Source organism: Perissodus microlepis, chromosome 9, assembly GCF_051167445.1.
Source record: "Perissodus microlepis isolate ML-2025 ecotype Zambia chromosome 9, ASM5116744v1, whole genome shotgun sequence".
Taxonomy (NCBI): Eukaryota; Metazoa; Chordata; class Actinopteri; order Cichliformes; family Cichlidae; genus Perissodus; species Perissodus microlepis.
The window spans coordinates 359,332-431,420 of NC_140469.1; the positions used below are offsets into that span (position 1 = coordinate 359,332).

Here is a 72,089-nt window from a genome sequence, read left to right on the forward strand (position 1 = left end):
TAACTTAAGAATTTGATTTCATTGTCCCTTTTTTGTGCGTGTTCGTATTTATATTTAGTAACTATGCAAATGTGAATTAACCATGGGATTGGAAGCTATCGTTTTTGTTTTGTTAAATCTTAAAAACAAATAAAGACTTCAATTACAAAAAATGCATTTAAACATAGCTAGAAAGTCAGTGGTTAACCTGAAACAATTAGAGGCAATTTGGACATTTCATAGGTTTTGCGTTAAAATAGTGAGCTAAAACATCACTTTAATGTTGAGAGAAAACACTGGCTTCTAGGTAACAAAAAGTAGCTATTATTAATGATAAATGATGTTGCAGTTCTGCTAAAGTTGGCAAGCAAGTAGCAATAGCAATTAGTTCTAATGAAAAACACATAACACATAGCTAACAAACAACAAGCACGTTCTCATCTATTATGTCAAGCCAGCAGGTCAGGTTAAAGTTAACTGTTGGTATTTACATCTTGGACTTAATTGCCAGCTCAAGATGTCTCTCCAGGGCAATTATAAAGGACCACCTCCATCCTAACCACCACCTCTTCAACATCCTGCCCTCTGGAAAAAGGCTCAGATCCATCAGGTGCAAAACCAACAGACTAAAGAACAGCTTCTTCCTGTGGGCTGTCAGAACTCTTAATGCAAACTAAGAGTGTGTACAGACTTCCCCAACACATCCACCCTGACACTGCTGTTGATCATCTATGTGCAATATCTCAGTCTTTCCATGTTCTGTGCAATATTTTTGGCTCATGTGCAATTATTTTGGTCCCAGTCTGTTTCAATGTTTCCTACACATACACCATGTATATAGTTCCACTCACATATGTATACATATACACTGCTTTTTATTTTATTCTATTTATTTATTTATTTATTTATTTTCCGCCTTCGTTGTATATTGGTTTCTCTTCTTCTTACTTTGGAAGCTTTGTGGTCCAGCTACCCAATTTCGCTGTGCAGGAAACTGCACAATGACAATAAAAAGCTCTAAGTCTCTAAATATGCTCAAACACAACTTTGATGTAAGAAACTGTCCAGTTTATTCAGAATGATTCAATAAACTATACACACTTTTATCCTGTACACTTTTTCCATGTCCAGTTTTTTGTATTTTCATTTTGAACACCACTCCTAGTATTCTTTAAGAGGCATTTATGCAACTTTAGGGTAATCAAAACATTGAGATGTTATGATGGCACTGTTTCAATCTTGCCCAACCTCTATGTAGATTAACCAGAGGTTAGTTTTCCAACCCTCAGAAGTACTGCAAAGTCTGCAGATTCTTAGGATTTCAAATCTTCTCATGTGAAGAGGTTTATCTGACAAGGGCTTAAATGTAACAGATTTTAATTTATATGTTCAAGTACTAAAACCACAGTGTGTTGAACACAGAAAGTCATGCTCCTGCTCCCCCCTCCCCCTGTGGTTGTGGCCCTTAGAAACTACACAGACTGGCCTGCAACCCAACAAAACGTCCAATTTTGCAGCCTTTTTAAATGTCATAATGTTGCATGAACAAGCAGTTTATAATTCATCAGTTATTTGTGGTTGATATTATGTGTCTTCCAGATCTAACATCTCTGGATAATCCAGTAATATAATCCACAAGGTAATTTAGAAGTGCGAATAATATCCTGCCTTTTAAAAGTTAATCCCAAACCCCTGTGTTTGCCAACGTAATAATAATAATAATAATAATAATAATATGTCATTAGAACGTATGTTGCTAACTAAAAACGGTCCATCGGAGTGAACGGAGCGAGTCAGTATTGAGGACCTCTGCAGCGAAGCGGCGCGTTCACAGTTTCGGCACTTCTCGGGTGTTTGCGTCACCAACTCGGGCCACAGCGCCTCCATTTTGATTTCACTTGCATGGTAGCTTGTGTGCAGTGTCGGCATAAACGGGAGAAAAACAGGAGCAAACACGGAGGCGCCGAGATTATTACAGAAATGGACGGGTAATATTAAATCAGTGAAGCTAACTACACGGCATTTCACACATATTACGGCAGCAGAGGTGTAACTATGTGAAAACGTCATTTTATGAGAGAGCTATGGGGGAAATGGGAATGTTGTGTTAGCGGGTTTCCATAGCGCCGCATTTTTCTTTGCTATTTAGGAACGGCTTAATGTTAGCATGCTTTTCTAACTTAGCTCCGAGTCGCTGTTTTTCTTATGAACTGTTCTAGTTGTTATTTAAAAGCCTCTCATACAAAGCGACGCTTTCAGGGAAAAATGCTTCTTTTTTTCCTAAGTTGTACTTGACAGTAGCTTGCTACCGGCTCGGCTAATAAAGTTTAGCAAACCGTTATGCTAACTACATGCTACACTACCACTGCTCCTTTGTGTAGCACCTGACTGCGTTTAAATAACCAGTGTATGTAAAAGGTAAAGAGAGTGAAATGTGCCCTTTAAATCAGTATTCCTAACTTCCGGTTAAAAACATCCTATTTTGTGGAGTTTTACGGTTAAAGCATAGAAACAGTTAAGCTATACCTCCTGTTGATATCAAACTTAAACTTGACGTATCACGTTGAGTTACTAGTATTACAAGTGTACTACCGTGTGTCATTTATAGTATCTGTTCATTGGGGTCGAAGCGAGAATAACTTGAACGTTAATTAAAGATGTTATGAATCATAAGTGAGCTCATGGGGAGGCGGGTGGATAGAAAGGCAGTAGGTCATGTAGGCGTAGAATACACGTTTGGCAAAGCCATTTACATATCAGCACAAAAAAGGAAATAGACTGCATGTATAAGCGGCTGTAATAACATTAATAAAGGGTCCATGTATTCAGTCAGTGCACAGTGTGGAGTTAAGAAGCAGCTCTGGTTCTATGTGTTTGGACTTGAGTGTCATGAGAATACGCTGATATAGTACTCATATCTAATGCTGTTTTGTATGTTTCTGTTTTATGTTGTTCTGCTGTTTTAAATCCCTTAATTGTGAACACAAAATTATTTCTTTCAGCATCAGTGATGTTGCAGTTGGTGTGAAGGTGAGTTTCTTTACATATGTACATACTTAAACATACAGAACACTTTTCCCTTCCCGCTGTCACCAAAGCGCTTGCTCATAGGGGGTCATATGATTGTTGGGTTTCTCTCTGTGTGTATTACTGTAGGGTCTATCTTACAATATAAACTTTGAGGCGACTGTTGTTGTGATTTGGTGCTGTATAAATAAACTGAATTGAAAACAAGTAATGCAGTACTTTACTTAATCCTCCTGGGAGTAATTAACAGGTAGAAACAGAGACTCCTGTTCTCTACAAGAGCCAGCTCTCGGTTCCAATCCCTAGATGGGGGTATATAAAACTTGGAGACCACCAAAAATAAAGCAGGTGGTCTTTTGTTTGTTTTTGTCTGTGTGTGTGCTGCATTAGCGTAGCTCCAAGGTGTAGTGGTTAATAAGTTTGCTTGACAAGTGAAAGGTTGTTGGTTCAAACTCAGGCAGGGCATCTGGTGTTAAACTGCCAAATCAAATAGGTGACGCTACTTGCTGTGGTGACCCCTTATGGCAAGGAAGAAGCTGCATTAGTAATGACTGTTGCATGTATACTGTTTTCTAAGAGCATGCTGTTTGAGCTTAATATTACATTTTCTTAGGAATAGAACTTTTATCCTGCAGTATTGAACTAACCACTAATCATCCACAACCTGTAGATGATGTTTAATTCAGGGAATGATGGAGTCCATTCATAAACATGAATAAGTGTTAATCTTCTTTTCTATTTAAATTCTGAATAATCATATCTGAAGCTCTAATGTGTTGCAAGAAAGCAAAATATGTGTGTAGGGCTGCCACGATTAGTCGACTAGTCAGATTACGTCGACTATCAAAATCGTCGACGACTAATTTAATAGTCGACGCGTTGTTTGAAGCTTTGTAAGATCTCAAAAGACGCAGGAATAAGTAGTAGGATTTAAGAGTGTAATAACGGACTGAAACAGAAGATGGCAGCACTGCATGTACAAGGATGCCAGCTGCCGTTAAACCCCGAAGAAGAAGAAGAAGAAGAAGAAGCTGTGTCCCAGAAGCACCAGCTTATTATTCTTTCTGGGTCACAAAATAAACTTGTAGCATATTTTTAGGTGAGAATGTAGCTGTGTAAACCTCAAATATCTGCTCAGTTTATCAAGACACCACATATTTTCAAAAGCGCTCCGACGTTTTCGGAGACGTCTGTTACCCACTAGCTCGATAGCTAGCCGGGGGCAAGGCTCACTAGAGCCGGTTAGAACACCGGACTCCCGGCAAATCGTTTTCAAACCCACCGCCGTCTTTCGCTACTCAGGTTAAACATGATATATAAGTCACTTAGATAACTTAAAAATGTTATTGTTTGGCTTTTTTTAGTATTTTATTTGTTCCTGAGTAAATCGGTTTGGCTGAGATTAAAGTTATAGTTTTTACACAGCTGAATAAACGTCAAGCAGACAGCTGATTATCAGAAGTGTGAGATGCTCGAGAATTTACTCCGGTGTCCTGTTATATTTTAGATAGCAAGGAGTTTATTAAACCGAAACAATCTGCAAATGTCATTAAAATTTAATAAACGATCATCTTGTCTTTATTTTTAGTTAGCACAGACCTGAAACACTTAAAGCTGTAAGCTAATGATAGTTATATAAGAGCAGATGCTGCTGATGCAATAAGCTGTACGTTTTACGTCCAATGGATGATGATCTGATTAGTCGACTAATCGCAAAAATAATCGGTGACTAGTCGACTATCAAAATAATCGGTTGTGGCAGCCCTATATGTGTGTGACTTATTTGTTATCGGTTAACAGATGGATTTATGTGCTTCGACTATTAAACAAGTTCCACTTGAAAACATCCGTGTTTTAATCTGACATGTGCCTCTCAGTTATTGTGTCAGTGTGTTTATTCAGACTGAGGATAAGAATGGGTAAACCTGAAACCTTATATTCCTTATATTGCTCCAGTAAATATGCATGTGGAAAAGTTACTCCACATTTCACACTTGTTTGCTCGTGAATGCGTATAGCTGCTCCGGGCAGCTAATCTTATTTGTTGAGTGCCAGGTACATTAAGGTGTGTAAAGGCTGAACTGCCAGATTGTTCTGATAGTGTGCTCCTGGGAAATGGGTTTATCTCATCAGTATTTCAGTGTTTGAGGCAAAGACCAGAGGGCTTCCAGCTGTTAGAAGACCCATTACTCCTACCCTGTTGGCTGTGACACTTGTGTGCTCACCATTTTGGCCTTATTCGGGCTACTTTTCCCCTTTGAATTTATCTGTACTATGTTTCTGTAGCTGAGCCTGCAAGTGACAGAAGAACAAACAGTTCAAATTCGGCGACACCTCCACAAGCAGGTGGGATATGAAACTATTAGAAAGTTGTGTGTGAGATGGGTCCCTAGCCATGTTGGTTACCATCCCATCAGTCAGGGTTTAAGAGCAGAGGGTGCCTGGCAGTGCCAGCAGGCCTTCAAGGACCTTGTATAGCTCAGGGTGAGATGACACATCTTTACATCTTACTTTTAGCAATTTAAACTGACACAGGCAGAGGAGCGAAACCATTAGTGTGATGTTTTGTCTTCAAGGGCCTGTCAGGAAAGTACAAGTCTTTTTCTCAGCAGTGCCTGATGCTGTTTTTTTTCCCCTTCCACAGAGAGGATCGGATGAGCTGAGTATGTACAACAATTCCAACTCTGGCATGAGCAGTAACAGTGGTGAGTTCGTTCCAACCGCCCATGAACTCTGAAGGGATTGATGGAATTTGCATGCAGCCAGTCGATGCAGCAGACCTAAGGTGAAATAGGCTGCATGAGTTTAGGTGGAGAGAGCTGTTTGGTGGGTAACATCACGCTCCTTAGTAGGAGGGCACCTACACACCATAGCCAGTGGCTGGAACAGACATGGAGGATATCCCTCCTCTCTGTTTAAATGTTATCATTCCATGCATGAAGGTTTTTCTGATGTTCTTCCACTTCCCACACCGCCCCTGTTGAGTTTGTGACACGGCCTAAGCATATCTGCTAGCTTCCTTGTGCAGTTGAACTTCCCGGTATGCCAGCTTTCAATACTCTGATGGAGTTTCCTTGTTTCACAAGGATCTATCTGGACACAAGCTCAACTATTCTTTTCCTCGCTGTACGCAGCCACACTTTCAGTCTCTGGTACAGCTCCAGTCCTGTCTTGGAACATTTGAACTGGGAAAAATTATTGAACAGGCTTACTGAAATGTATTTAATGCTATTTAATACTCAAGATGGCTCCTGTATGGAGAAACTAGTTACATGAGTAATTTTGGCGCAGTCATCCACACGGACAGTCTTAAACTGAAGGATCTGTTGGCCCCTTCTAGGAACTCTGAGCTTTAGCTTCCATAGATTTTCAGTTGGGTTTCCTTTGAAACAGTTGTACCTGCTGATTCCTGTCGCTCTCCACACTTCCTCCTTGGTTCTTGAACAACTCGTCGGATAATCCTTTTCACTCACTGCATTGCAGTTTTGTCTCCACAATTAAATCCATGTGATCACAAAAACTTAGCGCATTGTAATCGTCACAGTGCCGTGTGGATCCTAGCATACTTGCTGATGCAGGAAATGTTCTGTTTGTTTTTTGTTTTTTTTAAGTTTGCCTCATTGTTTCTAATTCTAGACATTTGTTGACAGTAGCAGAAAATCACGAGCTTTACCTTTAAGATCCCAGTGTGTCATTGTAGTGCACCTTTCAGTTAATCAGCATTTCTCCTGAAATCTTAGATGGGGCTCCCAATGGCAGTGATAGTAAGAAGCTAAGGGTGGAGGAGGCCCTGCCGTCTCGTGTGATCCACATTAGGAAGCTGCCAAACGAGGCCTCAGAGTCTGAGGTCATTGCCCTCGGCCTCCCCTTTGGCAAAGTAACCAATATTCTCACACTGAAGGGAAAGAATCAGGTAAGTGAATCAGGCTGTTTAGCATTTGTATAATTTCATCCAAAACAGTTGTTGGGCTCAATTTGAAAGCACAGATAAATTCACACAGGACAAGCCATTCTTAGACAACAGCATGTAAATGCATCTGACAATTGTTCCAGACGCAGTCGAACTGCAACATGTTGAATTTCATTATTAAAATAACCAAGTAAGAGTGAGTCAACAAATTCAGCTTTTTCTTTCTTTCTTCTTTTGCCTTCTCTTCTAACGTTCAGGCGTTCTTGGAGATGGGGACAGAGGAGGCAGCTGTCACTATGGTTAACTACTACTCCAAAGTAACTCCCCTTATCCGTAACATCCAAGTGTTTATTCAGTACTCCAATCACAAAGAACTCAAAACTGATGCTGCTAATCAGGTTAGTGGAAACTAACAGACTGATATGTTAGTTGTTGCACAGCTTCATGTCCAGAAAACATGTTTTTAAAACATGCTTTCAGCTTGTGTGCCTCATCACTGCTTGATTGCAAATACATGCTGTTATTTGGCTGCATTAAATGCTTGGAAATATCTGGAATTTGCCATCTACATTAATAGCTGTGTGGTGTGCTTGTGTTTGGGTGTAGCGGACCCAGGCTGTGCTGCAAGCAGTGTCAGCAGCCCAGTCACCAGGGTCCGAGGTACAGGAGGTCCTGGCTGCAGTTTCCAGTCCTGTGCTGCGCATCATTATTGATAACATGTTCTACCCTGTAACGCTGGACGTACTGCAACAGGTAGGCAGCAGTTAACAAAGAGTATTTGCTGCTTGTGGCTGAACAAGAAACCTCCAGTTTCTTTGTCTTGACAGATTTTCTCCAAGTTTGGCACAGTCATGAAGATAATCACGTTCACCAAGAACAATCAGTTCCAGGCTCTTCTGCAGTTCAGCGATCCTGTCAGTGCACAGCAGGCCAAACTGGTATGGTCATGTTTTCTTGCATGTCTAATAGGATTGTCCCAGTACTCGATTTTCAAACTCTATATGAGTCTTAGGAAAATACTCTATCATTTTTGACACCCCCCCCCCCCCAATCCTGCAACAATATAAGTAATGGTGATGAAGTCTTATCTTGAAAAACTTCCTGTTAATTTTCATCCAATTTTCCCATTTATAAGTTATATTTAACAAAATAAGTGTTTAAGTTTCAGATTTTTTTATTTTATCATATAAAAACGTGAGCGCTTACTGTCAAAAAGATTGTAAGTTACTGTAAAAGTAGAAAAGTTACTTTTTACTGTGTTGTCCACATCTGCTTTCAGCTTCCCTCAGTCTGCAGTTTTTCACGCCGTCACCTCTGGTCCTCAGGCCTGAAAGCTCAGGCTGCCCTGCCTGGATTAGTTATCCATGCTCTGGACTCTGCAGAGTTCATCTAATAATCAGGCCCCATCTTATCTTAATGTCCCTATTCCACAGCATGTCTTTATCCATCTTTATCTTCCTTCTCTCACCCCAACCGGTCACAGCAGATGGCCCCGCCCCTCCCTGAGCCTGGTTCTGCTGGAGCTTTCTTCCTGTTCAAAGGGAGTTTTTCCTTCCCACTGTCACCAAAGTGCTGCTCATAGGGGGTCATATGATTGTTGGGTTTTTCTCTGTATGTATTATTGTAGGGTCTACTGTACAATATAAAGCGCCTTGAGGCGACTGTTGTTGTGAATATATAAATAAAATTGAATTGAATTAAATCTACAGTTCCCCCACAGCCAGCATGATCATGGATTTATAATCTGTTCTGTCATGGCTCAGTATTCAGTCTGCTGTTCATCTTTTATCTAACCACAGTCCAGTAGCAGCTACGTTAATCATAAAGTATGGCTAATAATTAAATGGTCAATGTGCCAGACTCAGCGAAGCGGCGTCGTGCTGCTACCATCAATAATAACAAATGGTGTAACGACCTTTTCAGTTCTTGAGCACAGATGTCATTTTCCTCTTCCTAGGCACTGGATGGCCAGAACATCTACAATTCCTGTTGCACACTCCGTATTGACTTCTCCAAGCTGGTCAACCTGAATGTGAAGTACAACAATGATAAGAGTCGCGACTACACCCGACCTGAGCTGCCAGCTGGTGATGGCCAGCCCAGTTTTGACCCCACAGTTGCCGTTGCTTTCAGCAAAGACTCCAGTTCTCTCCTCGGTAAGATCCCAGGTAGATCCCACTTTTATCTTTCCTCTTTTGAACTTGACGTTGTTTGTTCTCACTCTGCATTCTAAATTAGGTTGGTGTGACGGGAATTCACACGTGCATCTTCAAAGGAGATGTTTTCATCAAACTTACATTTGTAAATATTACTTTTTCCCCTCCTTTTATCAGATAAACTAAGTTCAGATTGATAACCACATGAACTAATTAAACTAACAACTAAAAAAACAACTTTCTCTTTTACACATAATTAGCATAATCTGGTCCTTAGCAGCAGGCTAATGAGCTAAATACAGTCTAGATAAGTGGTAAAAGGACCGGCTCTTATTCAATGCTTTATAGACTGATGAACGACAGTACATGACATTTATTTAACATAAAATATACGTAGAAGCAGGCCTGTCAAAAACTAAGCACACCCTTACTGCTTCCATAGGAATTAAGTGGTTAAGTAGCAGCTAGGTACTGTAATACACTTGGATGCACTTGATCGCAATTGATCATAAGATCACCTCTTTAAAAGTAAGCTGTTTCTTTGTTTGTTTTTCCTTTGCTGGTCAGTAGGATTCAGGTTTTTTGAATACAGTGGCAAGAAGAAAAGATATTAGGAAGGATCTTAAAGTGCCAGTTGTTCCTGCTGCAGATAACTCTACATCCTTTCAAAAGTGGATTCAAGCACCAGAAATATTTGTCTCTCTGGAACCATTAATTTGAAAAATCCTATTAGCCACTTACATTTTTAAATTGCTCACTCACTTCCCAGTCATACTCTGGAATTAGTCCCAGTGTGTTTCACAAAATTAAATGAACATGGTTGACACTGAGGTGTCCCTCTTCTCATACTGACTTTGTCATTTTCTCTGTGGAGGTTGAGCAGAGCAAGGGTGTATCTAATACACAAAATAAAAAGCTCCTCTGTTAAACCCTTTAAAGCCGGTCAGAGCGGACACGCTCCGTTTTGCACAACTACTTTTAAATCCCGGTAGCACTGCAACCACGTAAGCTAGCGCAATAATCTTTTTTGCATATGAAACCGGAGGAGTTGTACTTACATCTTATGCCATCAGCTTGTCCTAGGTCAGTTACCTTCCACATATAGCTTTGCAAAAACTGCATAAAAAGCGCTTGCAGCAACAAAAACATAATATTCCAGAAACAGGCTTTGCCGATCCGATCAGCTGTTCATAACACTTCTTACGTTAGAATAGACGTAAGCGCGAACTATCGCATGTCCGCCATGACCTGCCCGAAACCGGAAGTGACGTCATTTTGCGGAAATGTAGTTTTTTTACCATCAGGGCCTTATGAGCCTATACTGGTGTTTTTAAAAGTTATCTTTGACTTTATGACTTTCTGTGTCGTTTCTGGGAGGCTTAGGACTCATATTGCACTGCTGGAAATAGTTTATTTTGATGCACATGCTGCTTTTTTTTGCAAATTTGCACTATAATATTTATATTCGTTTTTCCTGCAGTATATAAAAATTGGTGTATTTCAAAAATAAAACTATGAAGACACTCAAAATAAATTTCCTGTGGTGGGAAACTATTTTGTGCAACTTTTTTGTATTTACAGTTTTGAGGGATAAGCCTCTTAAATTTCTCTAACTAGAAATATATGTTAAAAAACAAAAACGATTTTCAAATTTTTTGTAGTTTATTGCACTTTTTTGCAATTTATGTAGTTACTATGCACTTAATGCAGACATATTATTAACATTTAGGCTGTAATGGTTGTATTGATGTATATCAACTTGAAATGCTCCCAAAAATGGCACTACAGCATGTAAAAATATAATATAAGCTCTGGCAGACTTGGTTCTATGGTAGGTCTTAAAGGGTTAATTTAAACCCCCAAATCTGTATAATTGCAGAAATGTGTCTGGTCTCAAATATTGCACATGCACATTTCTGTGCAGGTAAGACCACAGATTCAGGTTTGCATCCACACGGTGTCAGCTTCTGACAGTTTCTGCAGTAGGTAAAAGCTTGGTTTCGTACCAGTCACATTTCTTGGACCGTCACCACCACAACATGAGACTTGGTACCACTGACTGACTCGGTTCCCTTATTTAGCCTTAAACCAATTGATGAAGTTTCTTCGTGTGTACGTGAGTTAGTGCCCTTTCTTAAATCTTGCCGTATAGTCTAATGTACATAGCTTATCATACCATCTACATATTGTCTCTTCCTCACTTCTCTACAGCTGGAGCTAGCAGCAGCAGCCTCCTGTGACTCTGAGGCCTGGTTACTAGTTTTTGCTGGTATTACCGTATTTCCCGGACTACAAAGCGCACCTGAATATTAGCCGCACAAGCTAAAATCAGGGGAAAATCCTGTTTTGTACATACATTAGCTGCACCTGACTAAAAGCCGCAGGTGTTTTAATGTTGACTTATCATATGTAAGAGAATATGCACAAAGGGAATTGTCAGGAAAGAGATGGCTGTTTGGAGACACGCCCCTTTTATTAATATTTTGAAAAACAAGTTACGGGTACATATTTGCACAACTTTTTAGGTATATGTACAAGTAGCGGTAATTACAAGTACGAAACATGTACTGTGCTTCATAAACGAGTAACAAATGTAGTACATAACAGTAACCTACAGCACACCAGAAAAATAGATTCGGCCTATCTTTTAGGCTCAGGTGCAGCGACACGGCTTTAACAAGAAGAAAAGTCGGTCATTCACCACCATCTTTCTCTTCTTCCTGCTAAAACCACCAAAGTCCTCTTCTCCAGTGTCGGACACGAACAGGCTCAGGATGGCTTCGTCATCCACTCTCCGCTTCTTTCCTTCGTTGTCACTTTCAAAACCAAAGAAATCCTCGTTGTCAGCGTCAGAGTCGAACACCCTCTGAAGGGCCGTGGCGGTGTCCTCCTCTCCATCATGCAGCAGTCCAGCCCTTCGAAATCCGTTGGTGATCGTGGATGTTTTCACACTTTTCCACGCTGTCAGATTCCACCGGTGGAGTTGAGCATAACTTGCTTTTCGCAAGTTTATCGCCGCTCGTCATCCACGCCTCCCGCTGAACGCGTAGCGCTACTTTGAAGTTTGTTTTTCGCGCTACTTGTACGGCACTATGTTGCCTGGCGGATGGACACGTGACCAACATACCACTCTTGAACCCCGATACTGTGTGTCTGATCACATGCCCTTCCGCCAGGCAACGTAGTGCCGTACAACAGCGGAACAAACAAAACAAATGGTCTTACGATATGACAAAAATCATGGACGATCCATAGAAAAGCCGCACCTGACTAAAAGCCGCAGGGTTCAAAGCTTGTGCAAAAAGTAGCGGCTTATAGCCCGACAATTACGGTACTGTTCATGGTGCGGCAGCCCTGACAGCTAACATGTCAGTTAATTTGACACATTTTGCTGAATCCATTCTTAGTTTCTTTTTATTGTTTTCGCTCACCATTTCAGCTCCACCTCAATTTTTCCATAATAAACGTCTTGTACCAGCTGTGTGAGGTCACAATGAAGGTAGGGGAGGGGCTGATCGCATTAAGAGATTTGATTGGGTAGTACAGTGTCAGTTATGAAAATGAAAGAATGGGCTGCTGTCAGTGTTCGTACAGCTGGTGCAACAGCTCTTCAGGCCGGTCCATTGGCCCGTTGTGCCAGATTACCAGTCCAATTCTAAATTGCCCACAGTGTGAATGGTTGTTTGGTTCTCTGTGTTAGCTGTGCGACAGACTGGTGACCTGTGTAAGGTGTACCCTTCCTTTCGCCCTATGGTAACTGGGATAGACTCCTCCTCCTCTGCGGTCATGATGAGGATAAGCAAAAGAGAATAAATGGCGTACTGGTTTTTTCACCTAGGAGGTAATCCTGAGAGTTGTTGACCCACCCTGTCATCATGGGAGTCATTAAGGTGTCATGGGTCAAGTTGTGAGTGTGTGTTGAATTACCGTAAAGGAAACTAAAACTAGAACGTTAACCACCGTAGGTAATGTTTGTAACGCTATATAAGTAAGTTGTTCCATCTATTCAATATAACCTCTGTCTTGTGTCAGGGTCTAATGTAGAACAACAGTCTGTGTTCTGCCCTCAGTTTGATTGCTCCAAAGCTGAACTGTGTCCCTGGTTATTGGTGTGAAATCACAGCTTCTAAACGCCACTGGTAAGAGTTGGTTGGGTGAAACAAAAACTACTATTCCTACAACTACATGTCCACATTCTTATTTTGAGATTATTTTAAGAGGGTAACACCATTCACCTCACATGTGATAGATACCCAGGAGGAAGAGAAACAACCCAGTGTGTCTGGGCTGCATTACTGCGGTTGTTACAGTTATTGTGATCATTTTTGAAAAAAAAAAAAATGATAAAGTGCATCCAGTGTATCAAACAGTAGAAAACGTCTTTGTGTATGGTACAAAGAAACAGTTTTGTGTGGTCAGACATGCAGGGTTTGATGCTAAGTGCCAATTTTGATACTTGTATCCACTGAGAGGGTTGTACTGTGTTCTTGCCATGATGTATTGTCACCATCATCAACATCGTTATCGTTTCAACTGCTGTAAGAAAATGATTTTCCACTCCGTGATTGTCTGTCTGCTTCCCGTCAGGAGCCCTGAACCCTCTGAGTGCGGCGGCAGCTGCTGCTGCTGCAGCGGGGAGGGTGGCCCTCGCTGGGCAGACAGGCTCCAGTGGGGTCCTGCTGGTTAGCAACCTCAATGAAGAGGTTAGTAATACTGACACCAGTAACACCAGTAAAATGGAAAGTCTACAATTAAAACTCCACCGCTCCTACACACCACCTCCATTCATCTGTTCCTGTTTTTTCTGTTGCTCGCTGTGGGTCAGTTTTTCTATTTCCAGATTTGTTTTCTTGTGCTTGTCATTAAAGATGTGTATAAAAAAAACTCATGTTTGACACTTGAATCTGTTAATCTTGATAATTTAGTTTACTTTGCTTTTGTGTGAGACACACACAGACTGAACACACAGTTTGGTTTTCATGAACTTTGTAGTCTTAGAACTCCAGGAAAAACAAGGCTTCCTTTATGTAAGCTGTAGTTTCCCAAAGGTTCATTTAATTGTATAATATTTGTTCGCATTCAGATAGCCTGTTGCCTGTATGTGTTACCTCCTAACCAGCGTGTGTAGACATCATTTTCATTGTAATCACTGAGCTGTGTGGAGCAGTTGATGTCCTACATCTGGGCTCCTGTTGTAGGTCTAGTTTTATAAAATACTTTTCCTATGAACATTTCTTTACTGTAATTTTGTGTTGTCCTTATAAGCAAGAACTTATTCTCCCCCCTGTTTTTCCTTTTTTGGTCCACTTGGTGACTGCGGGATTTGACGTTTATTTCATAGGCACCCGAACCCTCTCCCCTCTTTCCTGTTCTGATAATCAAGCCTTCCCTTCTCTTGTCAAACTGCATCTAACTCTGCTAACTGTCTGTCTTCTCTTTTTCTCTAAGCTCTCCTCACCTCTCCTCAGCTCATATGAAAGCTCATATGAAATCATTCTGTGGTCTCCTAACTGTGTCTAAGCCCTGGGAACAAACACCTGCTGCTTGCTCTTTTATCCCTTTTCTTCTGTTTTTGGTTTGTGTGTTTAAACTGATTTGGCATCTGACTTGTCTGCTCTGCTCATCTCTGTGAACGGTTGTGTTATTCTGCCTTTGGACAGTATCTACACCACTTAAAGCCCTGATGTTAAGATACTGTGCTCATGCTTTCTTTTAGCTTTGTGGATTTGTGTGAATGCCATGCTATACTGAAGTGGCCTTCACATCAACTCTTGCATGCAAGATTTTGTTGCCTTTTATACTGCATGCTATCTAATCTCCTTGTGAACTCGTGTCACACCATTGCTGAAAGACATTCAGTTTTCTCACAGCTGCTGCATGTTCTATTTGTCCCATTGTTGTGAATGAGTTTGAATATTAATGATTTATTATGATTTGAGATGAATGTACCTTTATCCCATGCTTGTCTAGGATGAAAGCCAGTTTTGGTTTTTTTTAAACTTTGCTCTATTTTCTCCAAAGACAACATTGATCCAAGCCATTATCTCTGACCAAACTACTTGCATTATTCCAGTGTACTGACCTGTATTTTATTTTTTTGTCCCTCCCCCATTCCTCATTTTTTAAATTTCCTTACCCAAATTTGCATTTGCCTCCCTGATTTCTCTCTCTCTCTCTCGCTCTCGCTCTCTCTCTCTCTCGCTCGCTCTCTCTCTCGCTCTCTCTCTCTCTCTCTCCCTCCACCCTGCTCCACCTTCACTCCGTGTGCTGGTGGGGATTTTATAAATTTATAACCTTCAATCACCCTTTCTTCCTCCCATATTAACCAACCCTTCTTCCCCTCCATGACCCCTCATCCACCGCTTGCTCCCCTCCTCCATGACCCACCACCTCCATCACTCTCCGGGGAAAAACAAAAACCACCATTCCTCCTACCTACCTCCGTTCTGGATCGATCTGTCCATCTCTACCTCCGCTCCGCTCCGACTCTTCTACCTCTCTACCTGTCTCACGCTGCTTGTTGCTCTTCTCTCCCTCTAAAGATGGTTACGCCCCAAAGTCTGTTTACCCTCTTCGGTATGTTATCGTTAGCTCTCTCTCTCTTCTTTCTTTAGCTCTACTTTTCTTTCTTGTATCTACTCTTTCTATTCTACTTTCATTCTGACTTTTTGTTGTTGTTGTTACTATTATTATTATTATTGTTGTTATTATTATTATTGTTATTATTATTATCATAGTTATTATTAATATTGTTATTGTTAGCATTACAAGCTTCTCTATATTTGTTTGCTGATTGTAGATTTGGTCATTTTGAATCTTCATTGACCGCCTGTTAATTGGTTTGGGTTATGTCATGTCATTACTTTGCCCTAAAATTTACTACTTAGTAAGACGTTAATGCATGTCTAAGCCATTGGTTTTTGCATGCTGTTTTTATTTTTAGCCATCTCACATAGCTTGATAACGTTTCTGCTTAGAGGGTGCTTCTTCTTTATCCTTTATCTGTTTTTTCACACACTTTCATACACCTCACACTCTACAGTCTAAAATAAACCTGTGTTTCTATGCTGTCGTCTCTGCTGTACCTTGTTTTTAAATATCCTTGTCTCCTGTGAAACCCTGAGATTTTTCTAACTGCCTGCTTTTTTTCGTCCCAACCTCTTCTCCTATTGCTGGCTTCTGGGTCTGTCACAGGAGTGTATGGTGATGTCCAGAGGGTGAAAATTCTTTACAACAAGAAGGACAGTGCTCTCATACAGATGTCTGAGTCCAATCAGGCCCAGCTAGGTAAGTGGATATCTCTGTTATATGGATGTCTGACTTGTCTGTAGTGCAAGTCCCGTAGTATGCTGTGTAATAAATATTTTGGTCCTGTGTTGCTCATTACACTTTTCTTAAATATAATGCAGCACAGTCATTACTTGCCAGAGAAAGTAATTCTGTACACAACTTGTTCTGTTACTTTTTTACTCAGTAAAATGAGCTGAAACGCAGGCTTGTATAATTGGCAGCTAACAATATAAACATTAGAATACAGTCCCACACACCAGCACAAATGCATATCGTGAGGACACATACACACTGTCTTTTAGTTTTTACATAAGAACACAAAGCAAAGATGACAACCAGTGATTTCACTGTAGAAACACACGTATAGGTAGAAATAGAGGCTACAGTGCTCAAGCCTGACTGTTCATCGCTGCCTTTGTTACACATGGTTCTGGGTCAGCATGCACTCAGCTTTTTCATTGGCTAGCTCTGTGTCTGCATGTTTTCTGCAGGTACTTTAAAAGAGATGAAGTTAGCAGTGTAACATGGTTATTTGTCCTGGATGCAGTTTGCAATTTACCAGCAAACTGTTATCCATTTGTGCAAAAACAAAATAAAATAAAAAATAAAGAGTCCTTCTGTGTGTCATCATGCAGGACACTTAAGCCCCTTTTCAATTAGTACCTATTCAGGTTGCCTCGTCACAGTTGTCAGGGTTTGCCATTAGGTCATAGTACCAGGTAACAGGTCCTTTTTTTAGCACCTACTTGGCCATGGTTCCAAATGATCCCAAAATGTGACGTCAACAGACTGCATGCCACCAGTTGGCTAGTCAGTGGCATCACAAGAGTGTCTCATTCATGAAAATCAAAACCGCCGTTTTTAAAACCTGGCAACAAGGGAAATGGCTAGAAAAAACAACGCCATGGTCCACAGACCGAGCAGCAGGCATATCGTCGCCTCGATGTCCACTTTGTAGCGTTCGCGTCACATACTAATTACGTCATGGGACGCTCAGCTGTGTTGCTATGGCGATGAACACGCGCAGTTCTTCCATTTCTAAGGCTTCCTGTTGCCAACAAATCTGTGAGAAGGCAAGGTAAGGAAGACAGAGCCCCTGCAGGACTACAGCCGGGGACATGCTCTGTGATCCACATGGGGTTGACATCAACTGCATCACTGACTACATACATTTCTGTGAAGATACCTAAAGCGCCTTGAGGCGACTTTTGTTGGGATTTGGCGCTGTATAAATAAAATTGAATTGAATTGAATCCCAGCCAGGACTGTATGCTGTTTTTCCAACAATAAGCCCTGGATCAACATTGACAAGAAAGCCCTACTGAATGAGTTGAATGTGGTGCTAATAAGGTGTAGATGCATACAGACCAAACTCCATCTGAATAACACCAAAGAGGTGTGGAGAGAGATGCAGCTGATGCCCTCAATCAGATAAATTGGCAGTAGCCTGGACACAGCATGAACAATGAACTGACTCTCTATCTTAACAGGGTCAGTACTGGGCCCCCTGCTGCCCCTCCACACTCAGCACCAATCTTAATACCTCCTCAGCCATCAAACAATCCACCACTACACATCCCCTCCTCCATGCAAAGATTGGGTGTTCGGAACCAACCCCGCTCCCACTGTCATCTAAAATTCGCTCTTCATACCGGACTGTGATGGTAGGGATGGGTATCATTTAGGTTTTATCCGATACCGGTGCCAAACTGGTACTTTTGAAACGGTGCCGGTGCTTAAACGGTGCTCGAACCGGTGCTTAAAGAATGGAGAACACAAACTTTGTCCAAAAACTTCTTATGTTTTTATTTTTAGCAGTCTCTTTTTTTCTGCAAAATGATAACCAAGTTAGCCTTTTCTGTTGATGCAACATACCTCCTTCGGTTGGAACCGGTGCTTAAACAATGGAAAACACAAACTTTGTCCTAAAACCTCTCACGTTTAACTGTTTTGTTTTGTTTTTTTTTGTAAAAGGATAACAATGTTAGCCTTTTCTGCAGCTATCACCTTATAGCACTTGTTGCAGGCTGCTGAGTTTGCATCTTTTGCTGTGTACAGCCAGACTTACATAGGTACCGCCTACTATCCTTGGAAAGGTAAAATGATTGGCTAGAATCCAAAGTGTATGACATCTCAAGAAAAAAAAGCACCGAAATAAAGCACCGAAATGTGCGCTGCTTTTCGGTCTGGTTACTACCGGTTATGTCAGAACCGGTGCCATAATGGCACCGGATACCGGTACCCATCCCTAGTGATTGGTGTCCAGCTAAGAGCGTAAGTGTAGGGACTACACCAAAGCAAAGCTACAGACCCTGGTCGCATCAGGTCTGAATGACTTCAGACCAGTTACCTTGACGTTAACATGTCATCAAGGTGCTGGAGAGACTGGTTCTTGCCCGACTTAGCTTCCAGGTGAAACATGCTCTCAACACTCTTCGGTTCACTTACCAGCCTCTTGTGGGGGTGGATGATGCTGTTATCTGCCTGTTGCAACATGCTCGCTTTCACATGCGTGGAACTGGTAGCATTGTGAGAATCGTATTACTTGTCTTTCCAAGGAAAAACGACTCAAGTGAGAAGCTGCTCAGGGTGGGTATCACCACTTCTCCTGTCTCCTGGATTGCCGACCACGTCTTTAAGGTTGGGCAGGAGTGGTGAGAAACTATGTGGAGAAGTCTGTTGTTCACACATAACGAAGTTTTGTTTTGGTACCTCGGCACACATCAGACACAAGTTTTTTTGTTTGTTTGTTTGTTTGTTTTGGTGATTTTTTTGTGTGTGTTTGTTTTTAAAAAATACGTGTTTACAGAAACATATTCCAATTATAGTTATATAACCGATATGGACAATGTGTAGACTCTCAGCTTCCATTTGAGGGTATCCACATTCAAATTGGGTGAAGGGTTTAAGAGTTTTTGCTCCTTAACACGTGCCAAAAGTAATTAGCTAATTGACTCAAAGTCGATTCCATGGCCAGGTGTGGGCAATTCCGTCATTATGTCATTGTCAGTTTAGCAAATAAATGGCATGGAGTTGATTTGAGGTGCACTATAAAACAGTTGAATGGACACTATCTGTATGTGCATGTGTGCAGGAAGTCACAAATAGAATTTAGATGTATTTCACAGATCTGGGGAAAAAGCTCTCTCTGTCTGGTGGTGCGTGTTTGTATGTTTCTATACTGCTTACCAGATGGAAGCATTTTAAACAGTCCATTGCCAGGGTGGGTGGGGTCTGCAGTGATACGTCAGTGCCGGAGATGGCAGTAGGATCAATAAAGCAATCCGCAAAGCTGGAAGCATCATAAATCAGAACTTGGAGGCATTTGAGTCATTGAGGGACGGGACTGTGCTCCACCATGGATAACCCATCGCACCTTCTCCACTCCACACTTCTAAGGCAGATTTATAGTCTACATATTATTTATTAAATGCAACTTACACTTCTCTCTTACACAACGCCAGTCTTACGTTTACTGTTTTTAACCAACTTTTACTTTACTTTTTAAACCATTTTTACTTTTCATTGTTTTTTGTCACTGTTGTATAGTGCAGGAATTATATCTCATAATATAAGGCCCTTATTGGACACCTGTGACACTCTTATTTTAACTGTGTTGTTTATTGTTGTGTATTGTAGACTCTACTATTTTTACTTTATCATGCTGTTGTAACACAAAAAATTCCCTTATGGGCTCAATAAAGTATCCATCTATTTAACATAACAAAATCCTTTTAGTACTTTGTTCGAGATCGAATGCATTCCCCTCTCGCCCCTTTAGGCGGTCTTTATCCTCCAAGCTGTCGTCCTCTACCAGAGGCCTGGGAGCTTGAGGGTCCTGTGCAGTATCTTACCTGTTCCTAGGACTGCGCTCTTCTGGACAGAGATCTCCGATGTTGTTCCTGGGATCTACTGGAGCCACTCGCCTAGCTTGGAAGTCACTGCAACAAGTGCTTCGATTACCACTGGGGCCACTGCTACCTTCACCCTCCACATCTTCTCGAGCTCTTCTCTGAGCACTTGGTAGTTTTCCAGCTTGGTTAGCCACCACCATTTTGTCTGTCTGTATCTGGAAGTCCCACAGGATCTTAGCTCGGCCATTCTCCACCATCCTTGGGGGCGTCTCCCATTTTGACCTTGGGACTTCCAGGCCATACATGGCACAGATGTTCCTGTATACTATGCTGGCCACTTGGTTATGGCGTTCAATGTATGCCCTGCCTGCTAGCATCTTACACCCTGCACTTCTGTGCTGGATTGTCTCAGGGGCATCTTTACACACCCTTTACCTGGGGTCTTGCCTGGCGTGATAGACCCCAGCCTCTATGGATCTTGTGCTCTGAGCTTGTTCCTGTGCTGCTATGATTAGTGCCTCTGTGCTGTTTATTCATAAGGTTAGTTAGTAGAGTTGCCAACCGTCCCGTAAAAACCGGAGTCGTCCCATATTCAGAGAAAATATTACGTTTTGTATTGAGCTGAAAAGGAACACAGTTTGTCCCGTACTTCAGCTAGAATAGAAAAAGACACAAAGCTGGAGTTATTCTGTGTATTTACGCTGCACAACTGCCTCTTCTTCTCTCATTCTCTCATTCTCTCCCCTCTCTCTCCTGTTGCTACTTCAATCATGAAACTGATCAATGATCAGCTGATCGGCTTTTCTCTCGTGTTTGTTTATCGCCCACTTTGCGCCAGAAAGAGGAAACCAGCGGATGTCGCGCTAAACAACAGCAGCACGTTTGAGCTTGATCAGCTGTTGTTAGAATTTATTTAATATTACTTTCTAGTATCAGCTGATGTTTGCTGGAGCCACAGCTGTAAAGCTGCTGGTCATGATGTCGGTTTGGATATGTGGTGAGAGGGAAACATGAAGATGAAACCAGGAGATGTCCTTACTGAATCATCAGAGCTGAACAGGTGATGGAGAAACAGGTTTACCTTTTAGGTGACATGGATGAGTTGAAGGGAAGTTATGAACTGATTCTGAGAGACAAATAACACCAGGATCCTTTTCTAAGTAGCTGACAGCTGGTAACTGTGCAGGGGCGGGTCTAGCAAAGTTTTGCCAGGGGGCCAGGTAGGGCATTAACAGGGAAAGGGGGCACAAAGAAATACTTTTATTCTTTCTTATTCTCACTTAAAATGTCTCGCTTTTATTAAATAATTATCTGAATCTTACAACCAAAGTTTTTATCAGATGTAAAATGTATGGAAATCATACATATACCAACAAGACTGTACATCACTGTCACAACAGCGTTTGTTTTCATTCAAAGGCTTTATGGCTTTTCCTATAATACCTGGTGGGCCGGTCTCTAGTCAAAATGACCGGGCTGATTTTTTTGTCCCAGTCCAGCCCTGGGCACGACACGCAGTGAGTTCATCTGAGCAGGTGCATTAAAAAATAAATGGCCGGGCCAGCGGTGCACATCGCAAATTAGCTCGCATAGACACATTAGTTGTGCTGCTTCTTAATGACGGTATCTTAGCTAACAACCCCAACTACCAGATTCAACTTGTAATTGGCTAAAAATAATTTAGCCAACTGGTGAGAGGGACGTTGCTAGCTGGCAGTTTTTTCAAGCGATGTTGAAATTTCCACATTCCAACACTTCAAATTCTTCAGGAGCTGTCCGCTCAGCGCTGCATCGGCACCATGGAAATATACGGATGCATCCGTAGACTCGAGACAGAATTCACAGGTGTATGGACCAATGTTTTCTTTTCTGATCAAACCAGAAAGCTTTAATGAGCAGCTGGGTTTGTCTTGCCTTAACTGCCTGGACACAGAGGACATCGAAATGCAGCTGATTGAACTGAAAAGCTCAACTCTATGGGGGTCTTTGCAGAACTACGAATGCAGCTGGAATCCATAGCTGTGCGTTATCATGGAGCTTGCATTTTCAATTCAATTCAATTTTATTTATATAGCGCCATATCACAACAAAAGTCGCCTGAAGGCGCTTCATAGGTACAGAGAAAAACCCAAAAATCATATGACCCCCTATGAGCAGCACTTTGGCGACAGTGGGAAGGAAAAACTCCCTTTTAACAGGAAGAAAGCTCCAGCACAACCAGGCTCAGGGAGGGGCGGCCATCTGCTGCGACCGGTTGGGGTGAGAGAAGGAAAACAGGATGAAAGACATGCTGTGGAAGAGAGACAGAGGTTAATAACAGATATGATTCAATGCCGAGAGGTCTATTAACACATAGTGAGTGAGAAAGGTGACTGGAAAGGAAAAACTCAATGCATCATGGGAATCCCCGGCAGCCTACGTCTATTGCAGCATAACTAAGGGAGGATTCAGGGTCACCTGGTCCAGCCCTAACTATATGCTTTAGCAAAAAGGAAAGTTTTAAGCCTAATCGAGATATCTAGAGATAGTGTCTGTCTCCCGAATCCAAACTGGAAGCTGGTTCCACAGAAGGGGGGCCTGAAAACTGAAGGCTCTGCCTCCCATTCTACTTTTAAATACTCTAGGAACAACAAGTAGGCCTGCAGTGTGAGAGCGAAGTGCTCTAATAGGGTGATATGGTACTACAAGGTCATTAAGATAAGATGGGGCCTGATTATTTAAGACCTTGTATGTGAGAAGGAGGATTTTGAATTCTGGATTTAACAGGAAGCCAATGAAGGGAAGCCAAAACAGGAGAAATCTGCTCTCTCTTTCTAGTCCCTGTCAGGACTCTTGCTGCAGCATTTTGGATTAGCTGAAGGCTTTTCAGGGAGGTTTTAGGACTTCCTGATAATAATGAATTACAGTCGTCCAGCCTCGAAGTAATAAATGCATGAACTAGTTTTTCAGCGTCACTCTGAAACAGGATATTTCTAATTTTAGAGATGTTGCACAAATGGAAGAAAGCAGTCTTACATATTTGTGTAATATGTGCGTTGAAGGACATGTCCTGTTCAAAAATGACTCCAAGGTTCCTCACAGCTTTACTGGTGGCCAAGGTAATGCCATCCAGAGTAAGAATCTGGTTAGATACCATATTTCTAAGATTTTCAGGGCCGAGTACAATAACCTCAGTTTTATCTGAATTAAGAAGCAGAAAGTTAGCGGCCATCCAGGTCTTTATGTCTTTAAGACATTCCTGCAGTTTACCTAATTGGTGTGTGTTACCTGGCTTCATGGATAGAAAGAGCTGGGTGTCATCTGCATAGCAGTGAAAATTTATGCTAATGTAAACAGAATTGGTCCTAGCACTGAACCCTGTGGAACTCCATAATTAACCTCAGTGTGTGAAGAGGACTCTCCATTTACATGTACCAATTGGAGTCTATTAGATAGATATGATACAAACCACTGCAGTGCAGTACCTGTAATACCTACAGCATGTTCTAATCGCTCTAATAGGATATTATGGTCGACAGTATCGAATGCTGCACTGAGGTCTAGCAGGACAAGCACAGAGATGAGTCCACTGTCAGAGGCCATAAGAAGATCATTTGTAACCTTCACTAAAGCTGTTTCTGTGCTGTGATGAGCTCTGAAACCTGACTGAAACTCTTCAAATAAACCATTCCTCTGCAGATGATCTGTTAGCTGTTTGACAACTACTCTTTCAAGGATTTTTGATATGAAAGGAAGGTTGGAGATTGGCCTATAATTAGCTAAGACTGCTGGGTCTAGAGATGCTTTTTGAGTAAAGGTTTAACTACAGCCAGCTTGAAGGCCTGTGGTACGTAGCCGATTAGAGATGGGAGACCTGTGTCTCTGAGTGGGAGACCAGAGATCAGATTAACATGTTTATCTCTGTATTAACAAACATGCCATATTGGCCCAGTTGTTGTGAGGAGACCATAAATAGCATTTGTATTTTCTGTTGTACAGTTCATTTGCTGTTATGGAGTTCTTGTTATGGATAAACACATCCACATCTGTGAACAAATATATTTCTATAAAGTTGTTCTATATCGTGTGTAACTGTTAATATAGAAAGTTATTAAATTTATTGCTAATGCAATTATATGACACATTGACTTCTGAGGAAATTTTAGATGGCACTCATCATCGGGAAGGTTGCCGACCCCTGGACTACACTCTTCCAGTCAGAACGACATTCCGATGTCAGTGCTGTATGTCCTGGTGGTGTGGATCAGTGAATCACTTTGTTTACTCTGTGTAAAGCTTGATGTCATCCATGTACATGACGTGGCTTACGATTGCTCTATTCCACAGTTGGTATCTGTAGCCAGTCTTGTCAATGATCTCACTTAGGGGTTCAGGCCTATGCAGAACATTGTGTGATCTACCAAGGCACACCTCCTTGGTAGATCCTGCACTTAATGGTGACTTGTGCTATGAGCTTGAAGTTGGCCTCTAGTGTGTCCGCCACATCCCCATTGAGTTCCTGATGAAGGCTCTTAGGGTCCTGTTGATCTTGTACAGTTCTAGGCATTCCAGGATCCAGGTGTGGGGCATTGAGTCATATGCCTTCTTGTAATGAATCCAGGCAGTGCACAGGTTGGTCAGCCTGGTCTTGCAGTCTCTGGCAGCTGCTCTGTCTACCAGTAGCTGGTATTTTGCGCCTCTGGTATTCTTGCCAAATCCTTTCTGTGCCTTGTACTGACCCATGTACCTGTTCATCTTAGCCGCTATGATGCCTGACACAGGCTTACATGTGGTACTCAGGCAGATTATTGGTTGTTAGTTGGAAGGAACCGGTCCCTTCTGGGGGTCCGTGGGGATCAGGACTGTCTGGCCTTCGATTAGCCATTCCATGTGTCTCTAATCAACTAGCTGCTCGTTCACTTGTACTGCCAGACACTCAGGGAGTAAGTAAAATTTTATTTATATAACACATTTCTAGATAAAAGATCACAAAGTGCTTCACAAGGTATAAAACAAAAACAGACAAAAGTTAACAAAATGCAATTCTAAAAAGATGTGTTTTTAGTTGTTTTTTAAAAGTGACCACTGAGTCTGCAGATCTTAAGTTCCGAGGAAGAGAGTTCCACAGTCTGGCGGCCACAGTGGCAAAAGCTCTATCACCCTTGGTTTTCAGCCTTGTATGCTGAATAACAAGTAGGCCCTGATCACAAGACCTCCGGGACCTACTAGGGACATAGGGCTGTAAAAGTTCAATGATGTAGGCTGGTGCTTGTCCTTGAAGAGCTATAAATGTCAGAACCAGTATCTTAAAATGGACTCTGAATTCAACAGGGAGCCAGTGCATCTGTATAAGCAACGGTGTCACATGGGAGTACTTAGATGTTTTTGTCAGAAGCCTTGCTGCAGCACAGTCACCTTTTCCGCCAGTAGACTTGAGCCATGTCAGAGCCTGGTGCTGTCCAACTGTTCATACTGGAGGCCATTTCTTGGATGTCTGCCGCTGTTCAGGGAGGCTGCTGTGGTCTGCCCTCAGATCCACTAGCCGCTGAGCATTGGCATTATGGGTTGCGTCCTTCTCCCATATGCTCTTCCAGTATTGTTCCGTCTCCAGCCTTGGTGGTGCTGTTCTCATATTGTTCCCCTGTCACTGGGAGTACACCTTGGATGGTTCTGTTGGCAGCTTCCAAGGCCTCAGATATGGACAGCTTGCTGTACTCCTTAGGCACCTTTTTTATTGCACCTTTCTGCCAAACCGATAGTTGGCTAACCTCCCGCTGTGCTACCTTGATCTTTACCTCTAGTCTCCGTCTCCATGGAGGGTACCGCTCCTTGTGGCTGTTCAACTTGTAGCTAAGCATCTCACTGATCACTGCTGCCGTGGTGTAGATCAGCTAGTTAGTCTCGGTTATGGTGGCGGTAGGTATTGTCTGTAGTGCTGCATTCACATCATCTAGTAGATCTTCTGAGGGTACTTCACTTAGTCTTGGGAACTGGATCCAGGTTTCAAGCTTGGCCATGATCCTATTAGGTCAGTTCTTCTTACACTCAATGATCCTTCTTCCATTGCACTTGGGGTTTGGTACCCAATCTCAGTTGGGGGTGATGATGACTCCCCCTGACCTGTCATCCTGGCTCCCCCTTGCCATAGCATACGTGTTGTACCTTGTCAATCCTCTAGCCATGAGAGCAGTCCCTTCTTCCAAATATTGGAACACTGAGGTACTAGTTGATTTGCCATCAATGTGGATGCTGGGTATCGACGATTCCATAGTTCCGCCATCCTGTTCCTATAACCCCTTCCGCTGGGGTTACTTACGTAGTAGCATTCCAGTGCCCTATTTTTTTTTTTCTCTTGCCCACCGATGCCGTTCCAGTAGCCCACTTCCAATCATGGTGCCCTGGTTCCTCAACACCTGACCCTGCGGTCCTTGTCCGGGCGACGTCCGAGCTGGTATTATGGCTTCATATTTATCTCTCTCGCTCATCCCCCACATTCAGACACTCGTACATCATACATGCCAGACATGTTGCTATAAAATAGTCACTTGAATAAACTAAAATACAAAATGAAATACAAAATATTGATAAAAATAATAACAATAACAATAACAACTGTGATAATTAAAACCTTAAACTAAAACACTACCATGACTGTTGATTGAGATATGTAATGTACATATCTCGATGATCATCTCTTTCGTTTTGGCTACGTTTAGCACCAGATTGTTCTCTCTACACCAGCCCACAAGGTGTTCAACTTCTCTCCTGCACACTTATTCATCGTTTCCGGAAATCAGTCCTACCACTGTGGTGTCATCTGCAAACATAATAGTTAGGTTCCCCTCATATCTGGATACACAGTCGTGTGTTATCAGTGCAAACAACAGTAGGTTGAGAACACAGTGGGGGTTGGAGATGGTTTTTCCCAACACGGACAGACTCAGGTCTGTAAGTCAGAAAGTCCAGGATCCACAGTTTGTGTTCAGGACAAGTAAGAGGAGTTTCCCAGTTAGTTTCTGTGAAGTAATGATGTTAAATGCTGAGCTAAAATCAATGCATAGGTGTCTTTGCGGTCCAGATGGATGATAACGGACTGTAATATTGCATACTTTGTGGAGCAGTTGGAATGATAAGCAAACTAGAGCGAATGTTGCAGGAAGGCTAGCTATGATGTAAATGGACTGGTTCTTATATAGCGCCTTTCTACTCTTCTGAGCACTCAAAGCGCTTTATATAACTTGTGCATTCACCCATGGATATTTGGCATGCAGACTAGGGGAAGCAAGGACTTGAACCACCAACCTTCCGATCGGTAGATGACCTGCTCTACCGCCTGAGCTACAGCCACCCCGATGTGTAGCTTGATAAACTGTTCAAAACACTTCATCACAATTGGCGTCAATGCAATGGGATGGTAGTCATTTAGACAGCATATGGGGTTTTTTCTGGATGTTTCGTCTGTAGCTCATTGATGGCGTCGTGTACCCCTCCAAGTGACTCATTAGCAGTGGCCTCGGTATTAGCGCTGGGCGTTATGTAAACAGCAGCTGTGATAACAATGGTAAATGGCTGGCATTTCACAATGAGAAACTCTGCCACATTAGTCACACAACACTGCACTCAGCTGCCATTAACACATGAATTTTAATATAAATTAATATAGATGCACAGACCTCCACCTCGACTCTTACCGGAGCTAGGTGCGTCTCTTATATTATATTACATTATATATATATATATATATATATATATATATAGTATAGTATATATATTATAGTATATATGTTATAGTATATACATTAGGTGAATGTGCAGTAGTAGCAACAAGCAGGGGAATTCTGTACATTAATAAGAATAGACAATCTGACTATTTTACAGAATACACAATATAAACATATTTAAAATTAAAGGAATTTGAAATGTACATTGTGCCTGGGTTTAGAGTGTCTGGAAGAGAGTCCTGTCTCAGTCAATTATAGATGATGTGAGAGGGCAGGTGTGTGTGTGTTCAGGGCCCGGATGGCTTGGGGATAGAAGCTCCTCTTGAGTCTCTCTGTCCTTGCCCGGATGATGCGGAACCTTCTACCAGATTGCAGAAGTTGGAACAGCTTGTTGCCAGGATGGGACGGGTCCTTCAGTATCTGCTCTAGTCCGGCATCTCCTGGTGTAGGTGTCCTGAAGCGGGGGGAGAGCAATCCTGCAGCAGCGTTCTGCTGTACGGATCACTCTCTGGAGAGCTTTTTGGTCCTTAACACAGCTGTTCCCAAACCACGATGTGATGTTCTGTGTGAGGATGCTCTCCACAGCGCCTGTATAGAAAATCCTGAGGATCTTTGGAGAGACCCTGAACTTCCTCAGTTGTCGTAGGTGATACAGGCACTGCCTAGCCTTTTTGGTCTGGACCTGAATGTGGGCAGACCATGTCAGGTCTGAGGAGATGTGGACACACATCGCGATAGAATATGGTTAAAACACGCATGCGCAGTGCATTTGTTTTCATATGCACATGGTGGCAACGGAGAATGAGAAGTGGGAAAGCGGATCGTTGAGTGAAACAGATGAACCAGAATTGGTTTGTAAAAATGGTGCAACTTCAGTGATGTGGAACTGGTTTGGTGTTTGTCCGTCAGATACCCACCAAAGCACTTTTTTTTGTAGAACATGTAAGCGGGCCGTCGTTATTACCGTATTTGTTGGACTAAGGTGCTCGTAAACGAAACGTAAACGTCAAACGAACACTGCGGCACACTGAGAGTTAAAAACTGTCTAAATTCTTTCATCTTTAATAAAATGATCAGCTTTGCTGCTTTACCAGGTGTAACAATTAAGTTTAACATCCAGGCATCCATGAAAACAGAATTTATTAAATTTAACAGAGTTAGAAGTTAGCAGGAAGTTAGCTCGCTAGCTTCCACCTAAACATGATATAGCATGTTCTGACTGAGAGATTTCTGAAAAAATTAAATTTCAATTCAATTCAATTTTATTTATATAGCGCCAAATCACAACAAAAGTCGCCTCAAGGCGCTTCATAGATACAGAGAAAAACCCAACAATCATATGACCCCCTATGAGCAAGCACTTTGGCGACAGTGGGAAGGAAAAACTCCCTTTTAACAGGAAGAAACCTCCGGCAGAACCAGGCTCAGGGAGGGGCGGCCATCTGCTGCGACCGGTTGGGGTGAGAGAAGGAAGACAGGATAAAAGACATGCTGCGGAAGAGAGACAGAGGTTAATAACAGATATGATTCAATGCAGAGAGGTCTATTAATACATAGTGAGTGAGAAAGGTGACTGGAAAGGAAAAACTCAATGCATCATGGGAATCCCCCGGCAGCCTACGTCTATTGCAGCATAACTAAGGGAGGATTCAGGGTCACCTGGTCCAGCCCTAACTATATGCTTTAGCAAAAAGGAAAGTTTTAAGCCTAATCTTAAAAGTAGAGATAGTTTCTGTCTCCCGAATCCAAACTGGAAGCTGGTTCCACAGAAGAGGGGCCTGAAAACTGAAGGCTCTTCCTCCCATTCTACTTTTAAATACTCTAGGAACAACAAGTAGGCCTGCAGAGCGAGAGCGAAGTGCTCTAATAGGGTGATATGGTACTACAAGGTCATTAAGATAAGATGGGGCCTGATTATTTAAGACTTTGTATGTGAGGAGCAGGATTTTGAATTCAATTCTGGATTTAACAGGAAGCCAATGAAGGGAAGCCAAAACAGGAGAAATATGCTCTCTCCTTCTAGTCCCTGTCAGTACTCTTGCTGCAGCATTTTGGATTAGCTGAAGGCTTTTCAGTGAGTTTTTTGGACATCCTAATAATAATGAATTACAGTAGTCCAGCCTGGAAGTAATAAATGCATGAACTAGTTTTTCAGCGTTACTCTGAGACAGGATATTTCTAATTTTAGAGATGTTGCGCAAATGGAAGAAAGCAGTCTTACATATTTGTGTAATATGTGCTTTGAAGGACATGTCCTGGTCAAAAATGACTCCAAGGTTCCTCACAGCGTTACTGGAGGCCAAGGTAATGCCATCCAGAGTATGAATCTGGTTAGATACCATATTTCTAAGATTTTCAGGGCCGAGTACAATAACCTCAGTTTTATCTGAATTAAGAAGCAGAAAGTTAGCGGCCATCCAGGTCTTTATGTCTTTAAGACATTCCTGCAGTTTAACTAATTGGTGTATGTTATCTGGCTTCATGGACAGATAGAGCTGGGTGTCATCTGCATAGCAGTGAAAATGTATGCTATGTCTTCTAATGATGCTGCCTAAGGGAAGCATGTATAATGTAAACAGAATTGGTCCTAGCACTGAACCCTGTGGAACTCCATAATTAACCTCAGTGTGTGAAGAGGACTCTCCATTTACATGCACAAATTGGAGTCTATTAGATAGATATGATACAAACCACTGCAGCACAGTACCTGTAATACCTACAGCATGTTCTAATCGCTCTAATAGGATATTATGGTCGACAGTATCGAACGCTGCACTGAGGTCTAGCAGGACAAGCACAGAGATGAGTCCACTGTCAGAGGCCATAAGAAGATCATTTGTAACCTTCACTAAAGCTGTTTCTGTGCTGTGATGAGCTCTGAAACCTGACTGAAACTCTTCAAATAAACCATTCCTCTGCAGATAATCTGTTAGCTGTTTGACAACTACTCTTTCAAGGATGTTTGATATGAAAGGAAGGTTGGAGATTGGCCTATAATTAGCTAAGACTGCTGGGTCTAGAGATGGCTTTTTGAGTAAAGGTTTAACTACAGCCAGCTTGAAGGCCTGTGGTACATAGCCGATTATTAGAGATAGGTTGATCATATTTAAGATCGAAGAATTAATCAATGGCAGGACTTCTTTGAGCAGTTTTGTAGGAATGGGGTCTAAAAGACACGTTGATGGTTTGGAGGAAGTAATTATTGAAGTTAACTCAGAAAGATCAATTGGAGAAAAAGAGTCTAACTTAACATCAATGGTACTAAGAGTAGCTGTTGATAATATTACATCTGTGGGATGATTACTGGTAATTTTTTCTCTAATGATAAAAATTTTATTTGTGAAGAAGTTCATGAAGTCATTACTAGTTAACGTTAAAGGGATGGTTGGCTCAACAGAGCTCTGACTGTTTGTCAGCCTGGCTACAGTGCTGAAGAGAAACCTGGGGTTGTTCTTATTTTCTTCAATCAGTGATGAATAGTAAGATGTTCTGGCTTTGTGGAGGGCTTTCTTATAAAGCAGCAAACTATTTCTCCAGGCTAAATGATGATCCTCTAAATTTGTGACACGCCATTTCCTCTCCAGATTACGAGTCATCTGCTTTAGGGTACGTGTTTGAGAATTATACCACGGAGTCAGGTACTTCTGATTAGAGACCTTAGTTTTCACTGGAGCTACAGTATCCAGAGTCGTACGTAGTGAGGAGGTGAAATTATTAACAAGATAATCGACCTCTGTTGGGGTAGCGTTCAGATAGCTGCTCTGCTCTGTGTTGGTACAGGGCATTGAAGATGATAACAGTGGGTGGATTATATTCTTAAACTTAGTTACAGCGCTTTCAGAAAGACATCTACTTTGATAAAATCTACTCTCCACTGCTGTGTAATCAATTATTGTAAATGTAAATGTTATCAGGAAATGATCAGACAGGAGAGGGTTTTCAGGAAACACTGTTAAATGTTCAGTTTCTATGCCATATGTTAAAACAAGATCTAGAGTGTGATTAAAGTGGTGGGTGGGTTCTTTTACATTTTGAGAGAAGCCAATTGAGTCTAATAACAGACTAAATGCCATGTTGAGGCTGTCATTTTTAGCATCTACATGGATGTTAAAATCACCCACAATAATTATTTTATTTGAGCTCAGAACTAAATTAGATATAAAGTCTGAGAAATCAGACAGAAACTCTGTGTAAGGCCCAGGTGGACGATAGATGATAACAAGTAAGACTGGTTTCTGAGTTTCACAGCTGGGGTGGACAATGTTAAGCATCAGGCTTTCAAATGAATTAAAAGTCTGTCTTGGTCTTTCATTAATTAATAGGCTGGTGTGAAAAATTGCTGCCACACCGCCCCCTCGGCCTGTGCTTTGAGGTTTCTGGTAGTTAGAATGACTCGGGGGTGTTGATTCATTTAAACTAACATAATCATCCTGCTGCAACCAGGTTTCTGTAAGGCAGAGTAAATCAATTTGTTGATCAATTATTAAGTCATGTACTAACAGAGACTTGGAGGAGAGAGACCTAATATTTAATAATCCACATTTCACTGTTTTACTCTTTGGTTCAGATGTGGATACTGTACTGTTCTTTCTTTTTGATTGTTTATGTTTAAGTTGTTTGTTGCTGGTTTTTAGTTTGTTTTTTGTCTTTTTGGAAGCTGACACAGTCTCTATGGAGATGGGTTTTTGGGGGGGTAGCAGGAGGAGAGAAGCTGCAGAGAGGCGTGTAAGACTGCAACTCTGCTTCCTGGTCCCAACTCTGGATAGTCATATTTTGGGGGGTTTAATAAATTTGTCCATATTTCTAGAAATGAGAGCTGCTCCATCCAAAGTGGGATGGATGCCGTCTCTCCTAACAAGACCAGGTTTCCTCCAGAAGGTTTGCCAATTATCTATGAAGCCCACATCGTTTCTGGGACACCACTCAGACAGCCAGCAATTTGAGGAGAACATGCGGCTAAACATGTCACTCCTGGTCTGATTGGGGAGGGGACCAGAGAAAACTACAGATTACAAATTAAAATGTACAGCTCTGCTATCACTCCCAACATAAATGAAGACAGAAAACTAAACAGCAGTGACGTTTGTAGGGTTACTGAAGTTGGGCTAGCTGGTGTATAATGTTGTGCTACGTGATCGCTAGCGACACAGCTATGTTAGCATAACATAAACACAGTGAAGCTGGAGGATGAACGCTAACACTTTTACACTCGATAAAAGTTAACGTGAGGGTTCCCGATGGTTAGAGACAAATGCAATCGCATGGCAGGATGGTGTAAACGGACCAAACTTCAGTCAGGAGAACAACTGAGATAATCCATCCACAATACGAGGTTAGTCATTAATATAGTGCAACAACATGGGAATAGAGAAGCTGTGATAGAATACAGCATTAATGAATCAATGAATCAATGGTACAGAAGTGGAGGAAGCAAGAAGAATGAGTTTAATAAAGTTTGATTTATCTGACTGCGTTGTTTCTCTTAATGTGTCTTATAATCCCGTGCACCTTATGGTCCGAAAAATACGTATTTGACTTTTTTATTTGGCACACTGCAGTTTAATGTTGCAAATCACCTCTTTTTAACTTTAGTGGATATTATACATGGTTATGCTGAGGATGTGTCAGCCCATTTCTACTGGAAATGCCCTTTGGTTAAACTTTCAGCAAGGAATTTCCATTTGCACTGTTACATTTTTATATAGCTTTAATGCACATAAAAAACAGCTGCTTGTTTAAGTGAAAATAAATGGATGGGTTTTCTTTGCGCTAGTAAAGTTGTGGAGTTTTTTTTTGTATTTTGTCTCGCATCAATTATATCGTCAGTTATATTGTTATCGCAAATTTTCAAATATATATCGTGATGAATATTTTTGGCCATATCCCCTGCTCTTGTTGCAAGCAAGCATTGTAGTTCAAACAACGTACTTTGCCCTGAGTTTTAGTAAGGTCTCTTGGCTGCAAGTTTTACAGCCAGAATGTTGGATTTGCAAAACAAACAAAACTTCCACTCTCGCCTGTCCCTAGACGAGCTGCTGCGTCCATGCGCACCGCCATCTTACATTACATCTGAGTGGATGTGTTGAAAGATTTCACTGTGTTAAAATGGCATAGGAATGTAAAAACTTTGGGATCTGTTGATACATAGCATTCATCCTACTGATATTTCTTTTACCCCCACTAAAGCTATGAGCCACCTGAATGGCCAAAAGATGTACGGGAAGATCATCCGGGTGACACTGTCCAAGCACCAGACGGTGGCATTGCCTCGGGACGGCCTGGATGATCAAGGTCTAACCAAGGATTTTGCCAACTCCCCACTTCATCGTTTCAAGAAACCAGGTTCCAAGAACTTCCAGAACATCTTTCCACCCTCTGCCACTCTTCACCTTTCCAATATCCCGTAAGTACTGATATGGTCAGTTGGCATCACACAGAGGACATGCCACCGAAGGATTTCTGAAATACTCCTACTAACTAGCACAGCTGTTAATGCAAGAGATTAACTGTGTTCTTGGTGTGGTGGCTAATGAACAGATCCCATTGTTAACAGTTTATATTAAAACTGCTAAATGATTAGACTTGGAGAAAAGAGCTGATGCTAAAATCATGTATGATTAGAGTCTGTGTCTTTCACTTTGGCAGACAAGATGTGACAGAAGATGACCTGCGGCTGCTCTTCTCCAACACTGGAGGCACTGTGAAAGCATTCAAATTTTTCCAGTATGTACAGCTGTCCTACCTACTGGACAAGTCCAGGCTAACATTTGTTAAAGATTCCCGTAAAGCTCCATCCTGCCACTTCCATCCATCTAGTTAATCTGTGGTATTTGTCTCCGCTTCGTGTTTTCAAGAGATCGCAAGATGGCTCTGATCCAGATGTCAACAGTGGAGGAAGCCATCCAGGCACTGATCGACCTTCACAACTATAACATGGGAGGCAACCAGCACCTGAGAGTCTCGTTCTCCAAGTCCACCATTTAAGAATGTGACCCACAGGCTCCTGACAGTATGACTGTGATGGTTGAACTATTTAAAGCTCCTAGACTGTCTGAACACCAGGGGGACCACATAGATTGAATCAGTTATCTTGATTGTATCATTCCTTGATATCCTTTTATTTTCTGTAAAAAGAACAACATTGGATCTCCCCAGCTCTTTCTGAAGTGTCTCTCCATATTTTTTTTTTTTGTCAAGCAGAACCTTGAAATGGTTGGTTGTCCCCCTGTACGTTAGTTGGATGTAAATCGGTGAATCATTTTTAAATGAAAAGATACAGTACTCGTGTGCCTTACTCAACTATCTTTTCCTACAGTTGGATATGTTAATTTGCTCAAACTCCTACCGAGGCACATTAGTATTAATGAGTTGATGAGAATGCAAGATGTTTTCTATTCATCTAGACAGAACAGTCTAGAAGCTGTGCCTCTGACTAGGCATAGCCGTGTTTCTTCTCCAATTTTAGATGACATTTTCCTTTTTAGTTTAGCAGCAGGAGAGCTGAATATTCCTGAGGTAAAATGTTTTTGGTAGCCTATGACAGGCAGTTTAACTGGAACGCCTTTATTCCAAAGGGATGTTCAGTGGAAGATTGTTCTAGCACAATCCATGCATAAGAAACTATGACAATGTAGTAAAGTATTTTGTTATGTGATTTTGAAGCCTTCCTTGCTTTTCTTTTCTATAGCAGTGAGGTTTAATAGTTGGTGACAGTGTTCTTTAAAGCATGCATGATGATAGGATCTCACATAAGTGTTGCATGCTGTGGAAGCAGTAAAAAGATGAGTCCACTGTGATTGCATTGTCATGTGACACTATACTTGAGAGGGCTACTCAGTTGGACCAAAGTTTCTGTGCCTTTAGTGTTAAATCATATAAACAAAAAAGAGCATTTTAATTGTTGTGTATATGGGGAAAATGTCCACGATTCAAAGTGTTCACTGAATTCTTTTATTTTTAAATCACAAACCTGATTTCATAGGCATTTGTTCTGAACTAATCCTGGTGTATATACTTTTTTTTTTTTTTATCGTCAAAGCTATGTTTTTGTTTTTTTATTGTAGTTCAGAATGTAAGGATTTGGACTCAAGCTGGTGCAATTAAAAGATAAATTGTTTTCTAACAACGGAGGTTCAACTTGGTTTTCTGTTTTTTGAGTTTCCCCTCTCACGGTGTCTCTTATGTGTTCCGCATTACCTCTGTAGCATGTCTAATAAAACTCTTCTGCAGCTCTGCATTCACTTCCTCTGTCTCACTCCTCTATTTTATGTCTGCTCACTTCAGAAACCATCTTCAGTCCTAGGTGGGAGAAGACCAAAATCAATTTGGAGACACTTGAAAGCAAGCTCTAATAAACCAGATTGAACCCTGTGAAGTTTCTAGATTATAGGACACTTTCTCGATATGTTTCCCACTCTGCCAGCTTACTCAATCTGTTCCTTTAATATCTCGCTCTTCTCTCCTCTGGTATTTCCCCATTTTCTGATTAGCCTAAGGACCACTGCTGTCCTGACCATCTGTTTGGGAGAGCTTGACACAACCACAGGCATCAGTAACAGGCACTTTTTAGTCTTTGCACACAGCTTTAGCCGGTAGAAATGTGAGGGGTTTTGATTTAGCCAGCACTTGGGTCTACAATAGAAATAAAACTGACAGGGAACATATAAACCACACAGAAGGCCTGCAGCTAAACTGTGGGTTTAAACTGGGAAACTATCTGTGCACTGACAGATCCCATTACATTGTATAGAATGGCATGAAATGTAATGGACACAGCATTTAAATGTGCAGAAAGTGAATTTCAATCTGTAAATAAAGCACTATTAATCTACTTCTTTCTATTAACCGGAAGGTTTCGTTCATGGTTTGTTCCCCGGCTGCTCTAGTCTACGTGCCAAATATCCTATGGCTTCAAGTTGCTCTCTGATGCAGCTGGATGGATAGAAAGCACTAATCTAGAAAAGCATAGACAAATGTGCTTGGCTGGATAAGACAAAACACTTGATTTTGCTCATGCAGTCCATTTACTATTTACTCCCTGAGCTAGAAATGACTGAAACACTGGAAGAAGTGCTAGTACTCACACTACACCACAGTTTTCTTATTAATTTAAAGAAATCAGTGCATCTAGTGGCATAGTTCTAGTGATTAACAAAAGTGGAAAAATGTGATTGTCAGTCCGTGATTGTGAGGGACACTAAGTTTGAACAGTGTGGTGTCTTAGACTGGAATAGAATAGCCCTTTGTTGCCATCGTACATGTACAACAAAGTTGTGGGTGCTCCACACAAACTCTGTCAGATTAAAATCTGAATAGCAAATAGGATAAATATATAAAATTTAGGGATATATACAAAATGAGAAAGGCATGTATTAGAGAATAAAATTGTTGCAAAGTGCTTGGAAGTAGTGTAAAGAAAAGACTACTGTGGAAACTACATGAATGATATAGAGCTAGTTTCTTTCAAAGGTTGGGTGCAAGGCATGGTGCTTGTACCTGAGGATGTGTTTTACAGTCCAGCCTTCTGGAGTGCAGAGTGGGTAAAGAGAGGAAGGCATTCAATGTCCTGACAGTCTGGTGGAGCCTGAAACGATGTGTGGGGGGTGGGGGTGGATCCCGCTCTAATAAATGGAACCACTAATAGTGGAAACTACTGGAAAATTACTGTCATCACTACCAGCACCAACTAAACTCACAGTTTGAACAAGAGCATCTTCCACCACTGGAGACGGCACTTAAAGGAATACAGGATGATGAACAGGCAACGTTTCTACTGGACTGGAAAGAACAAAGCTTATGATGCTAATGTTCTCCATGTGGTAAGTGTCCATGTGCTCATTGATCCTGGTCCCTCCTGTTTAGGTCTAGAGGTAACTTAAAAAGGAGCCAAAATCAGGCAGTGCTCCTGAAAACAAACACAAATGGCCTCCCACTGGTGCTTTTTGTGTCCTGTCTCCTCCTTCATGCTAGAGTCAACACACTACTTCCATTTACTGATCACAATCATTTTCATAAGGTGACAGTGCTACCTGTAATATTAATATTCCCTTTTTTCCCTTTAAAAGCTCACTTGCGTCTGTCATATTCATCAGACTCTACTGATGAAAAAGTGAAAAGTAAAATAAGCCCACATGCACACACCCACGGTGTTGTCTTTTACTTGTGTTTTTTGTATTTATTTCTGATTTTTTATTATTTATTAAATAAAGGAAACGTAAGAAAAATGTATTTATAAAGGGCAATAAGCAGCTGCAAAGCATTATAGAACAAAACGGTAAGATACAAAAGGAATATTAGTGAAAGTGAAGTAATTGTGTAGTTTAAAAGCCTATAACAAAACTGCGGCTTTCTACGAGTCCAGATGATCTGCTAACCAAAGCTGTACTGGGAGACTGTTCAAAAGTCTTGGTGCCACAGACTTAACTAGTACACACCATACAACACCTCACCTGGTGTTGGGTCTCTCTGCAGTAGACTATCACTTCCTGTTCCTGTTACAAGTGGCAGTGGTTTTATCTGCGTAACCCATGTAATTAAAAAGCCTTTAGATAATAATTAATTAGTGAAGGTTACAAATAATCTTCTTATGGCCTCTGACGGTGGACTCATCTCCCTGCTTGTCCTGCCAGTGCAGTTCTCCACAATATTGACTGTAATATTATCTTACCGCTATTACAGCCTGGTGTAGGTAGTAAACATACTGCATTGTATCAATAGACTGCAGTTTGTTCATGTAAATGGGGAATCCATTACAAAGAATGACTCCTAGCATGTATAACCTGACAATAATGAACTTGTGTATGTAAAGAACAGTGGAACGTTTAAAAGGATGAAAATAATAAAGTTGCTGTCGCTGTGTTGATGTAAACAGGCTTCGTTCCATCAGGGACCGGGTACATCGACATGACTTTGTGATGATGGACGCCCCTGTCAGGCATTGTTTGAAGAAGATTGCACTCCACAGTCCAGTCCTGGGACTGTGCAGATGGCCTGATCCATCATCATGCAGACATTTGCAGCTCACTATTAGTGCCATGGGTTTTTATTTTGTGAGCGTTCAGTGGAAGTGCTTGTGTCCTGGATTGGGCTCTGAAAACAAAGATGACATGATGTATCAATGCAAACCAGAGGAGCTAATCAATATCTAGTCTATGCAATGCATCACTAGGGCTGGACACTGTGATCCTGCTCTCTGTCACCCAGATTATAGATGACAGGACAAAGTCTCATGGCTGCTGTTAGCTCATGGGTTTCTGCACTCCTGACTATAAAAACACATTGGAACTACGAGTTTGAAAGTAGGAAATTCTCATTCATTTTCTGTCTGAAATAATAATAATAACTTTGTTTGTATAGCACAACACAGGGTTACAAAGTCCTTCACAGTTTGAATAAAACCCACACACTGAAGTATACAAGTTAAAACATGCAGACACAATCAACCACACAGTCAGACATTCATTTCAACAGACTCACATATACACAACCAGTTCCAAACTATGGCCGAAAATAAAGGCGCAAAGATTAAGGGAAAGCTAACCTGTAAAAATTTGTTTACAGTAGTCGTTTAAAACAGTTAGTAGAGTCAGCCGACCTAATTGACTCAGGAAGGCTGTTCCGAAGTTTGGGTGCAACAACCTCCAAAGGACGATTACCTCTAGTTTTGAAATCAGAGCAAGCGACAGGTAGGAAACCTTGGTTAGAGGATCGGAGAGGCTGATTGCTCTGTAGCTCTGCTACAGATACAGCCACTTAAAATGACCTAACTAGTATAATTGCAATAGTATAATTAATTGCAAGCTAGCATTTGATGCAATACAAATAGCCAGACATAAAGCACTCCGATTGCACAACAATATGTATGTGCATGGGTACTTCTGTTGGAAATATGTGGTGCTTTGTTCTAAACATTTCCTGTGATTAATAAGGTCAGTGAAAAGCTGCTGCAAAGCTTTGGCACTGTGCTTAAAAACTATTGGTAATCCTTGCCATTTACCCATTCCAAACAAATTAACAGATATAGCTGTAACGATCACAGTCACGCCAGCTTTCTTGATGGATGGTATTACTCAAGTTGTCTGCCGCTAATCTTAGTACTTTCATCTTTGTGATTTATTTTAATACTCTGGTTAAAAAAATGTTGAGCTGTGAAAGGGACACTCAGAGTGCAACAACAGGCACATGTCCCATAAATAAATGTTCAACATAATACTGCAGTATTCATTCATTCCTAGTTAGGTACTTAATGGTGCAAAAACTTCATGTACTGACAGGTAGGAGATAAATAACATTAGCATATACCCCAGCCTGAATGAGTGACCATGCAAACAGTGCTCTTAGCCTTCATAGATGGCGAGTTTTTCAACTATGCAATCAAGACATTGTCTATTTTATATGTTTTCTATATCGTTTCTTGTGTGTAATCACATTGCCTGCTGTGAACCACCAGTACCACATCCATCAAGTTAACACTGATGTAATGCACTTTATTTACAGAAATAATATTAGTTAAATCAGAGAATAACCTAATATCCAAGTATTTCATCCAAGTAGGGATCCATCTAAACTGGAATAGAGAAACCTGGTAACACCCCTCTGATTTTGGCCAATTTATCTTATGGCCTGAGATCTTAGAAAAAGTTTCTATTGTGGACAGAATTGTTGGAATTGAAGAGGAAGGATCCCTAATAAGAAGTAATATATCATCAGCACACAAAAACATTTTGTGTTCTTCTGTTCCCTGTACAACTCCCTCAATATCTCTTTGTGATGTGATTGTGGCAGCTAAAGGCTCTAAGAATAGTGTGAAGAGGAGAGGGCTAAGTGGGTCTTCCTGTTTTGTCCCTCGTTTCAAATTAAAAAAAAAAAAAGGTGAGATCCTTCCATTGGTCAGTACCGCTGGCCTGGGATCTGAATAAATGGCACTGACCTGCCTAGTTAGACTTGCACCAAATCCAAATGCCCTTAAAGTATATTGAAGGAAGCTCCACTCTATCAAATGCATTATGGGCATCCAACGATAAAGCAGCTGCAGGTGTACTATTATCTCTATTTAGTTATATGAGGTGCAAAACTCTCCTGACATTATCCGAGCATGTTCTCCTTTTAACAAACCCCACCTGGTCTGAATACATCAAGCATGGCAATACCTTTCCAGTCTAAGAGCCAACACTTTGGTTAATATCTTACAGTCCACATTGATTAAACTCACTGGCCTAAAACTGCCTGGGTCCATTGGATCTTTGTCTTTCTTCAAAGTCAATGAGCTCAAAGCCTCATTAAATGTTTCTGGCATCCCTTCCGCATTCTTCAAATACCTTGGTAAAAATTTGGGCTAGTCTACAGTGGCTTGAACTTTTCCACATTTTGTCACATTACAGCCACAAACATGAATAAATTTTATTGGAATTCCACGTGAAAGACCAACACAAAGTGGTGCACACGTGAGAAGTGGAACGAAAATCATACATGATTCCAAACATTTTTTACAAATAAATAACTGAACAGTGGGGTGTGCGTAATTATTCAGCCCCCTTTTATCTGAGTGCGGTCAGTTGCCCATAGACATTGCCTGATGAGTGCTAATGACTAAATAGAGTGCACCTGTGTGTAATCTAATGTCAGTACAAATACAGCTGCTCTGTGACGGCCTCAGAGGTTGTCTAAGAGAATATTGATAATATTGACATTTATTTACAAGATGGCGCCGGTGTGTATCGCTGGCCGTCTTCCTCCTCCCTGCTTTAGAGTACTACTCATTCTTTTAACATTATGTTCATCTGGTGGCAACGCACTAATTACCTATGACCGGCAAATGCTTTTGGACCTTCGTTTTTCTCAATCTCATGACTCGGACTCACGATGGACCTTGGGAGGTGCCAGCTTGATGCGCTCGGTCTCCTCCACCAGCGTATCCTGCCTGCCTTTACCCACCCTACGCAAGAAACGCTACAGGAAGCGGGGTAAACGGAGCAGCATTCGTGTCCGCCTTAAGGCTTATTTTCGAGCTCAGGCTATGGCTGATCCATATGCTACCATGGACCTTCTACCTACCTCTTCCTGCTCCCGGCACCGGCTTTCTGCTCGATCACTCAGCTGTTGGTGGATTTGCTTCGCCGGGCAGCAAGACTACCCCGCCCTCCCAGAGGCATGCCTACCTATTTGGACCTGGATATCGTCTTCCAGAGGTGGTGCGTGCCGCAACAATCTAAGTCATCTGCGCCGCGCTACGATCAGAGACGCAACTATGACGCGGATGGCTCTACTGTAAGGTCACTGGTGAACAAGACTTTTATTTTAAATGACTTCTTCCTCTCTTCGGGGCTTGACGTCTTGTTCCTGACAGAGACATGGATTTGCCCTGATGACTCCTTCTCCTTCTCGGAGCTTCTCCCCCCTGACTGTTCCTTCTTTAGCTCACCAAGGCTTACGGGTAGAGGTGGTGGCTTAGCCTCAGTTTTTAAAAATATACTTAAAGCTCAGCAGCTGCCTTCTCCTACCTACGGTAGCTTTGAAGTTCAATTAGTGGAACTGTTCAATTCTTCTAAAACCTTGTGTGCCGTGGTTTATCGATCGCCAAAGTATAATACATTTTTATTCATGATTTTACTGATCTGTTAGGATCTATTTTTGTTGATTATGACTGTGTTCTTATTACTGGTGATTTTAACATTCATATTTGCTGTAAGGATGACCTCTTAGCCACAGACCTTCTTACCTTAACTGACTCTTTTAACCTTGTTCAGTGGGTTAATGGGCCAACCCACTTCAAAGGCCATACCCTCGATTTGGTTTTCTCATATGGCTTGGATATTAGTATTAAGCATATTGATAATGTTGGGATCTCTGATCACTTCCCAGTTATCTTTGACACTGATCTGTGTAAGATTGAACTGTTTCCTGAGAATCCCCGATGCCCTATGCATATTATTAATTATGAATCTGTGACTAAATTTTCTGTGGCGTTCCTCAACTCTGCCTCTACTACTAGCTTTGACTGCTCCAAACATCATACGGTTGACGACATCGGTAATTCTTTGCTATCCATGTGTTCTTCCATCCTTGATACTGTAGCACCGATCAAAATGAAATCTCCTAGAACTAATTCTCAACGTTGGTTTAATGATTCTACGCGTGCCCTGCGGCGTGTATGCCGCCAAGCTGAGAGGAAATGGAAGAAAGATAATCTCCAGGTATCCTTTGATACTTTGCGTTCTAGCCGCCTGGAGTTTCAAATTGCTTTTAAACGTGCTAAAGCAGCCTTTTTCTCTGATAATATTGTGACCAATGGCCATAACCATCGATTGCTATTTAAAATCTTTAGTTCAGTGGTTAATCCCTGCCCTGATATGCCGATGGTCCCATCCTCAGCTCTCTGTGAACAATTTCTAAAATACTTTACTGATAAAATTCTATCTCTCAAATCCTCACTCCCCCTAGTGGTGAGCCCTGCTCTCACTGGAGAATGTGCTTCAACTTTTCATCAGTTTGAGCCAGTGTCACTCTGTACACTTAAGCAAATTGTCAAGCAACTGAAAATTACTAGTTCTGCATATGAACCTCTTCCGTCTCGCATCGTGAAGGATGGCATTGATGTAATTGGGCCCAGTATTCTATTTTTAATGAACTCATCATTGTCTTCTGGCTACGTTCCCTCTGTTTTTAAACATGCTATAGTGCAACCTGTTCTTAAAAAAAAGGTGTCTTGATCATTGTGATTTTGTTAATTATAGGCCGATATCCAAACTTCCGTTCCTCTCTAAAATCCTAGAGAAGATAGTTCTCTCGCAACTCCAGGCTTACCTGGATGCACATGACATCTGTGATAAATTTCAATCTGGTTTTAAACCACGCCACAGCACTGAAACAGCTTTGCTGAGAGTCCTTAATGATCTCTTAATTACTGATTCAGGGCATTCTGCTGTATTAGTCTTATTGGATTTGTCCTCAGCCTTTGACATGGTTGATGTGGACAAGAGATATTTTATTTTGTATTCTTACGGTGACAATTTATAATCAGAACTATCATTGATCAATCATTCATCATGGTCGAACCAGTGGACAGAATAATCTCTGAATTATATCTATGGTAATCTGAGCAAAATATTAATGTATGTATATTATCATCACTTTAATTAGTCTATTGTTGTTCTCTATCATTCTTTCTATCCGCTTAAGCTGTTGCAAATGGTATCCATATCAGTGTATTCACCCCTCTCGAAGCTGTGGGTCCAGTAGGGCCTTCTACATTCACTTACACACATATTCAGGCCTACACCAACATGCACATAGAGAGTCATGGAAAGTACGCACGTTCACTCCCGCACGTACTAAGAACAGGGAGGTCGTCTCAGGACAATCTCTCGGTTGGACCCACAGTCTCACAAAATTGCACAACATATCACACACTTGTTTGTCTCGAAAGTAGTATCGGATGTCTATATAAGGAGAACTTTGGAACTGTTATCATTTCCAGTAAGATCTAGCTGTGATGTCATCAGGGTAATATAAGGATGGGGAGCGGTCTGCTCGAAAAAAGATTGGAAGATTGTAGGGTTGCTGTTGCAAGTTTCTTCTCACACTGTACTGTGTGTTTTAATAAAATAATTTGTGTTGACCCACTATGGACTTCCAGTCGTATGTCTCTTCCTCAAAAATTCGAACCATGACAGTTTTGGTGCCGTAACCCGGTTTGAGGAGGGACAAATGGAGTTTGGCTGAGGTATAGTGGTGTCAAACAGACGGACAGTCAGGAGGTCGACTGAGTGATGGGCCCCGAAATAGGAGGTAAGCACCACCTGTTGATTCAAGAAATATCCAAAGGTGCTAAATTGGAAATTAAGCTAAATTAAATGTTCACTCAGTAGAGCTTCTGGTCTGTGTCCGTGGTGATTTTGGGGTAATTAGTGATAAAAGTTTGGGGAATATTGGACTGACTAAATTTATTGCTGTTTATTTTGGGGGTGAATTTTGAGTTAAGAGGTTATGTGTTTAAGTCAATACGGTGTGTGTTTAAAGTAATGTGGGTTGACTGGGGAGGCCAGCCAGCCAACCAGTAGTTTAGGGTATTCGGTCTGATTGATCAGCAGAACGCGGTTCGGGCGTCGAAATAACCGCGGGCTAAGACCCGGGAGTGATGCTTATAATACACTTGAATAAATTGTCTTAGGACTGGGGCGCGGCCCCTAAGAGTGCAGTTGCTCAGCGTGTGGCGGCGACCCCTGATCGTGGACGCACGGTCAGGTTAAAAGCTCGGGTGGTACCCGGGGGATTTCGAGCCCCCCTTAAAAACTAAAGTGATCAAGGGGATCACTTTCCTTACTGCGCTGTTTGAGTGACAGGGTGCGACCCGGCTGCGACTATTCAACGTCGGGGACTTGTGAACTTTAAGTAAAGCCAAAAGCGTGAACTGTGATATTTCACGTGGCTGGTGGAGGTCCTTGTTGCCTGGCGGGAAGCAGTTATAAATTAAGTAGGGCTTAGGAATCTGACCGCTCTCGGCGGGGGCGTCCTCGAGGCGGGTTTAATTGATTAGCAAGGCGCGGCCCTGGGCTGAAAGATGCTTTTAAATTAGTCGAAAAACTTAGGAACACCGGTAGAGAAATGAAGAAGATAAGTTGTTCTGGCATATGGTGTTTTCATACGTTTATACGGGCCCGTGTATGTAAATAGAATGTAAATTACCCGTGTATGTAAATAGAATGTAAATTACCCGTGTATGTAAATAAAGTGTAAATTACATTGAGAGCGCTTATATTGTTTAAAAGCTTGCATGTACAGGCTTGCTTTTGTTTGTGGTAGAGAAAAAAGGAAAAGCGTCTCTCTCTCTCTGTCTCAAGAAGCTGCAGAGAGGGGGGCTTGGTGAAGTGCATGAGAGCCGCGTGGCTCTGTGTTCCTGAAAGAAAGAAAAGGTGGGGGCTGTGTGTGTGTGTGTGACAGGAAGTTTGCATGCCCATATAAGGAGTGAGCACCCAGAGAGAAAAACAGAAGAGGCAGACTCTGGCCACATGAAGCAATGGAGGCTTTAAGGAAAGAAATGAAAATGATATTAATGCTATGGTTTAGTGTGTCAATATATATAGGCCCCAAATAGATAAAGGTGGACTTTTCTCAACCTAGAATTGTGAGCATAGCAGCAAAACCATAGATTAACATAATTGGGAGAAAACAAGCCAAAGTTTGGTTTAAAATTTTACAGCTTGACCTCCCACTTGTCCCCATCCTGAGAAGAAGCTCAAAGGACAGTTAATCTTCTGATGAAGACCAACAGAACATCGTGGATTTGGGAAGAATTAATAGCAGGCAAAAGATAGTGCAAGTGAACCGTTAACACTGAAACCAAACTGACGGGACCAGCAGCATGGAAGGAACTACGAGATGGAAACGTGCACTGTGAATGACAGGCTGGACAGTTGAACGGTGGGAAAGCACTGGACACTGATTGTCAGATTGGCCATGCTTGGAGTAATCTTGAAAGAGACGACTGAAAGGATCAACAGAGAAGAAGAAACCACGTGATGAAACATGGACGGCGAAAGTGCAGGCTGTTCTTACCCTCCTCGACTAAATTGGTTTCAGTTATGTACTGAAATATAAGAATGGACACTAGAGGCTTCTTTCAAAGAAAAACTCAGGCTGGGACTTAATCCAAAAGGAAAATACTGAAGAGAAACAGAGAAGAAACGGACTGTGTTTGCTGGAGACTTCAAGACAACAAAAGGACACTGAGAAAAGAGGACAGGGACCAGTGAGAGGTGAAGCCGGACGAGTTCGACTGCAAGAATACAGGGTATAATTGGATTGAAATGAAACCCTGAACTCATGATGGTGTTTAGAGATGTCCACCAGAAAAAAGGGAAAATGAAGAAAGAAAATAACTGACAACTACGTGAATAAATGGAAAACACACATACACAAAGTGTTACATGTGAAATTATTTCTGGAAAGAATCAGAAGTGAGATAGTTTTGAATTAAGAAATCAGTGAAATGATGTATGAATTAAACCTGATTATAACATACAGAGGCAATGAAGAAAGCAGCTTACACTCACTGAACATTAACAAAATACATAGGAAAAGCAATGAAGACCTGCTTACACTTATACACATGACATAAGCTGGTATTTCTGACCAGAGAGAGGGAAACGGGTAGTTTAAGTACTCACGATAATAATAAAATGTCTCAGTTGTGTTTCTTCAGGGGCGAAACAGACCTGGATCAATTCTCCACGTGCAGCGGTCGGAAGAAACCTATAGGTTAACTTGACTGGATATGATAAGGCAAGTTTCTGGTTGAATTGTCCACACTTGGTGCCCAACGTCCACAGCGCCATGTCTCCATAGACCTGACAAGTGGGCCCTAACTTCTGGCTGAGGACCAGGAATGCTGTTAATAAGGTGGGAACTTAAAATTTGGGTTAGCAAATTTGGGTAGGAAAACTGACGGCTTAAGTGGAGAAATGTGCAGGAGTCTGAAACACTGCAAAAGCAACATATGCAAATTCACATACACAAGCAGAAAATGCATTAGCCTTACAAGGACAAGCTCATAATGATTAATGCATAGACATTGATTAAACCTGGCTACGAACACAAACATACGCAATGAAGAACAGCTTGCTGTTTGTATGAGTGATAGAATGGTGTGAATGTTTAATAGAATACATTTGAGTTTGAAGTAGAGGAAATACAAAGAAGCTATATGACAAAGGGAGTGAGTTATGAACAAAGAAAAAGTGATTAAAGTAGTTTTAAGCATAGCAGACAGAAGAGGAGTGCAGATTTGCATAGGAAACTTATAGTTTAGTGATTATATGTTGTCGTAAGGGGGTGATTGTTGTGTGCAAATTGTGTGGTTTTAACAAGACTTTCGGTGTATTGAGGAGGTGTAATTATGTGAGTTGACCCGGGAGTGTCAGGACTGCGGGGTCAATATTTGTGTGTGTAAGGTTGTGGTGATGGGTTGATTCTGTCAGTGAGGTTCGGGTTGTTGTTGTTTTTGTTTTTAATAGAGGGAGTTTTAGGAAACATGGACATGTCTGAGAGGGGCCCATTATTTTTGTAACAGTGCACTTAGAGAAAACCTGTCAGGTGATTTTGTTTTGTGTTTTCATGAGCTAATAATCAGCTCTCTTTTTATTTCTCATTTTTGTTCTAAGCAGGCCTGCAACAGTGGATAACAGCGCTGATAAATTCTCGGGAAGAGCAAATATAAGGTGGGCTTTCCAGATTACAACTGGCCAAGGGGAAAGCTACCTGTGGGGATCTGATCAGGTTGTAAGTCCCTGTCGAAAAGGATTGTAGCGATTCAATCCAGTCCAAAATATAAGGAATTATTTTCCTATCGAAAATAAAAAATGAATGAGCTCATTTTGCTGAGGGTGGAGAATCTGACGCGGGAGGCTCCACTATTAGCAAAATATGGTGTGACTACAGGTCAGTGAATGTGTGTCAAAATAAAGGGGGAATTTAGGGTTTAATAATTTAATTGTTAAATAATTTAGGATCATTCGATGACTTTTGGGTTTTTTGGTCATTTGGATATGGTAAACAGAAACTGCTATTTTTATGTTAAGGTTAAAGGATTAAAGTGAACTGAATCCTGTTTAGAAGATACAATGCCAGTGTTTTAAAGCTGTGTACAAATTTTAGAGGGAAATTGTGGGACACGTTGACAAAAGATATGCTTTGGGGAAAATTAGTGAGGGTTGTAGGAGTAGAACAGGTTTGATTTCTTTTTTGATTTCTAGGAAGTAGTGGTTATAATGTAGGCTTACACATACAGATATTACATAGATTTATTTTTAGGATAAAGGGGAGAGCTTATAAGTAGAAATGATTTTTTATACATATTGCATTCTGTGCCTTTAAAGGAGTTGTGGCTCAATTCGTCTCTTGAGGGTCACGAGCTTTTGGCTAGCGCTATGATTGGCCAATCTACTGTGAGGAGGATATGAGTTATTGAGGGATTGCACACGCTTACAGACACAGAGTCCAGAAACACACATGAGAGTACTGATTTCAGGCAAAAGGCCTGAAATTCGTTTAGCTTTTAACTGAACTTAAAGACGGACCAAAGAGGAAGGAAAGCATATATTTTGGTTACGTCTGATAAATTAGAATTAGAAGGTATTTTTACATTAAAAGGAGCAAAATGAAATAAAAAGAGTTATATCAAAACAGGTTATAACATAGGAAATGTGAGGTTAAAGGGAAGTTAGTGTTAACACACAGGAGTTGTGTCTAGGCAGCATTTAGCTATGATCAAAGTTATGCAGGAGTAATTGCTTATATGCTTAAACTCAATTGATTAGAGGGGAAATGGGGTTTTGTTTCCTTTGCAGAAGATCTCTGGACCACGAGAGAGGGTCAGAGCGAGGACACAATGTATTGCGACCTCTGGTGTTCCAGAGGGCGAGAGAGGGAGTGTGGAGCAGGGAAATTATTTTACTGCTATTGCTAAATAATAATCATCATCACCATTGCATTAATAATATAATTTACAGCACAGATATTGCATTCGGAGATTTATACAGTGTGTGTCTTTCAGAAAGACTAAGTTGCATTCTTTTACTAAGCTCTTAGTAGGGGTTCTTTTAAAGTTTTACTGTTGATTTTTGTTTTATATTTTGAACAGTGCACTGATTTTTGTTTGAGAGTCTTTTCTTTAAGCAGATCTGCACATCGGAAATTACAAGCATTACACGTCGGCGAGAAAATTGTTGCAAGTGAGTTTCTCCACATTAAAATGGGCTCTGGAGAAGGGGACAATTAGAAAATAAGGGTCCCTGCCTAAAAAGGATTCAGCGAGGTAATCCGATCTAAAGTTCTTGTTTTTCTTTTTGAAATGACGTCATTTTGCTGAGGGCGGAAATCTAAATGCGGCGATGGTTTCCACTATCAGCAATGAATGAATGAATGAATGACTGGAAATAAGAACAAACTGACTGACTGGTAAAAGCTGACAGGACTTGACCACGACTCAAGGTTAACCTCCACCTAGATAGGAAAAAAGGGTGGATGAATTTAGGTGTGTTTCTTTTTACAGGAGCAGATAGATGACAGCGACATCTGAGGTTGCATGACGATTTAACTGGTAAATACTACTTTCGGTGTTCGTGAACCTACCAGGGTGGTTGTTCAGGGGTTTGTGTTGTGGTGCTCACAGAGATAACTGTGAGAGAGTGTGTACACACCTGCGCAGCGTTAACATTTGCATTTTCTTCTTTTGAAACAGGGTGATTCTTTTTACAGGAAATGTTTTACAGGACCTCTGGAATGTGGATGGCTGACGCCTAACCCGAGATGGTCAAATGTGGTTTGCTAATGTTTGTTTTGGCATGTGGAGGATTCAGTAGAAAACAGACAAGTGACATGAGAAAACAAATAAGGGATGCAGTTTCTATGGAACAGTTTAATATGGGGTTCGTAGGGATAAAGCAAGTGGAGTGACATTGCTTAAGGGAAGTCACTGATTAAATTGGAGATAAAATAAATTGCGGCAATAATAGTGATGTAATGATTTGGGAAATCCTGAACGTGATACTTGTCTGTTGTGCTGAATACTTTATCACTTTCGTGATCTATAGTTGGTTATAAATAAGATGTTTGATTTAGCAGATTTGTTTTCCAGGATACAGGTTCCAGGTGGAGCTGGGAGTTAAATGAGCTTAACCTGTAACTGCTGACTGATGTTTTTACACAAGCTTACAGGTTGGCAGGAGATTGTTTTAGAGAAAATGTGTAATGTTCGTGTACAGGCCTCAGTAGGGAGTCAACATGTGGGAGGAGGCCAGGAAGGCCCAAGAGGAGGTGACCCCGGAAGAGAGCTTATTCGAGATAAGCTCCACCCCAAGTAACACGGGGGGGAACATAGAGGCAGAATAATCCTCTCCCCCTGTGCCGCGGTTCTCCCCAGCAGTCTACCTGGGGACACGAAGAAAGAAGAGGAGCGTGACATGCCAAGCATTAATTCATTCCAGGCTCCTAATAGGCTAGGGCTCTAGTCTAAAGTATTTGATAGTTTAAAGGAATCGTAATAGTTTTGTACGATAATCGCATACTTTTATACTCATAACGTTATACTCTTATCACAAAGTTAAAAGTAAAAGAGCCTGGGAGACTGGATCACGTCTGTTTTTGGGCAATGGAAGGGTGTGTTTATGTCTGCCATGTTTTCTCTTATAGTTTTTCTAGGTATATTGATGATCGGGTGTTGTCTCATTCCTCTGGTAAGGCGAGTGTTGGTAAAACTGGTAAGCAGGGCCCTAGACTCTGGTTCAGCTGGTTCAGCTGGTCCGGGGTATATGATGCCGTTGCGAGAAGCCGCCTGGAGGGAGGAGTGAAACAAATTCGGGTAAAGGTTGGCCGATGGCCAAAGAGGAGGAGTGTGGACAAGAGATATTTTATTTTGTATTCTTACGGTGACAATTTATAATCAGAACTATCATTGATCAATCATTCATCATGGTCGAACCAGTGGACAGAATAATCTCTGAATTATATCTATGGTAATCTGAGCAAAATATTAATGTATGTATATTATCATCACTTTAATTAGTCTATTGTTGTTCTCTATCATTCTTTCTATCCGCTTAAGCTGTTGCAAATGGTATCCATATCAGTGTATTCACCCCTCTCGAAGCTGTGGGTCCAGTAGGGCCTTCTACATTCACTTACACACATATTCAGGCCTACACCAACATGCACATAGAGAGTCATGGAAAGTACGCACGTTCACTCCCGCACGTACTAAGAACAGGGAGGTCGTCTCAGGACAATCTCTCGGTTGGACCCACAGTCTCACAAAATTGCACAACATATCACACACTTGTTTGTCTCGAAAGTAGTATCGGATGTCTATATAAGGAGAACTTTGGAACTGTTATCATTTCCAGTAAGATCTAGCTGTGATGTCATCAGGGTAATATAAGGATGGGGAGCGGTCTGCTCGGGGGAGATTAGAAGATTGTAGGGTTGCTGTTGCAAGTTTCTTCTCACACTGTACTGTGTGTTTTAATAAAATAATTTGTGTTGACCCACTATGGACTTCCAGTCGTATGTCTCTTCCTCAAAAATTCGAACCATGACATTGACCATAATATTTTATTAACAAGGTTAGAATGCACTGTGGGCATTCGGGGCGAAGCCCTTAATTGGTTCAAATCATACCTTTTGAACAGGTCTTTCTCCGTTACCTTGGGTACTTATTCTTCCTCAACTGCATCCTTATGCTGTGGTGTGCCCCAAGGCTCTGTGCTTGGCCCAATGTTATTCTCATTATACATGCTCCCCCTAGGCTTAATCTTTGAAAAATATAACATTTCTTATCACCTCTATGCCGATCATATACAGATTTATTTTCAATTAGATGATGACGACATTGCTCCTTCGTTGCACTGCTTCCTCGAGTGCATGAGAGAAGTCAGAGAATGGTTTTCAGACAATTCCCTTATCCTGAATGAAAAGAAAACGGAGATTGTGGTGTTTGGCAACCATATCCCTAGGGGCCTATCAGCTGATACCTTTGGTTCCTTTGCCACTTCTTTGTGGCAGGGAATGCAAGACATCATCAACCACAGAGGCAGCACTGCGAAAACAGAAAACCTGAGTGTGCAGCTGGCAGAGGAAATAAACAGCTTCTTCGCCCGCTTTGAAACACCACAACAGCAGCACTCATCTGCCTCAGCCCTGCTCCCATCCTCATCCTCACCCTCACCTGGTTCCTGCACCGCTCCATTCACTGTAACGGAGCACGATGTCAGACATGTGCTCCTAGCAGTGAACCCTAGGAAGGCGGCCGGTCCAGACGGAGTACCTGGCAAGGTATTAAGAGCATGCGCACACCAGCTCACCCTTATCTTCACCAGACTCTTCAACCTCTCACTGGATCAGGCAGCCATCCCATCCTGTCTAAAATCAGCCACAATCATCCCAGTGCCGAAGAAGTCTCCCATCTCCAGCCTGAATGATTACCGCCCTGTGGCCCTCACACCGGTAATCATGAAATGCTTTGAGAGACTAGTCCTTCAGCACATCAAGGATTACCTCCCCCCAGAATTCGACCCCCACCAGTTTGCATACCGTGCAAACAGATCCACAGAAGACGCCATCGCCACAGCCCTCCACGCTGTGCTGAGTCACCTAGAGCAGCAGCAGAGCTACGTCCAACTGCTCTTCGTGGACTACAGCTCAGCCTTTAATACAATCATCCCGGACATCCTCATCACCAAACTGGTCACTCTTGGCCTCCCTCCTCTCACATGTGCCTGGATAAAGGACTTTCTCAAAAACCGGCCCCAGACTGTAAGACTCTGCCCTCATCTCTCCTCCACTCGCACACTGAGCACCGGCTCCCCACAGGGCTGTGTGCGGAGCCCCCTCCTGTATTCTCTCTACACCCACGACTGCAGTTTGACCCACAACAACAATCTCATCATCAAGTTTGCTGATGACACCAGGGTAGTCGGACTCATCTCAAAGGGAGACGAGGCAGCCTACAGAGAGGAAGTCCTGAAGCTGGCAGCCTGGTGTTCAGAAAACAACCTGGCACTGAACACTAAGAAAACCAAAGAGCTCATTGTTGACTTCAGGAGACACAGCACCGACTTGGCCCCCCTTTACATCAACGGGGAGTGTGTGGAGAGGGTCCACACCTTCCGGTTCCTTGGTGTCCTCATCTCTGCTAACATCTCCTGGACAGACAGCATCTCAGCGGTCGTCAAGAAGGCCCAACAGCAGCTGCACTTCCTGAGAGTCCTCAGGAAGTACAAGCTGAACTCCAACCTGCTGCTGACCTTCTACCGCTCGTCCATTGAGAGCCTGCTAACCTACTGCATCACGGTATGGTACGGCAGCTGCACCAAGGCGGATAGAGTGAGGCTTCAGAGTGTGGTCAAGACAGCACAGAAGATCATCGGCTGCCCTCTCCCCTCCCTGGTGGACATTTAGTCCTCCTGCTGCCTCAGCAGAGCAGCAAACATTATCAAGGACAGCTCCCACCCTGGTTTCAACATGTTCAGCCTGCTTGAAGCGCTACAGGTGCATCAGCACAAAAACCCACAGACTCAAAAACAGTTTCTTCCCCAAAGCCATAACCACCCTGAACTCACACATGCACCGATAACACAGCCCCCCCACCCCACAATTTTTTTTCTTCCCACTTCCTCTATGGACCACCACTGTGCAATACCAATTCTATGTGCAATAACTCAACTGTATATACACAACACTATTTATTACATATTACTTTTTTTAACAAAACCGGCTTGTATATTTGTACATTTTATATATATATATATATATATATATATATATATGTATGTATGTATGTATGTATATATGTATATATCTTTATATACACTGAGTAGGAGATGCTCTGTATCTCATTGTACAACTGTATAGTGACAATAAAGGCATTCTATTTCTATTCTCTGACTCAGTTAGTGACCTAGATGTCCTGCTGGACAGCTCTTTCAAATTTAACAAACAAGTGTCTTCAGTAATCAAATCTAGCTTTTACCAACTGCGCCTTATTGCTAAGGCTAAGCACTATGCCCCTCATAAAGATCTCGTAAAGCTCATTCATGCTTTTGTGACTTCTAGATTGGATAACTGTAATTCCCTCTACTTTGGACTTCACTCCGCTCTCCTTCACAGACTTCAGCTTGTCCAGAATGCTGCGGCTCGCCTTCTGACTGGCACTAGAAAGCATGCCTCTATCACCCCAGTTCTTATTGAGTTGCATTGGTTACCCATAAAATATTGCATTGAATTTAAAATATTGTTGCTCAGCTTTAAAATTATAAATAATTTAGCCCCTCGTTATCTTGTCGATCTTCTTAGTCTATATGTCCCTGGGCGAGCCCTCAGGTCTTCAGCCCAATTACTCCTGGCTCAGCCTAGATCTAGACTTAAATCTAGGGGTGTTACGGCCTTGGGCCTTGGAGAGTGTGAGACTACCCTTTCGTTTATGCAAATCTACGTGTGTCAGGACTCGTGGATGACTGGCTGCTGGGAGTCCTGTGCCAGCCTTCTTTTATGCAGATCACAGTGTGCCAGACCTCGCGGACGATTGGCTGCCTGGAGATCCCATGACCACTCCAAGACCAATTGACAGGCTGATTGTCTGCACCTGGGAGTATAAAAAGGCTGAAGATCCTTCACACTATGGGGAACTGCTGCTCTGAAGTGAACATGCAGTGTCCTCCTCGTCTGCTTTGCATGTGAAGCGTGTTGGTTAAACCTGTTCGCTATGTTGCTCTTTGTTTAAACCTGATATACAGCTGAACTTCGTTTCATTAGAGTTTTGTGAAGCTGGCTTGCCTTAGTTACCTTAGCTTTTATTTTGTGTGCCGCCAGCCTGCTTTAGTTAACCCTTAGCTTTTACGCCTGACTGTTTTTTTTTCTTTATGTAATAATTATATGCCCAGTGGTCTGTTGAATAGCCCTGTCGGTTTTCTGTTTAAAGTTTGAAATTAAAACCTTTTACTTTACTCAGTTTGTGTGGGGGGCTTGTTTACGTTACTCCTCCCCTGACGCCTAGCAGAGGGGGTCGTAACAAGGGGTGACCGTGCTTTTGCCCTGGTTGCACCGAGTCTGTGGAACAACCTTCCTATCGCTATCCATGCGTCAGACTCCATTTTATCTTTTAAATCCCGTTTAAAAACTCAATTATTCAACATAGCTTTTCCATCTAGTTAGCATCCCTGTTTTATATTTGGTTCAATTTCTTAATTATGTACTTTATCTTTTAGCTATATCTGTTCCTAGTAACTTTGTTCTTATATTCCCTTTTATTGCTGTATAATTAGTGCCCTTAACCTGATGACGTATGTGGTACTTTGTTAATAGTCTTTTATTTATTGTCTTAATTTTCCTGTTTTTATTGTAAAGCACTTTGGTGTACCGCTGGTCTTTTAAACGTGCTATACAAATAAAGTTGTATTGTATTGTATTGTATTGGGAGCAACAACACCATGAAGTCCAAAGAACACACCAGACAGGTCAGGGATAAAGTTATTGAGAAATTTAAAGCAGGCTTAGGCTACAAAAAGATTTCCCAAGCCTTGAACATCCCACGGAGCACTGTTCAAGCCATCATTCAGAAATGGAAGGAGTATGGCACAACTGTAAACCTACCAAGACAAGGCCGTCCACCTAAACTCACAGCAGAACAAGGAGAGCGCTGATCAGAAATGCAGCCAAGAGGCCCATGGTGACTCTGGACGAGCTGCAGAGATCTACAGCTCAGGTGGGGGAATCTGTCCATAGGACAACTATTAGTCGTGCACTGCACAAAGTTGGCCTTTATGGAAGAGCGGCAAGAAGAAAGCCATTGTTAACAGAAAACCATAAGAAGTCCCGTTTGCAGTTTGCCACAAGCCATGTGGGGACACAGCAAACATGTGGAAGAAGCTGCTCTGGTCAGATGAGACCAAAATGGAACTTTTTGGCCAAAATGCAAAACGCTATGTGTGGAAACTAACACTGCACATCACTCTGAACACACCATCCCCACTGTCAAATATGGTGGTGGCAGCATCATGCTCTGGGGGTGCTTCTCTTCAGCAGGGACAGGGAAGCTGGTCAGAGTTGATGGGAAGATGGATGGAGCCAAATACATGGCAACCTTGGAAGAAAACCTCTTGGAGTCTGCAAAAGACTTGAGACTGGGGCGGAGGTTCACCTTCCAGCAGGACAACGACCCTAAACATAAAGCCAGGGCAACAATGGGATGGTTTAAAACAAAACATATCCATGTGTTAGAATGGCCCAGTCAAAGTCCAGATCTAAATCCAATCCAGAATCTGTGGCAAGATCTGAAACCTGCTGTTCACAAACGCTGTCCATCTAATCTGACTGAGCTGGAGCTGTTTTGCAAAGAAGAATGGGCAAAGATTTCAGTCTGTAGATGTGCAAAGCTGGTAGAGACAGACCCTAAAAGACTGGCAGCTGGAACTGCAGCAAAAGGTGGTTCTACAAAGTATTGACTCAGGGGGCTGAATAATTACGCAGACCCCACTTTGCAGTTATTTATTTGTAAAAAATGTTTGGAGTCATGTATAATTTTCGTTCCACTTCTCACGTGTGCACCACTTTGTGTTGGTCTTTCACGTGGAATTCCAATAAAACTGATTCATGTTTTTGGCTGTAATGTGACAAAATGTGGGAAAGTTCAAGGGGGCCCAATACTTTTGCAAACCACTGTATCTATGAATTGCTTGTAGTACTCTGATTGAAATCCATCTAATCCTGGTGACTTTCCTACTTTCATTAGTGATACTGCCTTCTTAACCTCTTTAACTTTATAGGGCTATCTAAATAACTTTGCTGGTCTTCAGTAAGCTTGGGCAAATTAAGCTTAGAGAAAAAAAATCATCACATTTATTCATATCATCCTCTACCTCTGACTCATAGAGTTTGTTGTAAAAATGTAAAAAAAAAACCGTTATTAATATCTCCAGTACTTGTCGTGAGTTCCCCGTCCTCATCCTTAATAGCAGGTATTATTTAATTAGGCACTTTCTGATTTAGTCTTGCCAAAAGCTGTTGTGCTCTCAGAAAAGCTACTCCTCATTCTAAACATAGCGTATTCTACTTTTTTGTTATATAGCTCGTTCATTTGAAACTTTTAAAATACATTTGTGATAGAAAGAGCCTCAGTATAGCCTTCTAAAAGTTTTTTCTCCAATATCTTAACTCTTTGTAATTGTTTTCTCTCTTCCTCTTACTGGCGTAGGCAATAATTTTCCCTCTAATGTAAGCCTTGGATACCTCCTACACCGTACCAATCCTCTCAGTAGAGCACATATTAAGATAAAAAAAAAAGTCATTAAGCTCCTCTTCCAAATGTCTAATAAGCTTTTAAAACAAAGATATGTTCAACCTCCATCTAGTCTGTTTTTCCAGTTCTGGCTCTAGGACTAACACCAAATGTACAGTAGCATGATCCGTTAACACAGTTCCTACTGTGTAGTCTGAAACATTCTCTATAAATGTTTTACTAACCAAAAAATAATCAATTTTGTAGTGTGATTTGTGATTGTGAGAAAAAATGCATGCTCCTTTTCTCTAGGGTTCACTAGCCTCCAAACATCTATCAGACCTAGATCTTTCCTCATTATTTTAATAGCAAGTCTGTCCTTGGGCATGTTTTTGGAAATTGTGGTTGTATCTAACACTCCACTGAGAACCTGATTAAAGTCCCCTGCCATAATTGTATGACCATCTATAATCCCCCCTATTATTTTGTTTCTGTTATGGGAGAAACCAGCATCCTCTATGTCAGGAGCATAAATACTGCATAGCCCCAATTCCATTAATTTTTGCTTCTAGACACATTAGTCTACCTTCTGTGAAGACTTGCTCCTTCACAATAAGAAAATTAAGCTTTTTGTGTACCAAAATGGCTATGCCATGTTTCTTACTTGTGCCCCACCCAATCTCTTTGCCGTTTAAGCCCTTCTGAGTCTGTCAGGTGTGTCTCCTGTATAAAGGCTAACTGTATCTGTTGGGATTTTAAATATGTGAAGCTTTCTTCATTTGAATAATATTCTGAAGCCCATTTACTTTCCCGGAATGAGTCACATAAATATATGTGTCTGATTAAGTTCAACTGCCATACATAATAAGGTTTATCAAAATAAACTGTGCCTGTGTGAAGATAAGAACGCCTCCTGATAAAACACTGGAACACTAGGAAAAACATCTAACACCGGGCATCCCCCTCATCCCCCCCCCCGGTCCGCCCCACTGGTGTATAATCCCCCCACAAATACTGCCCATGTGTCCCACAAGTGGTCGCCTCCAGAATCCCCCCCAACCCCTCTTGTTTAAACTACAGCTTCTGTGATTACTGAATGAACAGATTTACCCGTTTAGATCCCAAAATAACCATGAAAATAAGAAACCATGCATATTTTATAACAAAAAGAATGGTACCCTTTAAGCACTGCTTCTTAGGCAAAATACAAAGGTCTATATGGCACTATGTCTGTGAAGGTTCTCAGTCATCCAGGTCATCGTAGTCAAAGGAGCGTGCAAAGAAAAGCGTCTGGACTTCTTTAAGTTTACTTGAAGACGTTTCACCTCTCATCCGAGAAGCTTCTTCAGTTCTAAGGTCAAATGGTGGAGAGTCCCAGATATAAACCTAGTGGGAGTATCCCCCCACAGAGGGACAAAAGGACCCCCTGATGATCTTCTAATCGCCTGAGCCAAGGTGTGAAACTGGGTGTGGGTCCCAATCAGCCAGTTTCGGGTGTGTTCATTGTGAAACCTGGCCCCACCTTATCATGCGAATTCCTGAGGTCAGATGGCCCAGGATGTGAGTGGGCGTTAAGGCGTCTGGGAAGGGATCTCAAAACTGGATTATAGATGGCAGAGAGTTGGTGTCGTAAACCCCCGCCTCTGTTCAAAGATGGTCGCTCACAGTGGACATAGATGGCTTCTTTCACTCCTCTTTCAAACCATCTGTCCTCTCTGTCCAAAATGTGAACATTGGCATCCTCGAAAGAGTGTCCTTTATCCTTAAGATGCAGATGGACTGCTGAGTCTTGTCCTGTGGAGGTGGCTCTTCTGTGTTGTGCCATGCGCTTGTGAAGTGGCTGTTTGGTCTCTCCAATGTAGAGGTCTGGGCATTCCTCGCTGCACTGTACAGCATACACCACATTGTTAAGTCTGTGTTTTGGCGTTTTGTCTTTCGGGTGAACCAGTTTTTGTCTGAGCGTGTTGCTGGGTCTGAAATGCACCGGGATGTCATGCTTGGAGAAAACTCTCCTAAGTTTTTCTGATACACCGGCTACATAGGGGATGACAATGTTGTTGCGTCTGTCCTTCTTATCCTCCCTCGTTGGTGTCTGGTCTTCTTTTCTGTGCCTCTTTGCTGACTTTAGGAACGCCCATTTAGGATAGCCGCACGTTTTGAGTGCTTCCTTTATATGTGTGTGTTCCTTCTTTTTTCCTTCAGGCTTAGAGGGAACATGTTCTGCCCGGTGGTGTAGGGTCCTAATTACTCCAAGTTTGTGTTCCATGATAAGGTGGGGCCAGGTTTCACAATGAACACACCCGAAACTCTGGCTGATTGGGACCCACACCCAGTTTCACACCTTGGCTCAGGCGATTAGAAGATCATCAGGGGGTCCTTTTGTCCCTCTGTGGGGGGATACTCCCACTAGGTTTATATCTGGGACTCTCCACCATTTGACCTTAGAACTGAAGAAGCTTCTCGGATGAGAGGTGAAACGTCTTCAAGTAAACTTAAAGAAGTCCAGACGCTTTTCTTTGCAAGCTCCTTTGACTATATGGCACTATGTTACCTTAATTTCTCTACACTTCAAATGCGATTGTCAAACCTATCACCTTTCATCCCCACTTCACATTATTGACCATATCATAAGGTTCACTTTCATAAACTGCAGATTTGTCTGTAACCGGTTAAGTGAAGGTGAACAGATAGTGATGTAAATCTACTAAATGTACTGTTTACCGTAGTATCCTGCATTTTCAGAAGATCCATTGCTTTGCGGTGATCTGTGAAGTTAATTCATTTCCCCTTCCATGTAAAGCACAGCTTTACTGGGTATGCCAGTGTAAAATCCAGCTCATGTTGCCTCCATCTAACTTCTGTGAAATTCTTTCTTTTCTCTGCAGTTTCTCTAGTTGCGTCAGGGAAAAAGGACCAATTACAACCCTTGTAAATGATGCTGCAAAAAAGTTTTTTTTATTTTTTGCTTGTCCTGTCTGGCACTATAGCGATCAGAATTATTGTCTGAAGGCCAAGATAAATCTCCAACAGATTTTTTTTTCAAACCAATATAAGCATAAGTAACAGTAAATAATCAATATTGAATGTTACTGAGCAGCATACAGGACTAATAGTACATGATATGTTTAGAGGCAGCAGCCACAGTGTGTGTCTGTGTGTGTGAAAACTTGTATGAACACCTGTGTGTGTAAGCACGCTTATATTCATAAGGTTTCTGTCAAGAACCGGGATTATGACGAGGGCTGGACCCAAAAGCAGACTCAATTCCCTCACTGAGAACTATTTACAAGATTTTATTTACAGAATGAATGAGATCACCTCTTCCTAAGGGAGGAGGTGAGCAGGCTGAATATAACAGAGGTGCTGTTGGCTTACATACAGGTCCAGACTGAAGAGCTTCAGGGAGGAATTCAATGGGCAAATCCAGAGAGAGGTAATTTGCAGTGCGAGCGGAAGGAATTGTTTCTTAGTTACCAAGAGCGTCGGGGCAGGCACAAGGACAGGCAGGCAAAGCGACAGGATGATGGTTTTTCTAGCAAGAGCAGACAACAGGGGACGAAGGAGCCAGCGCTGGAGAGAAAGTTTGCAACAGGCGATGTATCCAATACAGGATGGTGTGGAGATCACAGTAGGGGGCAGAAAGAACTGGTGATAAGTAGCAGGCAGTGCTGGCTCACGTAGTCCTCCTTTAATTAACAGCAGATGGGGCTCAGGTGCGACGCAGCAGACTTCACCCGGGCGAGTAGCCAAGGAACCATCCTGATGACAAATAAAAATGCCTCAGCTGATCTCACGGATCATTAATTGTAGTCCCAAAAGGTTGATTCTATTCATGTGGACATAGCCATTTCAATGGGAGAAATGTTTCATCACTCATCCAAGTGACTTCTTCAGTCTCAGCTGACTGCAGGTTTCCCCAACCTTGTAAACAGTACATTTGTACAATAACTGAAACTAGCGTCACTGAATGAACAATGGGGTGGGAGGTCAGTTCCTTGATCACAGTCCATTGTTCATTCAGTGAACCAGTACATAACCAAGCACCCAGCCCTGGACACCGAGAACCACCAACGCACCGACAGATGGGGGGCATCAGCCACTAGCAGGGAGTGTGGTGGGGGCCTGAGATATTGAAAGAGAGATGGACACATAAAAATGAACACTGTACACACACTCCCCAAACATACTCCCAGGTCCAGGCACTAGCACCCCCAGAGGGGCAATCCACCCCCAGACCCAGGAGGTGTTTGCCTTTACTCAGAGGTGGAGACAAGCAGACCGCCCCGGGTCCTGCAGCAGCAGGGAAGCCCGCCAGCCCAAACGCCGACCAGACAGCCAGCTCTTCCTCTTTCCCCACAGCCTCAGATGAAAACAGAGAATGGGGGCATTCCCCCTCCCTGGAGCCAGCTCCCCTGCTTACTCCCCCATTTACCTGAATCCTCCAAGGGCAGGGGGCCCGGACCCATCAAGACTAATATGTTCTATCAGACGGTCTCTACATTGGTTAGAATTAAGATTATTTTTATTTTTCCAGTTCATGAGGACAGTCTTCTTGGCAATGCAAAGGGTGGTGAGAACCATGTGGACTGTATTCATCTCTGTAGTGACGTCATCTACGTCGCCCAACAAGCAAACTGAAGGGGAGGTTGGAATCTTTCATTTCAGACACTTTGATAAGTTTTCACATATCCCGCATCAAAACTTCTGAACTGGTGGACAGAACCAAAGAGCATGGATGTAACTGTCAGGGGTATTGCCTTGACAGTGTGAGCAGTTGTTAGCAGACGTAAAGCCCTGACCTGTATAGGGCACTCTATGTAGTATTTTGTATTGTATTAATTGTAGACTGGGATTTCTAATCAATTTAAAGGTTTTTAAGCAAATATGAGATTAGAAGTTTTGGTCTAAGCTGACTGATAGGTCCGCTTCCCATTTTGCAATAGGAAGGGATATTGATTAATCCATTTTGGAGAGTGTCCTTTATATTCTAGACATAATTTTTGGGTTTTGAGATTAAGGAATTGTACCACACTTGGTGGTGTTGTAATTAAACATTTTTAAGCTGATACTCGGGGGTTTATCTTTCCAAAGGAATTTAGAAAGATACGAATCCAAAGATCTGAACCAATCTTGTGATGGTTTACTCGGGATCATTTTTATTGAAGCGACCCTTCCCATGAGTGATATGGGTAGAGATTTCCAACTAGCCAGATCGCCTTCTACTTTCTTTAGAAGTGAAATGTGGTTTAATTTAGTGAAATCTGCAAGCTTAGGAGAGACATTAATTCCTGAATATTTAATATTTCCAGATTGCAATGAGGTAGAATATGAATTATGGAAGGGGCAATTAATTGGAGGAACTGTAGATTTTTACCAGTTTATAGAATAATCTGAAACTCTTGAGAAAGAGTTCATTAATGTACTTACCTCAGAGAGAGTGGTTTGAGTTGGAGAAAAATCAACACATCATCTGCATAAAGACTGATTTTATGTTCTACAGTCTTGCATTTTAATCACTATAGCCTGTCTAATTGCTGCTGCTAGCGATTCAATATAAACTGCCAACAGTGAAGGGGCGAGTGGGCATCCCTGCCCGGTGCCCTTCTGGAAACAGAAGCTGGAGGATGTTTGGTCATTTGTTCTGACACAGCCTATTGGGGAATTATATAACATGTTTAGCCAGTTCATGCAAGTGCTTCTTCTTCTTCATCCTGGCGTTGTTCCCGCTGGTGCAGGGTCTGTTCTTTGGCAAAGGTTTCTCCATTTGGTTCTGTCCAAGGTGTCCTCAGGTGATACGTTGACGGTCTTAATGTCTTCCTTTATTTTGTCCATCCACCGTTTCTTCAGTCTGCCTTGAAGCCGGCGTCCTTCTGGGTCGGTCCTCATAGCCGTCTTTGCTACAGAGTTCTCATCGCTTCGAATCACGTGTCCACACCACCTAAGGCGGGACTCGAGCATCTTTTCCTTGATTGGAGCACCTAGTCGCTTCTGTATGTCCTCATTCATAACACAGTCCCATCTCGTATTTTCCAGGCTCCATCGGAGTATGCGCATCTCCATGGTGTTTAGGGCCTGCTCATGTATGGTCGATGCAGGCCAACATGCGGAGCCAGGACTACTGGGCGGACCACCGTTTTGTAGATTTTATTCCTTGAGTCGATCTGGCATTCTTTTTTCACAAAGGACACCAGTGACCTGTTGCCATTTTAACCAGGCTGCATTTATTCATGCTCAGACATCGGAGGTGATATTTCCATCATAGCGGATGACTGAGCCCAGGTAGCGGAACTCTTCTGTCTTCTTCAACTCCTCGTTGTCAATTATGATGGTGCCATCAGTTTGGGGGCCTGCCTTCCAGGTATTCAGTCTTTTTCGTATTGAGCCTCATACCATATTCATCAAGCCGGGTCTTCCAGAGTTGAGTCATCGTTTGGGTCTCTTCCCTGTCTTCACTGGCAAGGACTGGAGGTTTTCCGTGATGGTATCCATACAGAGGATGAAGAGGAGGGGTGACAGAGCTGATCTTTGGTGAACTCCGGCGCTAACTGGGAAGGGAGGTGATAATCCAGCGGCGCATTGGACTGAACCGGTGACATTGCAGAGGAGCTGTATCCATTTGACATATGCCTCGGGGACTCCATGCAATTGTAGGGAGTGCCATATGAAGTCGTGGGGCAGCATGTAGAAAGCCTTTTCAAGGTCTAGGAAGGCCATATGTACCATCTTGTTCTTTTCCCTATGCTTCTCCAACAGGAGGCGGGCGATGTGTATGAGGTCAGTTGTTCCGCATCCCTTTATGAAACCGCACTGATTGGGGGTGACGTTCACAGTTTTCCCAAGACGTGCATGGATGACTCTTTAGAATATTTTCATCGTGTTAGTAGGTGGATAGAACGATAATTTGAGCGTTCGGCTACATCCCCTTTGTTCTTCCATATGGGTATGGTGATGCTGGTCATCCAGGCCTTCAGGACATCCCCTGTGCTGACAATGTTGTTGAATAATTCTGTCAGGATGGCCGTTCGCGGTTGTCTGAGAAGCTTCCAGACTTTGGTTGGGATATCGTCTGGTCCAGTTGCTTTTCTATTTTTCATCTTCTTGACGGCCTTTCCACTTCGGAGAATGTAATAGGTGGGACTGGCACCTACAATTGGAGGGTGGGGGAATTCTTGGTTACTGATCTCAGAGACGTAATTGCGCCTTAGTATAGCGGGCGGATCTTGGAGGACCTGATGGTTATCGTCCTTGATGCATTTGACTTGACCGATCAAGCAGTGGCGCGTCTTCACGAGGTGGTAGATCTTGTTCACTCCTTCCAGCATATTCAGATCAGCGTGTAGTTGGTTGTAGTGGGCTGATCTCGCTTTTGCTACTGTTCTCTTCGCCCCCCGATTTGCTAATTTTATACTGCTGGTAATCAGAGTTTGCCAGTGTCTGATGCCATTTCTTAAAAGTGGCCTTCTTCTGCTTGACAATCTTCTGCATTTCCTCATCCCACCAACAGATCAATTTGTCGATAAAACGTGTCCCTGGTTTGGTCTCTCCCAGCATGTCGTTGGCAGTCATTCGGATCCGTTCGGTGACACTGTCCCACAGTGCACTCGCTGATTGACTGGGGTCGGTGGTCAGTTGGCTGAGTCCCATCTTGAATTGGTCTTTGCTCTTGGCCAGCTTCCACCATTTGATTTGGGCTGGTCTGGTTGTTGGGGGGCGCTGGTGAGTCCAATATCTAGGTGCATATCTAGCACTAGCAGCTAGTGTTGCGGGGCAATGTTGTCGGACGGAATGACTTTTGCGTTGGACGTAAGGTTCATACTGCTTCAGCCGTTCTCCACTGGCGTAAGTTATTAGGTGAGACGGGCGCTTTTTGAAATAGGTGTTCACTACAATGAGGTTGTGGGCCTCTGCAAAATCCAGGATTCTGCAGCCTTCTTTGTTACGCGTACCATGTCCTTGTCCACAATGATGTTGTTCGTAGCACATGACCATTCAGGTCGCCACCTATGACCAAGAATTCTTCTGGCCAGACTGGGCGTAGATGATCTTCAAGTTGTACCCAAAATTCATTTTTGGACTAATCCGAGCACCCCACTTGTGGGGCGTAGCAGCAGACCACTCGCAGAGCTGTCTTTCCGGAGTCAATTTCAATTGACATAAGACAATCACATAGCCGTTTGACGGCCACGACGCTGTCTTTGAGTTTTGCAGCCAGCGCAATACCCACACCATTTTGGATTTTTGCTTCTCCATTGTAATAAAGTTTGTACCTTTTGCCGGTTTACTTGGCTTTCGCTCCGCTCCATTTTGTCTCTTGGACACAGGTGATGTTGATGTGGCGGGTCTTCAGGGCAGAGGCCAATTCACGGCTTCTTCCAGTCATGGTTCCGATATTGTTTGTACCAAGATGGACTTGTTTGTTTAGCCCACTCTGTCCATGAATGGGTAGCCCTTGCTGACTTCCGACGTCATTCGGGTGAGGACGGGACATGTCACCTGTGTTTACCACCTCCGCTCCTGCTGAATCCTGGACTTCCTGTAAATAAAGCTCATTCTCATCACAACCTCTGCCTGCACTTGAGGTCTTACCTCACCTCCACATGGCCTGCCTCGCCAGCCGTGACATTTCCATTGCCATTTGATAAATATGTCGCACCGCCTGACATCGAATACCATCACCGTTGGTTGGTTATCCAGGAGGCACAGTGAGGAGGTGGTGATTGGATTTTGCCTCCCCAAACTTATGAAAGAGTTTACAAAATCAAATTCGTGTAAAGTTGCAAATAAAAATTATAAAAGTTAACTCTATCAAACACTTTTTCTGCATCTAGAGATAATATTGTGGTTTCAGTGTTTTTACTGCATGAATATTCTATCAGTTTTAGTAATCTACGTGTATTTGTTGACGAGTGCCTACCTTTTATGAAAACATAAAAGGTTTGGCCAGGATTTATTATGAGGGAAGTTATCTTCTCTAATCTCTGTGAGAGAGCTTTGCAGATTAAGGTCACAATTAAGGTCCCTGTATTTCCCACCAGCTATCATTCAATATCCCTGGTTTTAGCAGGACACTAATAATGGCAGAATTCATATTTGGTGGTAGTCTGCCATTTTCCTTGATTTCCTGCAACATTCTGTGGAATACTGGTCCCTGAATTGTCCAGAATTCTTTGTAGAATTCTGCTGGAAATCCATCTGGACCTGGAGCCTTATTATTGGGCATACTTTTCAGGGCTTCCTGGAGTTCACCTGATGTCAGCGGTGAATCCAGTGCTATTGCTTGACTGTCTGGTAATTTTGGAAGGGTTACGTTGTAAAGAAACTTATCAATTTTGTTTTTAGATGGGTTTATCTGTGGTCAATGTAACGTTTCATAAAAGTCCCTAAAAGTGTTGTTTATTCTTTTTAACTGGTTGCTTTCCTTCTTCATATGCTTTTACTGGCGGCTGCCGTAACTCACTCCTGCTCCAGAAAGCTTATGAACCTCATGATAACTGGCCTGGGTGGCTGGCCGTCCTCTGGCATAGGCACGGCGGCTCGACGTATGTGCTGCAGCTGGGTCAGGTCAAGCTCAACTCCCGGTGCCTCAGGAATAATGGTTCTCAAGCATTCCTCCAGCTTTCCATCTTCCAGTTTTTCCTTCAGTCCAACCAGCCGCAGGTTTTGACGTCTACCTCTGTTAGATCCTGTATTGCTTGATGTAACTCCTCCGTGCTCAGCCTCGTCTGGTCTTTGCAGGACACCATCCACAGCCGTCCGCTGGCATGAGTTGACCTCTTTTATTCCATTTATATCAGCTTGCAAACTAGATAGAAGTTGTCAGACTCTACATTTCTGCAGTAGCCTTATACATATGGCGTTATATTAGTGCCTCTATTCTGAGTGCACGTAAAAGAAATTTGCAAGCGCAAATGTTGCATGTTGAGGAGAAAATTATTTTTTGCGAACAAAAGTTTAATTTGAGCGAACAAAATTCATTTCTGCGTACAAGAAATTTTTTTCAGTGTTTGCAATTATCCATATACACACACAATAACAGCTCCTCTCGCTCAGTTGTTGGCATTTGCTCTTGCTCAGATCTCTGCTCTGTGCTCGCAGACATCTGCAGTGTGTCATTCGCGCTCACAACATCTCTGCTTCGTGCGCACTCAACTCTCTGTACACCGTTATAAGTGTGCCACAAAACCAACCAATCACAGACTGGATGCAAAACATTCTGATTGGCTGTTTTGGTCTCCAATCAGCTCTCTAGCTACTGTAGCCAAACCCAGGCAAATATTCCAGAATCCATTTCGTCCAAAACTCAAACGAGGCAGTTGGGGAGGAACGCAGAGTGGCGGAGTTTAAAATATTACTCTTTCTGGATCACAAAATAAACTTTTAAGATATTTTCAGGCAAGAATGTTGCTGTGTAAACTTCAAATATCTGCTCTATTTCTCAAGACATCACATATTTGCAAAAGTGCTCTAATGTTTTCAGAGATGCCTGTTACCCACCAGCTGACCCCACAGTTGGACTGGCCTTTGGGCTGATGGTGATTTTTCGTTTTTATATTTGTTTGTTTGTTTGTTTTTGTAACGGTATAAACAATGAAAGGTGGTGTATTTGCCAATTGGTCATGATGTACTGTGGGCTGGACCAATTACAATACATCCATATTGAGGTGAAAAGTAATGCGATTTGTCCCGTACTTCAGCTAGAATGAAAAAAAGACACAAAGCTGGAGTTATTATGTCTTTATGCTGCACAACTGCCTCTTCTTCTCTCATTCTCTCCCCCTCCCTCTCCCGTTGCTACTTCAATCATGAAACTGATCAATGATCAGCTGATCGGCTTTTTTCTTTTGTTCGTTTATTGCCCACTTTGCACCAGAAAGAGGAAACCAGCAGAATTCACGCTAAACAACAGCAGCAAGTTTAAGCTTGAGCGAAGCTCAGCGAAGCTTAAGCTTGTTGTTGGAATTAATTTAATATTACTTTCTGCCATGTTACTTTATGCTTTGTGCCATGAACAGTGTTTGCGTTCTGCTATGCCTAATAAAATGCCCGTTTGCCCTACTGAACCTGACTTTTCCCCAGATTTGTCTGCAGTTCCAGAGGACTATCATGATTTGGCTCCAGTTTTTTGCTAAGACAAGGCTTGATCCCCTACCCCCTCACCATCCTTATGTGGGATCGATTTAATCACCGGCGCCCCCTTGCCCACCAGTTGTCTGTATAGCATCTCCAAACCTGAGCCAGACTCCCTGGCTGCTGGCGTCATCTGGCCATCCACATCTCCCTTGGGCACTGGATTTTTCTTCGTAGATAAGGAGGATAAGTCTCTTCGTCCCTGCATCGACTTTCGTGGCCTGAATAAGATCACAATAAAGAACAAGTATCCCCTTCCACTGCTTGCTTCTGCGTTTGAATTCCTTCAGGGAGCGACCATCTTCTCTAAACTTGATCCCCGCAGTGCTTACCATCTGGTGCGGATACGTGAAGGGGATGAGTGAAAGATGGCGTTTAATACTCACTCACTAAATATTTTGAGTATTTAGTGATGCCCTTCGGGCTCACTAACGCAGTGTTTCAGACACTGATTAACGATGTGTTCCGAGACTTTATAAATATTTCGTTTTTGTCTATCTAGATGACATCCTCATCTTCTCCCGGAACCAGGCAGAGCACGTCAAGCATGTGAGGCTCGTGCTGCAGCGCTTGCGGGAGAACCGGCTGTTCGTCAAGGCGGAAAAATGTGAGATTCACGTCCAAACTGTTTCCTTCCTGGGGTTCATCATCGAGCAGGGGCGATTGAAAGCAGACCCTGCTAAGGTAAAAGCGGCTGTAGAATGGCCGGAGCCCAAGACCCATAAGGAGTTGCAGAAGTTCCTTGGATTTGCTAATTTCTACAGGCGCTTTATCAAGGACTTCAGTAAAATTGCTCTGCCTCTGACAAAACTCACCTCACCTAAACTGTCATTACAGTGGTCCTCGAGCACCCAGCAGGCGTTCACTCTACTAAAGTCTCTGTTTTCCTCAGCTCCGGTGTTGGTGCAGGCTGACATAAACCATCCGTTTTTTGTTGTGGACGCTTCGGACTCTGGGGTCGGCGCCATCCTCTCCCAACAGGTTAGTGGCAAGTTACATCCCTGTGCTTTCTTTTCCCGATGCCTGTCCCCTGCTGAACGGAATTACGATGTTGGGGACCGGGAACTCCTCGCCATCAAGTCGGCCCTGGAGGAATTGCGGCACTGGCTGGAGGGCAGCGAGCACCCGGTGGTGGTCTGGACCGATCATAAGAACCTGGCGTATCTCCAAGCGGCTACACGTCTCAACGCTCGGCAGGCCAGGTGGGCTCTGTTCTTTGCACACGTCACCCTTACTATTACTTACAGACCCGGCTCGCGGAACACCAAGGCCGACGTGCTCTCTCGCCATTTCGCACCGGACATGGACTCAGAGGAGAAAGACAATTCCATCTTGCCCCCGTCCTGCATTGTTGGAGCGTTGACCTGGGAGATTGAGCGAGTGATAAGAGATGCCCAGGAGCAGGAGAAAAGTCATCCACTGGGCCCACACTGCCAAGTTTGCCTGCCGCCCTGGTAAGAATGGCACCATTGCTTTGCTCCGACGCCAGTTTTGGTGGCCCTCTCTGTTTCAGGATGTCCAGGAGTATGTGGCGGCCTGCGCCATTTGTGCCCGGAACAAGGCTCCTAACCTGCCTCCTGCTGGCCTCCTGTGACTGCTTGCCATCCCTAGACGCCCTTGGTCGCACATCACCCTGGATTTTGTCACCGGTCTCCCTCCGTCATCAGGTAACACAGTCACCCTACCCATTGGTCGTTTTTCTACAGCTGCCCATTTCGTTGCTCTACCCAAACTGCCGTCTGCCCTGGAAACCACCCAGCTTCTCACGCAGCATGTTTTTCACCTTCACGGCATCCCTCTGCACATTGTCTCCGACCGTGGACCCTAATTCACATCCAGGGTGTGGAAGGAGTTCTGCACTAACCAGACCCAGGTTAGCCTGTCGTCTAGTTTTCATCCTCAGACAAAGGGTCAGACAGAACGGGCAAATAAGGAGCTGGAGGTAATGTTGTGGTGTGTGGTCTATTCCAACCGGGCATTGTGGAGTCACCAGCTGGCTTGGGTGGAGTACGCCCATAACTCCAGCACATCGGCTGCCACCGGAGTTTCGCCTTTTGAAGCCTCCCTGGGGTACCAACCTCTGCTCCTTTCGGTCTCAGAGGGGGATATAGCTGTCTCCTCGGTCCAGCATCACATGCGGCGTTGCCGGCGAGCATGGCGAGCTACCAGGGCGGCCCTTCTAAGAACTGTGGAGCAAAACAAGAGGCTGGCTGATTGCCGATGCATTCCGACCGCAGCCTATCAAGTCAGCCAGCAGGTATGGCGCTCGATGAAGAAACTTGCTTCACGGTTTATTGATCCTTTTCCAGTACAGGCGGTCTTAAACCCTGTTACTGTTCGTCTGACTCTGCCTCGTAACATGAAGGTGCATGATGTTTTTCATGTCTCTTTGGTGAGGTCGGTCCGGACCAGCCCTTTGTGCCCACCCTCCGGGCCCCAGCCACCCGCCCGGGTTATTGACGGCGCTCCAGCGTATTACATTACCCATATAATGGATGCCAGGCGCCGCGGTAGGGGCTTTCAATTTTTGGTGGATTGGGAGGGGTACAGTTTGGAAGAGCGTTCTTGGGTGACATGGTCTGTGATTCTGGATGATGGTATGGTAAGGGAATTCTGCTGCAGGCACCCTGACAAGTTTGGTAGGTCGCCGGGTGGCTCCCATTGGGGGGGGGTACTGTAATGGTTGGACGGTCCCCGCCAGCCTACCTACCTATGTGTGTTTTTCCATGTGTTGTTTCCCTGCATTTTCTCCCTCTCCGTCTCCCGGGGTTTTGTTTATGGAAGTTGTCTCAAGACGCTGGGTGGCCTGCGACCCAGAAGTACCTCCGTGCGGGAGCTGGCGCGCCAATGCAGCGCACAGCTGTTTCTAATTATCTGCCATCTTGTGAGGACTATTTAACCACGGAGCTGGGTGACAGTCGGTGTGGGAATATTCTCCAAGCCTGGTAGTAGCACTGAGAGTCGTGTTATATGAGGACTGTGAAGAAGTCAAGTCAAGTCAAGAAAGCCTTTATCTGTCACATGCAAGTTGCCCTGCAGCGAAATGGGACTCCCCTGACCTTACATACACAACAAAGACATCACATGGGGAGACAGGTCGGAGACCGGTAGTATTATGGAAAAACACTGAAATGTACAATACAATGGACAAGACGAGGAGGGGGAAAAAAGAGACCTCTACTCATGCTGGGCTCCTATGGGGGGACAGCATGAGAACAAAACAAAAAAAAACTCCTCTGCACAAAGAGCACATAAATGTCCACATCACAACATCGTGACGCACGT

The 72,089-nt window shown here is 42.7% G+C and overlaps 1 protein-coding gene across 3 annotated transcripts; it reads left to right on the forward strand.

Annotated features, from left to right (window-relative positions):
- The first annotated feature begins 1,850 nt into the window (after positions 1 to 1,850).
- LOC146379842 (polypyrimidine tract-binding protein 2-like) lies at positions 1,851 to 36,156 on the forward strand. Of its 3 annotated transcripts, none has more exons than XM_084938711.1 (14): positions 1,851 to 1,967; positions 2,982 to 3,009; positions 5,651 to 5,711; positions 6,747 to 6,919; positions 7,174 to 7,314; positions 7,523 to 7,669; positions 7,744 to 7,854; positions 8,874 to 9,084; positions 13,660 to 13,775; positions 15,615 to 15,648; positions 16,267 to 16,359; positions 34,103 to 34,319; positions 34,562 to 34,639; positions 34,771 to 36,156. In XM_084938711.1, the coding sequence occupies exons 1-14, from the start codon at positions 1,882 to 1,884 to the stop codon at positions 34,898 to 34,900; spliced, it is 1,626 nt and encodes a 541-aa protein (XP_084794837.1). In that variant the 5' UTR covers positions 1,851 to 1,881; the 3' UTR covers positions 34,901 to 36,156. The 3 variants fall into 3 exon arrangements, with proteins under 3 accessions (XP_084794837.1, XP_084794838.1, XP_084794839.1); XM_084938712.1 differs by having other exon boundaries at positions 8,874 to 9,072; XM_084938713.1 differs by having other exon boundaries at positions 5,651 to 5,669.
- The last annotated feature ends 35,933 nt before the right edge of the window (positions 36,157 to 72,089 follow it).

Excerpts from the sequence above, each read along its gene's own strand:
- LOC146379842 (XM_084938711.1), top strand. The coding sequence starts at position 1,882 with ATGGTAGCTTGTGTGCAGTGTCGGCATAAACGGGAGAAAAACAGGAGC. Across the intron at positions 6,920-7,173 it reads CACTGAAGGGAAAGAATCAG|GCGTTCTTGGAGATGGGGAC; the intron begins GTAAGTGAATCA and ends TCTAACGTTCAG. Across the intron at positions 34,640-34,770 it reads AAAGCATTCAAATTTTTCCA|AGATCGCAAGATGGCTCTGA; the intron begins GTATGTACAGCT and ends CGTGTTTTCAAG.